At 45.8% G+C, this 71,693-nt stretch overlaps 3 protein-coding genes across 12 annotated transcripts in view; 2 read left to right on the top strand and 1 right to left on the bottom strand.

Annotated features, from left to right (window-relative positions):
* Positions 1–20,474: 20,474 nt before the first annotated feature.
* Positions 20,475–48,408, top strand: LOC100281426 (WRKY22 - superfamily of TFs having WRKY and zinc finger domains). Its single transcript, NM_001154344.2, has 3 exons — positions 20,475–21,632; positions 21,910–22,017; positions 47,770–48,408. Exons 1-3 carry the CDS (start codon positions 21,523–21,525, stop codon positions 48,278–48,280), a joined length of 729 nt encoding a protein of 242 aa, NP_001147816.2. The 5' UTR covers positions 20,475–21,522; the 3' UTR covers positions 48,281–48,408.
* Positions 24,306–30,349, bottom strand: LOC103636553 (clathrin heavy chain 1). 10 transcript variants are annotated; one of them, XM_035961945.1, is made up of 13 exons: positions 30,024–30,316; positions 29,881–29,953; positions 28,783–28,949; positions 28,285–28,459; positions 27,603–27,670; positions 27,305–27,406; positions 26,910–27,046; positions 25,973–26,616; positions 25,606–25,776; positions 25,332–25,517; positions 25,088–25,210; positions 24,882–24,992; positions 24,306–24,797 (listed from the first exon to the last, which is right to left on the bottom strand). In XM_035961945.1, the coding sequence occupies exons 8-13, from the start codon at positions 26,051–26,053 to the stop codon at positions 24,630–24,632; spliced, it is 840 nt and encodes a 279-aa protein (XP_035817838.1). In that variant the 5' UTR covers positions 26,054–26,616; positions 26,910–27,046; positions 27,305–27,406; positions 27,603–27,670; positions 28,285–28,459; positions 28,783–28,949; positions 29,881–29,953; positions 30,024–30,316; the 3' UTR covers positions 24,306–24,629. The 10 variants fall into 10 exon arrangements, with proteins under 10 accessions (XP_035817838.1, XP_020398458.1, XP_020398455.1 ...); XM_020542869.2 differs by having other exon boundaries at positions 26,915–27,046; positions 30,024–30,276; XM_020542866.3 differs by having other exon boundaries at positions 25,973–27,046.
* A 22,083-nt stretch (positions 48,409–70,491) lies between the features above and the next one.
* LOC103636551 (WRKY transcription factor WRKY71) overlaps positions 70,492–71,693 on the top strand; it is a 1,714-nt gene continuing 512 nt past the window's right edge. Inside the window, exons 1-3 of the mRNA XM_008658895.4 lie at positions 70,492–71,061; positions 71,146–71,253; positions 71,395–71,693. The exon at positions 71,395–71,693 is cut by the window's right edge and continues 512 nt beyond it. Of these exons, the coding sequence (XP_008657117.1) occupies positions 70,550–71,061; positions 71,146–71,253; positions 71,395–71,693 (919 nt within the window). The 5' untranslated portion in view covers positions 70,492–70,549. The remainder of the gene's footprint in view (positions 71,062–71,145; positions 71,254–71,394) is intronic.

Below are 71,693 nucleotides of genomic sequence, written 5' to 3'. Positions count from 1 at the left end.
CCGACGACAGAAGGCAAGGATGGCCTTCCGGATTTGCTCTCAACGGCTCCTAGCTGCCTTGGGGCTATAAAAGGAGCCCCTAGGCGCATGGAGGATACACACAAGCAACCTTTGAGCATTCTTGATCATCCACACTAAGTCTCTGCGCATTCGTTTGTGTTTCTAAGTGATTCGAGCTCTGTTCTAAGTGAGAACTCTGAGATAGTCTTGTGAGCTCGATTCTTGGCCGTGTGTGTGCGCTTTTGCTGTGGATTTGTGTGTGTTGCTTCCCTCCCTTACTCTGTGTTTCATTTGTGATCATATACTTGTAAGGGCAAGAGACTCCAATTTGTGGAGATTCCTTGCAAACGGGATAGTGAAAGGAAAACAAAACACCGTGGTATTCAAGTGGGTCTTTGGACCGCTTGAGAGGGGTTGATTGCAACCCTCGTCCGTTGGGACGCCACAACGTGGAGTAGGCAAGCGTTGGTCTTGGCCGAACCACGGGATAAAACCACTGTGTCACTCTGTGCTTGATTCTCTTGTGGTACTGTGTTTTGTTGAGATTGTTGAGACTTCACCTTAGCCACTTGGCAATAATCGTGCTAACACTTAACAAGTTTTTGTGGCTTAAGTTTGAAGTTTTTACAGGATCACCTATTCACCCCCCCCCCTCTAGGTGCTCTCAATTGGTATCGGAGCCGTTCTCTTCAAGAAAGGGACTAACCGCCCGAAGAGATGGATCCTAAGGGGAAGGGAATTGTGATCAACGACAAGGAGAAGGAGTCCTTCGTCAACGAGCCAAGGGATGACAAGTCCAATGACTCGGGCTCGGGCCACAAGCGAAGAGATGGGAAGAAGAAGAAGACAAGACGCATCAAGGAGATCGTCTACTACGACAGCGATGAGTCCTCTTCTTCCCAAAAGGACGACGACTACGACAAACAAAGGAAACCGGTTAATTCTAACTTTTCTTTTGACTACTCTCGTATTCCGCAAAGTTCACATTCTCATTTGCTCTCCATTCCACTCGGCAAGCCCCCACACTTTGATGGAGAGGACTACGGATTTTGGAGCCACAAAATGCGTAGTCACCTATTCTCTCTCCATCCAAGCATATGGGAGATTGTAGAGAATGGAATGAACTTTGATAGCTCAGATAGCCCTATGTTTATCAATGAACAAATTCATAAAAATGCACAAGCTACTACTGTTCTCTTAGCATCTTTGTGCAGGGAAGAATACAATAAGGTGAGCGGCTTGGACAATGCCAAGCAGATATGGGACACCCTCAAGATCTCTCACGAGGGGAACGACATCACCATGCTCACCAAGATGGAGTTGGTGGAGGGCGAGCTTGGACGGTTCGCGATGATAAGGGGCGAGGAGCCAACTCAGACATACAACCGGCTCAAGACCCTTATCAACAAAATAAGGAGCTACGGAAGCACGCGATGGACGGACCACGACGTCGTCCGACTAATGCTCAGGTCCTTTACCGTTCTTGATCCTCATTTGGTGAATAATATTCGTGAGAATCCCAGGTACACCAAAATGTCGCCCGAAGAAGTCCTAGGAAAATTCGTCAGCGGGCGAATGATGATCAAGGAGGCAAGGTATGTGGACGACGCCTTGAATGGACCGATCAACGAGCCGCAACCTTTTGCTCTCAAAGCCACAGGGAACAAGGAGGCGCTACCCAGCAAGGTGGCACAAATTGAGGCGGCCGGTCTTAATGAAGAAGAAATGGCCCTCATTATCAAGAGATTCAAGACGGTGCTAAAGGGTCGCAATGGACAGCCGAGCAAGACTAAGACCAAGGGGAAGCGATCATGCTTCAAATGCGGTAAGCTTGGTCATTTTATTGCTAACTGTCCTGATAATGATAGTGACCAGGAAAAGGGGAACAAGAGGGAAAAGAAGAAGCATTACAAGAAGGCAAAGGGCGAGGCGCATCTAGGCAAGGAGTGGGACTCGGACTGCTCCTCGTCCGACTCCGACAATGAAGGACTCGCCGCCACCGCCTTCAACAAATCAACCCTCTTCCCCAACGAGCGTCACACATGCCTTATGGCAAGAGAGAAGAAGGTATGTACTCGCAACTCTACCTATGCTTCTTCAAGTGAGGACGAATCCAGTGATGAGGATGAAGTAGATTATTCATGTTTGTTCAAGGGCTTAGATAGATCTAAGATAGACAAAATTAATGAATTAATTGATGCCTTGAATGAAAAGAATATACTTTTAGAAAAGCAAGAGGATTTGTTGTATGAAGAGCATGATAAATTTGTTGAGGCACAAAAATCCTATGCTTTAGAAGTTAAGAGAAATGAAATGCTTTCTTTTGAACTATCTACTTGTCATGAAACCATTTCTACTTTGAAAGGTGTCAACAATGATTTAAATGCTAAATTAGAAGTAGCAAACAAATCCAATTCTTGTGTAGAACATGTTGAAATTTGTACTAGGTGTAAAGACTTTGACATTAATGCTTGTAGTGAACACCTAGTTTCAATTTCCAAGCTTAATGATGAACTGGCTAGTCTTAATGCTCAACTTAAGACTAGCAAGAATGATTTCGATAAGCTAAAATTTGCAAGGGATGCCTACACAATTGGTAGACACCCCTCAATTAAGGATGGACTTGGCTTCAAGAGAGAAGCTAAGAACTTAACAAGCCATAAGGCTTCCATTCCCGCCAAGGAGAAAGGGAAGGCCCCTATGGCTACTAGTGCTAAAAGGAACCATGCATTTTTGTATCATGATAGAAAACAAACTAGAAATGTAAGTCATGATGCTTATGATTCATATGTTTATGATTCTCATGCCATGTTTGCTCCTAGTTCCTCTTATGTGTATGATAGAAATGTTACTAGGAGAAATGTTGTTTCTAAAAGAAATGCTATTCATCATGTGCCTAGAAGGAATGTTATTCATGCTCCTAGGAAAGTAGTGAATGAACCTTCCACAATTTATTATGCTTTAAATGCTTCCTTTGCTATCTGTAGAAAGGATAAGAAAATTGTTGCTAGGAAGTTAGGGGCAAAATGCACGGGAGACAAAACTTGCATTTGGGTCCCTAAGGATATTTGCACTAACCTTGTAGGACCCAACATGAGTTGGGTACCTAAGACCCAAGCCTAAATTTGCCTTGCAGGTTTATGCATCCGGGGGTTCAAGCTGGATTATTGATAGCGGATGCACAAACCATATGACGGGGGAGAAGAAGATGTTCACCTCCTACGTCAAGAATAAGGATTCCCAAGATTCAATCATATTCGGTGATGGGAATCAAGGCAAGGTAAAAGGGCTAGGTAAAATTGCAATTTCTAATGAGCATTCTATATCAAATGTATTCTTAGTGGAGAGTCTTGGATATAATTTGCTATCTGTCAGTCAATTATGTCAAATGGGATATAATTGTTTATTTACAAATGTAGATGTGTCTGTCTTTAGAAGAAGTGATGGTTCACTAGCTTTTAAGGGTGTATTAGACGGCAAACTTTATTTAGTTGATTTTGCAAAAGAAGAGGCCGGTCTAGATGCATGCTTAATGGCTAAGACTTGCATGGGCTGGCTGTGGCATCGCCGCTTAGCACATGTGGGGATGAAGAACCTCCACAAGCTTCTAAAGGGAGAACATGTGATAGGTCTAACCAATGTTCATTTCGAAAAAGATAGACCTTGTGCAGCTTGTCAAGCAGGGAAACAGGTGGGAGGAGCGCATCACAGCAAGAATGTGATGACCACTTCAAGACCCCTGGAGCTGCTGCATATGGATCTCTTCGGACCCGTCGCCTATCTAAGCATAGGGGGAAGTAAGTATGGTCTAGTTATTGTTGATGACTTTTCCCGCTTCACTTGGGTGTTCTTTTTGCAGGATAAGTCTGAAACCCAAGGGACCCTCAAGCGCTTCCTCAGGAGGGCTCAAAATGAGTTTGAGCTCAAAGTGAAAAAGATAAGGAGCGACAACGGGTCCGAGTTCAAGAACCTTCAAGTGGAGGAGTTCCTTGAAGAAGAAGGGATCAAGCACGAGTTCTCCGCTCCCTACACACCACAGCAAAATGGTGTGGTAGAGAGGAAGAACAGGACGCTCATCGACATGGCGAGGACGATGCTAGGAGAGTTCAAGACCCCCGAGTGCTTTTGGACGGAAGCCGTGAACACGGCTTGCCACGCCATCAACAGGGTCTACCTTCATCGCCTCCTCAAGAAGACGTCATATGAGCTACTAACCGGTAACAAACCCAATGTATCGTACTTTCGTGTATTTGGGAGTAAATGCTACATTCTAGTAAAGAAGGGTAGAAATTCTAAGTTTGCTCCCAAAGCTGTAGAAGGGTTTTTGTTAGGTTATGACTCAAATACAAAGGCGTATAGAGTCTTCAACAAATCATCGGGTTTGGTTGAAGTCTCTAGCGACGTTGTATTTGATGAGACTAATGGCTCTCCAAGAGAGCAAGTTGTTGATCTTGATGATGTAGATGAAGAAGATGTTCCGACGGCCGCTATACGAACCATGGCGATTGGTGATGTGCGACCACAGGAACAAGAAGAGCAAGATCAACCTTCTTCCTCAACTATGGTGAATCCCCCAACTCAAGACGATGAACATGTTCATCAACAGGAGGCGTGTGATCAAGGGGGAGCACAAGATGATCATGTGATGGAGGAAGAAGCGCAACCGGCACCTCCAACCCAAGTTCGAGCGATGATTCAAAGGGATCATCCCGTCGACCAAATTCTGGGTGACATTAGCAAGGGAGTAACTACTCGATCTCGATTAGTTAATTTTTGTGAGCATTACTCCTTTGTCTCTTCTATTGAGCCTTTCAGGGTAGAAGAGGCCTTGCTAGATCCGGACTGGGTGTTGGCCATGCAAGAGGAGCTAAACAACTTCAAGCGCAATGAAGTTTGGACACTGGTGCCTCGTCCGAAGCAAAACGTCGTGGGAACCAAGTGGGTGTTCCGCAACAAACAGGACGAGCACGGGGTGGTGACAAGGAACAAAGCTCGACTTGTGGCAAAAGGTTATGCCCAAGTCGCAGGTTTGGACTTTGAGGAGACTTTTGCTCCTGTGGCTAGGCTAGAATCAATTCGTATCTTGCTAGCATATGCTGCTCACCATTCTTTCAGGTTGTTCCAAATGGATGTGAAGAGCGCTTTCCTCAACGGGCCAATCAAGGAGGAGGTGTACGTAGAGCAACCCCCTGGCTTCGAGGATGAACGGTACCCCGACCATGTGTGTAAGCTCTCTAAGGCGCTCTATGGACTTAAGCAAGCCCCAAGAGCATGGTATGAATGCCTTAGAGACTTTTTAATTGCTAATGCTTTCAAGGTTGGGAAAGCCGATCCAACTCTTTTTACAAAGACATGTGATGGTGATTTGTTTGTGTGCCAAATTTATGTCGATGACATAATATTTGGTTCTACTAACCAAAAGTCTTGTGAAGAGTTTAGCAGGGTGATGACGCAGAAATTCGAGATGTCGATGATGGGCGAGTTGAACTACTTCCTTGGGTTCCAAGTGAAGCAACTCAAGGACGGCACCTTCATCTCCCAAACGAAGTACACGCAAGATCTGCTAAAGCGGTTTGGGATGAAGGACGCCAAGCCCGCAAAGACTCCGATGGGGACCGACGGACACACCGACCTCAACAAAGGAGGTAAGTCCGTTGATCAAAAAGCATACCGGTCAATGATAGGTTCTTTGCTTTACTTATGTGCTAGTAGACCGGATATTATGCTTAGCGTATGCATGTGTGCTAGATTTCAATCCGATCCTAAGGAATGTCACTTAGTGGCGGTGAAGCGAATTCTTAGATATTTAGTTGCTACGCCTTGCTTCGGGCTCTGGTATCCAAAGGGGTCTACCTTTGACTTAGTTGGATACTCAGACTCCGACTATGCTGGATGTAAGGTCGATAGGAAGAGTACATCGGGGACGTGCCAATTCTTAGGAAGGTCCCTGGTGTCATGGAACTCTAAGAAACAAACTTCCGTTGCCCTATCCACCGCTGAGGCCGAGTATGTTGCCGCAGGACAGTGTTGCGCGCAACTACTTTGGATGAGGCAAACCCTCAGGGACTTTGGCTACAATCTGAGCAAAGTCCCACTCCTATGTGATAATGAGAGTGCTATCCGCATGGCGGAAAATCCTGTTGAACACAGCCGCACAAAGCACATAGACATCCGGCATCACTTTTTGAGAGACCACCAGCAAAAGGGAGATATCGAAGTGTTTCATGTTAGCACCGAGAACCAGCTAGCCGATATCTTCACTAAGCCTCTAGATGAGAAGACCTTTTGCAGGTTGCGTAGTGAGCTAAATGTCTTAGATTCGCGGAACCTGGATTGAATTGTAGCATACATGTAGTTATGCTTTTGATCATGTTCCTTTTTGCATTATGTTGCTTATTATGGTGCTCAAGTTGTACAAACACTCCCTGGACCTCACAAGTCCGTTGCAAAGTGATGCACATGTGTAGGGGGAGATGTGTTACAACTTGACCCTTTGAGACTAACCATGTGCTTGAGTTTGATAATTTAGTCTCGAAGGAGGATTGAAAGGGAAAAGGTGGACTTGGACCATGAAAGACTTCCACTGCACTCCGATGAGAGGGTAACTAATTCCAAGTTCATCTCATGAAATCTTATTGCCATTTGCTCTTAATTGAAGACTTTGGTGAGGCAATGGGGTTAACAGGCCAAGATTGATCCCGTTTTGGTGCTTGATGCCAAAGGGGGAGAAAATAAAGGCCAAAGCGATAAATGGATCAGCTACCACTTGAGAGATTTTGAAAATAGTAGAATAGAGTTTTTGTTGTGTCAAAAGCTTTTACTGTCTCTCTTGTCAAAAGTTGGCTTCTTGTGGGGAGAAGTATTGATTATGGGAAATAGGGGGAGTTTTTGAAATCTTTGATCAATCTCTTTTGGAAGACTTAGAGATAGAGATTTGAGTTTGATTTGCAAAAACAAACCAAGTGGTGGCAAAGGATGATCCATATATGCCAAAATTGAATAAAACCAATTTGAGTTTTTATTTAAAGTGATTTTGCACTTGTTCTAGTTGCTTGATGTTGTGTTGGCATAAATCACCAAAAAGGGGGAGATTGAAAGGGAAATGTGCCCTTGGGCCATTTCTATGTATTTTGGTGATTGAGTGCCAACACATGTGCTTAATTGGGAATTTATGTACATGGATGAACAAGGTGAAAATCATGAAGTAAAGGTATGTTTCTAAGCCTTAGTACATTGGTTTTAAGTACTAATATATTTGTCTAAGTGTTAGAAACAGAAAGAAGAAGAATAGAGAAAAGGAGAAGGGACTTGGCTGTGTGCTGCCAAGACCCAGCTCGGTCTGGAGCACCGGACTGTCCGGTGTGCACCGGACAGTGTCCGGTGCGCCAGGCTGGCGCGACTCAAACTGGCCGCTCTCGGGAAATTGGCCGGCGGCGTACGGCTAAAATTCACCGGACTGTCCGGTGTGCACCGGACTGTCCGGTGAGTCAACGGTCGGCCAGGGCCAACGGTCGGCCGCGCAATCCGCGCGGGACACGTGGCCGAGCCAACGGTCGGAAGACGGCACCGGACTGTCCGGTGTGCACCGGACATGTCCGGTGCGCCAACAGCGCCAGATCTGCCAACGGTCTGCAACGGTCGTCTTCGCCGTTTAAGGAAACAAATCGGGCACCGGACAGTGTCCGGTGTGCACCGGACTGTCCGGTGCCCCCGACGACAGAAGGCAAGGATGGCCTTCCGGATTTGCTCTCAACGGCTCCTAGCTGCCTTGGGGCTATAAAAGGAGCCCCTAGGCGCATGGAGGATACACACAAGCAACCTTTGAGCATTCTTGATCATCCACACTAAGTCTCTGCGCATTCGTTTGTGTTTCTAAGTGATTCGAGCTCTGTTCTAAGTGAGAACTCTGAGATAGTCTTGTGAGCTCGATTCTTGGCCGTGTGTGTGCGCTTTTGCTGTGGATTTGTGTGTGTTGCTTCCCTCCCTTACTCTGTGTTTCATTTGTGATCATATACTTGTAAGGGCAAGAGACTCCAATTTGTGGAGATTCCTTGCAAACGGGATAGTGAAAGGAAAACAAAACACCGTGGTATTCAAGTGGGTCTTTGGACCGCTTGAGAGGGGTTGATTGCAACCCTCGTCCGTTGGGACGCCACAACGTGGAGTAGGCAAGCGTTGGTCTTGGCCGAACCACGGGATAAAACCACTGTGTCACTCTGTGCTTGATTCTCTTGTGGTACTGTGTTTTGTTGAGATTGTTGAGACTTCACCTTAGCCACTTGGCAATAATCGTGCTAACACTTAACAAGTTTTTGTGGCTTAAGTTTGAAGTTTTTACAGGATCACCTATTCACCCCCCCCCCTCTAGGTGCTCTCAGGTATTCAAGTTGATCATTGGATCACTTGAGAGGAGTTGAGTGCAACTCTCGTCCGTTGGGACGCCACAACGTGGAGTAGACAAGTTTTGTACTTGGCCGAACCACGGGATAACCACCTTGTCAACTCTGTGATTGCTTTCTTGTGGTTATCGTGTTTTGACTTCTCTCTAGCCACTTGGCAATTACTGTGCTAACGCTTAATCAAAGCTTTGTGGCTATAAGTTTAAGTTTTTTACAGGATCACCTATTCACCCCCCCCCCCTCTAGGTGCTCTCAATTGGTATCGGAGCCGTTCTCTTCAAGAAAGGGACTAGCCGCCCGAAGAGATGGATCCTAAGGGGAAGGGAATTGTGATCAACGACAAGGAGAGGGAGTCCTTCGTCAACGAGCCAAGGGATGACAAGTCCAACGACTCAAGCTCGGGCCACAGACGCAAAGATGGGAAGAAGAAGAAGACAAGACGCATCAAGGAGATCGTCTACTACGACAGTGATGAGTCTACTTCTTCCCAAAAGGATGAGGACAACGACTACAAACAAAAGACGGTTAACTCAAACTTTTCTTTTGATTATTCGCGCATTCCGCATAGCTCAAATACTCATTTGCTCCCCATTCCACTTGGCAAGCCTCCTCACTTTGATGGAGAGGACTACGGATTTTGGAGTCACAAAATGCGTACTCACCTATTTTCTCTCCATCCAAGCATTTGGGAGATTGTGGAAAGTGGAATGACATTTGATAGCTCGGATAGCCCTTCATTTATAAATGAACAAATTCATAAAAATGCACAAGCTACTACTGTGTTGCTAGCTTCCTTGTGCAGGGACGAGTATCACAAGGTGAGCGGCTTGGACAATGCCAAGCAGATTTGGGACACCCTCAAGATCTCTCATGAGGGAAATGATGTCACTTTACTCACCAAGATGGAGTTGGTGGAGGGTGAGCTCGGACGTTTCGCGATGATAAGGGGCGAGGAGCCGACACAAACATATAACCGGCTCAAGATCCTTATCAACAAAATAAGGAGCTACGGAAGCACGCGATGGACGGATCACGACGTCGTCCGCTTAATGCTAAGGTCATTTACCGTTCTTGATCCTCACTTGGTGAACAATATTCGTGAAAATCCTAGGTACATCAAGATGTCGCCCGAAGAAATTCTTGGGAAGTTCGTAAGCGGGCGGATGATGATCAAGGAGGCAAGATACGTGGACGACGCGTTGAATGGTCCCATTCATGAGCCTCAACCCATTGCTCTCAAGGCAACAAGGAGCAAGGAGGCGCTACCAAGCAAGGTGGCGCAAGTTGAGGCGGCAGGACTAAATAATGAGGAGATGGCCCTCATCATAAAGCGCTTCAAGACGGCACTAAAGGGTCGCAAGGGACAGCCAAGCAAGACTAAGACCAAGGGAAAGCGATCATGCTTCAAATGCGGTAAGCTTGGTCATTTTATTGCTAACTGTCCCGACAATGATAGTGACCAGGAACACGGGAGCAAGAGGGAAAAGAAGAAGCATTACAAGAAGGCAAAGGGCGAGGCGCATCTAGGCAAGGAGTGGGAATCGGATTGCTCCTCTTCCGACTCTGACAATGAAGGACTCGCCGCCACCGCCTTCAACAAATCAACCCTCTTCCCCAACGAGCGTCATACATGCCTTATGGCAAGGGAAAAGAAGGTATGTAATCAAGACAATGTCACTTATGATTCTTCCAGTGATAGTGAGTCTAGTGATGATGAAATAGATTACTCTAGTTTGTTCAAGGGATTGGATAGAACTAAAGTAGATAAAATTAATGAATTGATTGATGCCTTGAATGAAAAAGATAGACTCTTAGAAAAACAAGAGGACCTTTTGTATGAAGAGCATGACAAATTTGTAGAGGCACAAAAATCTTATGCTTTAGAAGTTAAAAGAAATAAAGTGCTTTCTAGTGAACTATCTTCTTGTCATGAAACCATTGCTACTTTAAAGAGAGTTAATGACGATTTAAATGCTAAACTAGAAGTAGCTAGTAAATCTAACTCTTGTGTAGAACATGTTGAGATTTGCACTAGATGTAAAGAGTTCGATGTTGATGCTTGTAGTGATCATTTAGTTTCTATTTCAAAATTAAATGATGAATTAACTAGTCTTAATGCACAACTTAAGACTAGCAAGAGTGATTTTGATAAACTGAAATTTGCTAGGGATGCTTACACTGTTGGTAGACACCCCTCCATTAAGGATGGACTTGGCTTCAAAAGGGAAGCCAAGAACTTAACAAGCCATAAGGCTCCCATTCCCGCTAAGGAGAAAGGGAAGGCCCCTATGGCTACTAGCACTAAAAAGAACCATGCTTTTCTATATCATGATAGAAGACAATCTAGAAGTGCTTATAGGGGTTATTATGCTTATGATGATTTTGATTCTCATCACATGATTGCTTCTAGCTCTTCTTATATGTATGGTAGAAATATGTCTAGGAGAAATGCTATTCATCATGTGCCTAGAAAGAATGTTAGTCATGCTCCTAGGAAAGTAGTAAATGAATTTTCTACAGTATATCATGCTTTGAATGCTTCCTTTGCAATTTGTAGAAAGGATAGAAAAGTAATTGCTAGGAAGTTAGGGGCTAAATGCAAGGGTGATAAAACTTGCATTTGGGTCCCTAAGAAGATTTGTGCTAACCTTGTAGGACCCAACATGAGTTGGGTACCTAAAACCCAAGCCTAAATTTGCCTTGCAGGTTTATGCATCCGGGGGTTCAAGCTGGATTATAGACAGCGGATGCACAAACCATATGACGGGGGAGAAGAAAATGTTCACCTCCTACGTCAAGAATAAAGATTCCCAAGACTCAATCATATTCGGTGATGGGAATCAAGGCAAGGTAAAAGGGTTAGGTAAAATTGCAATTTCCAATGAGCATTCTAGTTCCAATGTGTTTTTAGTAGAGTCTCTTGGTTACAATTTACTATCTGTTAGTCAATTGTGCAACATGGGGTATAACTGTCTATTTACTAATGTAGATGTGTCTGTCTTTAGAAGAAGTGATGGTTCACTAGCTTTTAAGGGTGTATTAGACGGCAAGCTTTACCTAGTTGATTTTGCAAAAGAAGAGGCCGGTCTAGATGCATGCTTAATAGCTAAGACTTGCATGGGCTGGCTGTGGCATCGCCGCTTGGCACATGTGGGGATGAAGAACCTTCACAAGCTTCTAAAGGGAGAACACGTGATAGGACTAACTAATGTAAAATTCGAAAAAGATAGACCTTGTGCAGCTTGTCAGGCAGGTAAACAAGTGGGAGGAGCACATCACAGCAAGAATGTGATGACCACATCAAGACCCCTGGAGCTGCTGCATATGGACCTCTTCGGACCCGTCGCCTATCTGAGTATAGGAGGAAGTAAGTATGGTCTAGTAATTGTTGATGACTTTTCCCGCTTCACTTGGGTGTTCTTTTTGCAGGATAAGTCTGAAACCCAAGGGACCCTCAAGCGCTTCCTCAGGAGAGCTCAAAATGAGTTTGAGCTCAAAGTGAAGAAGATAAGGAGCGACAACGGGTCCGAGTTCAAGAACCTTCAAGTGGAAGAGTTTCTTGAGGAGGAAGGGATCAAGCACGAGTTCTCCGCTCCCTACACACCACAGCAAAATGGTGTGGTAGAGAGGAAGAACAGGACGCTAATCGACATGGCGAGGACGATGCTTGGAGAATTTAAGACTCCCGAGCCGTTTTGGTCGGAAGCCGTGAACACGGCTTGCCACGCCATCAACAGGGTCTACCTTCATCGACTCCTCAAGAAGACGTCGTATGAACTACTAACCGGTAACAAACCCAATGTATCTTACTTTCGTGTTTTTGGGAGCAAGTGCTACATTCTAGTGAAGAAGGGTAGAAATTCTAAATTTGCTCCCAAAGCTGTAGAGGGGTTTTTGTTAGGTTATGACTCAAATACAAAGGCGTATAGAGTCTTCAACAAATCATCGAGTTTGGTTGAAGTCTCTAGCGACGTTGTATTTGATGAGACTAATGGCTCTCCAAGAGAGCAAGTTGTTGATCTTGATGATGTAGATGAAGAAGATGTTCCGACGGCCGCTATACGAACCATGGCGATTGGTGATGTGCGACCACAGGAACAAGAAGAGCAAGATCAACCTTCTTCCTCAACTATGGTGAATCCCCCAACTCAAGATGATGAACAAGTTCATCAACAGGAGGCGTGTGATCAAGGGGGAGCACAAGATGATCTTGTGGTGGAGGAAGAAGCGCAACCGGCACCTCCAACCCAAGTTCGAGCGATGATTCAAAGGGATCATCCCGTCGACCAAATTCTGGGCGACATTAGCAAGGGAGTAACTACTCGATCTCGATTAGTTAATTTTTGTGAGCATTACTCTTTTGTCTCTTCTATTGAGCCTTTCAGGGTAGAAGAGGCCTTGCTAGATCCGGACTGGGTGTTGGCCATGCAAGAGGAGTTAAACAACTTCAAGCGCAATGAAGTTTGGACACTGGTGCCTCGTCCCAAGCAAAATGTTGTGGGAACCAAGTGGGTGTTCCGCAACAAACAGGACGAGCACGGGGTGGTGACAAGGAACAAGGCTCGACTTGTGGCAAAAGGTTATGCCCAAGTCGCAGGTTTGGACTTTGAGGAGACTTTTGCTCCTGTGGCTAGGCTAGAGTCAATTCGTATCTTGCTAGCATATGCCGCTCACCATTCTTTCAGGTTGTTCCAAATGGATGTGAAGAGCGCTTTCCTCAACGGGCCAATAAAGGAGGAGGTGTACGTGGAGCAACCCCCTGGCTTCGAGGATGAACGGTACCCCGACCACGTGTGTAAGCTCTCTAAGGCGCTCTATGGACTTAAGCAAGCCCCAAGAGCATGGTATGAATGCCTTAGAGATTTCTTAATTGCTAATGCTTTCAAGGTTGGGAAAGCCGATCCAACTCTTTTTACAAAGACTTGTGATGGTGATTTATTTGTGTGCCAAATTTATGTCGATGACATAATATTTGGTTCTACTAATAAAAAGTCTTGTGAAGAGTTTAGCAGGGTGATGACGCAGAAATTAGAGATGTCGATGATGGGCGAGTTGAACTACTTCCTTGGGTTCCAAGTGAAGCAACTCAAGGACGGCACCTTCATCTCCCAAACGAAGTACACGCAGGACCTGCTAAAGCGGTTTGGGATGAAGGACGCCAAGCCCGCAAAGACACCGATGGGAACCGACGGACACACCGACCTCAACAAAGGAGGTAAGTCCGTTGATCAAAAGGCATACCGGTCAATGATAGGGTCATTACTTTACTTATGTGCTAGTAGACCGGATATTATGCTTAGCGTATGCATGTGTGCTAGATTTCAATCCGATCCTAAGGAGTGTCACTTAGTGGCGGTGAAGCGAATCCTTAGATATTTAGTTGCTACGCCTTGCCTCGGGCTCTGGTATCCAAAGGGGTCTACCTTTGACTTGATTGGATATTCAGACTCCGATTATGCTGGATGTAAGGTCGATAGGAAGAGTACATCGGGGACGTGCCAATTCTTAGGAAGGTCCCTGGTGTCGTGGAAATCTAAGAAACAAACCTCCGTTGCCCTATCCACCGCTGAGGCCGAGTATGTTGCCGCAGGACAGTGTTGCGCGCAACTACTTTGGATGAGGCAAACCCTCAGGGACTTTGGCTACAATCTGAGCAAAGTCCCACTCCTATGTGATAATGAGAGTGCTATCCGCATGGCGGAAAATCCTGTTGAACACAGCCGCACAAAGCACATAGACATCCGGCATCACTTTTTGAGAGACCACCAGCAAAAGGGGGATATCGAGGTGTTTCATGTTAGCACCGAAAACCAGCTAGCCGATATCTTTACCAAGCCTCTAGATGAGAAGACCTTTTGCAGGTTGCGCAGCGAGCTAAATGTCTTAGATTCGCGGAACTTGGATTGAATTGTAGCATACATGTGTTTATGCCTTTAATCATGTTCCTTTCTGCATTTTGTTGCTTATTGTGGTGCTCAAGTTGTACAAACACTCCCTGGACCTCACAAGTCCGTTGCAAAGTGATGCATAGTTTTAGGGGGAGATGTGTTACAACTTGACCCTTTGAGACTAATCATATGCTTGAGTTTGTTTGACTTAGTCTCGAAGGAGAATTGAAAGGGAAAAGGTGGACTTGGACCATGAAAGACTTCCACTGCACTCCGATGAGAGGGTAACCTATTCCAAGTTCATCTCATGAACTCTTATTGCCATTTGATCTTAATTGAAGATTTTTGTGAGGCAATGAGGTTAAAGGGCCAAGATTGATCCCGTTTTGGTGCTTGATGCCAAAGGGGGAGAAAATAAAGGCCAAAGTGATAAATGGATCAGCTACCACTTGAGAGATTTTAAAAATAGTAAGATAGAGCTTTTGATTTGTCAAAACTCTTTTATTGCATCTCTTGTCAATAGTTGGCTTCTTGTGGGGAGAAGTAGTGATTATAGGAAAAAGGGGGAGTTTTTGAAATCTTTGATCAATCTCTTTTGGAATGACTCTCTTTATGCTTCAACATGTGTGTTTGACTTAGAGATAGAGATTTGAGTTTGATTTACAAAAACAAACCAAGTGGTGGCAAAGGATGATCCATATATGCCAAATTCGACTCAAAACAAAATAAGTTTTATTTGAAGTGATATTGCACTTGTTCTTGTTGCTTTATGTTGTGTTGGCATAAATCACCAAAAAGGGGGAGATTGAAAGGGAAATGTGCCCTTGGGCCATTTCTAAGTATTTTGGTGATTGGGTGCCAACACAAGGGCTTAAATGTGTATTTATGCTTCTGGAGGAACAAAGTGCAAATCAATAGAACAGGTATGTTTCTAAGTCTTAGTACATTGGTTTTGTGTACTAATATAATTGTCTAAGTATTAGAAACAGACAAAAGAAGAAAAGAGAAGCGGTGCAAATAGCTTGGCTGTGTACAGCCAAGACCTAGCTCGGTCTGGAGCACCGGACTGTCCGGTGTGCACCGGACAGTGTCCGGTGCGCCAGACTCACTCGGCGCAAACTGCCCGCTCTCGGGAATTTGCCGACGGCGTACGGCTATAATTCACCGGACTGTCCGGTGTGCACCGGACTGTCCGGTGAGCCAACGGTCGGCTGAGCCAACGGTCGGCCGCGCAATCCGCGCGAGACACGTGGCCGTGCCAACGGTCGGAAGGGGGGCACCGGACTGTCCGGTGTGCACCGGACTGTCCGGTGCGCCAACGGCTCCCAGATCTGCAACAGTCAGCAACGGTCGGCTGCGCTGTTTATGGAAACAAATCGGGCACCGGACAGTGTCCGGTGTGCACCGGACTGTCCGGTGCACCCGACGACAGAAGGCAAGGATGGCCTTCCAGATTTATTCTCAACGGCTCCTAGCTGCCTTGGGGCTATAAAAGGGACCCCTAGGCGCATGGAGGAGTACACCAAGCATTCCTACAACACTTCCAAGCACCAAGACATCGATCTCACGCATTCGTTTCATTGTGATAGCATATAGAGCTCTTGTGGAGTTGTGAACTCTTTGTGTTGCGTTGCGAGCTCTTGTTGCGACTTGTGTGCGTGTTGTTGCTCTGATTTTCGAGTCTTGTGTGCGTTGCTCATTCCCACCTTACTCCGTGCTTCTTTGTGAACTCAATTGTAAGGGCGAGAGACTCCAAGTTGTGGAGATTCCTCGCAAACGGGAAAAGATCAAAGGAAAGAAAAACACCGTGGTATTCAAGTTGATCATTGGATCACTTGAGAGGAGTTGAGTGCAACTCTCGTCCGTTGGGACGCCACAACATGGAGTAGGCAAGTTTTGTACTTGGCCGAACCACGGGATAACCACCTTGTCAACTCTGTGATTGCTTTCTTGTGGTTATCGTGTTTTGACTTCTCTCTAGCCACTTGGCAATTACTATGCTAACGCTTAATCAAAGCTTTGTGGCTATAAGTTTAAGTTTTTTTACAGGATCACCTATTCACCCCCCCCTCTAGGTGCTCTCAAGTGGGACGAGGCGCACACAGCTAGCCGGGAACGGCGTTTGCAGATGCAAGGCCCCTCGCACCACCAAGGCAGCCGGAGCCTGGGCCAATATGCCGAAGCATGGGTACGCCACCTTTTTTATTTAGATATATAGCACTAAGTTAGATATCATTTCTAACTATCTCGTTGGTTTTCGTTGCAGTCGGCGTCACATGGTGGCAGGCCTTGTTCCACCTTCTCGACCTATGCTATGGCCCATAAGGGTAAGGCGACGTCCGACGTCACCTACAACCCGGATGACGGGCCCGAGGCCTACACCAACCCCGCCGTCTACAGCCGCCTCCATGACTACACCGCCATGGCGTAGGAGGTCCATGGCCCAGACTATGATCCGAGCACCGAGCCTATCGATCCCGATGTGCTCATGAGGGTCGGAGGAGGCAAGAGACATGGGCGGTACTGGATTGCCGACGGGGCAATCGACTCGTCCTCCACTCCCACTCTGTCTCAGGTGAGAGCAAGGAGCACGGGCTCGAGCCCAGCCATTCGACCTCGGCACGACAGCTCACATCATCGCATACAGCAACTCGAGGTTAGTGCTTCTATAACTCGTCCTTCCTTTAGTTATATATCTAGTCTTTGAGTTACTATAACGTTGGCTTGTAATATTACAGACCCAACTAGAAGAGATGGAGGCGAGGATAATGGCGGAGCGGGCGGCGGCTGATCAGAGGATGGCGGAGATGTTCCAGTACATGCAGAGCCTTGGCGCCGCACAGGGCATCGCTCCGCCACCTCCATTGTTCCCCCCCAGTTGACCCTACTCTCTTCCACACTCCTGTGAGTATCAAAATTGTAGTTAGATGTTTGTAATGCATCTGGTATAACACATGCTATCTCTTCTCTGTGCAGGGCCAATCTGGGGCGGCATCCAACAACCCTCCGGAAGGGTTCAGCCCAACGCAACCCCGGCCAAACCGCCCACCTCCATGAGTCATTGTTTTAGACTTCAGAACTTATGTATAATACTTATGTTTCTGTTTGATACTTATGTGAGAGCTTGCGACGTTTGAGACTTATGTTTGTGTTTAATACTTGTGTTGAACACTTATGTTTGTGATGGATATTTATGTTTGTGGTCACGGTTTTATGTTTGTGTTGGCTATTTATGTCTGTGATGATATCTGTGATGTATATATGTGATATATATGTGATATCTTCTGTTTGTGTGGATGTAATACAAAAAACAAATAAAAAAAGGTATATACTGGTCACTTTGCCGAGTGCTACACTCGGCAAAGAGGCTCTTTGCCGAGTGTCTGGGTCATAACACTCGGCAAAGAGCACAGACCTGGGCACCGGCTTAGGTTCTTTGCCGAGTGTTATGTCGCTGGCACTCGGCAAAGAGGTCGGCTTTGCCGAGTGCCAATTGGGACACTCGGCAAAGAGCCTGACATGGGGACCCTCCCTGGCGGGCTCTTTGCCGAGTGTCCCAACTGGCACTCGGCAAAGAAGGCGGCTTTGCCGAGTGCTGCCAGGAGGACACTCGGTAAAGATATCTTCGTTGCCGAGTGTCACCGTTGACACTCGGCAAAGCCGCCGTCTCCGTCAACCGGCGCCGTAACGGTCGCTTTTCTTTGCCGAGTGCTCCCTGACACTCGGCAAAGATATTTGCCGAGTGCCCGAGAAAAAGTACTCGGCAAAGAAGTCTTTGCCGATGCACTGTTTGCCGAGTCTTCTTTGCCGAGTGTAACACTCGGCAAAGCCTTTGCCGAGTGTTTTTAAGGCTTCGCCGAGTGCTTCCGGCACTCGGCGAAGCTACTGATTCCGGTACTGATTCCAAATATTTTAGATAGGAAAGTATATTGTATCATTCAGATTGATGAATGATGACGCTCACACGGTGTTTACTTCATTATATTTGTTGATCAGATTTACAAAGATTTGTGGGGACAGTTCTGCACTAATTTTGACCTAGAATTCCATTCAAAGATGGTTAAAACAGTCGCAATTGCGTATACTCATTTAAGTTGAGAAAAAAGGCTTGACTGGTGCCTGTATATAACTGTATTCATAAAAAAATTGATTAATGAACACAAAAATTAACGTCATTACAAACACAATCAGTTATTTACATAAAGGCTTCAGAGTAGTCGTAGCTCCCGAATTTTTTGTATTTTAGCCCTTAAACAGAAGTAAAATCACGTTTAGACCTAAAAAAATTTTAAATGCAGTTTTGGACCCTTAGCTCGGCGCCACAGCCTGTGGCGACGAGGTAACACAGCTCGGCGCCACAGGATATGGCGCCGAGCTGTGACGTGGCCGCAACGGCTAGTTGCGTCCAGGGCTGACCTGGCTCTGACGTGGCGGCGGCGCGGCCTCGTAGCTCGGCGCCACAGATCTTGGCGCCGAGCTACGAATTCCTATAAAACGCCCGCGCGGCTGGCCGAGAGCAGCTCATTTCATCCCATTTCCAAACTTCGCCAAAATTTGCTGGATTCAAAGATTTGAGTTGGTTCACTTCGTAGACCAAGGTATGTTTTCCAACTGATTCGTTTTGTATATTGCGTTGTTAGTTTAATAATTTGTATACACCTATTATATTATCATTTCGATTATTAAAGCATAAATAATGTTACCATCAAAAGTAACACTCCCATAAGCATCTATCTCCACCCTTCCTCCATGGTATAGTGTTACTAGGCTGTCCATCTATTGCAAAAATGGATTACTAACTCAATAATGGCTACATACTTAAGCCTACTAACGTACTAAGTAATAAATATATATTAACTAATAACTATACAGTAAATATTAAATGAACACATCAAACGAAATTACATAATCTATAAATAATGTACGAAAACAATGTATACCTGAGAACGCGTACGAGTCCAGCTAACGGTGGAGAAGGTCAAGTCGGACGAACACCTACGTACAAAAAAACCAATTGTCAGTAAAAAATTTGGCAGCACCTCCCCTATAAAGTGATGTTTATAGAACCTGCGAATAAACGACAACACGATGGTTGCCAACACAGAAAACATGTAATATCAATGCGCTAAACAAAATGGTAACTATATAATCACTAAGAATTTACTAAACACTAACAATATACTACGCAACAAACTAGCTAACTATTTTAATAAACACTAACAACAAAATATCTAACTAATTACTAAACAATAAATAAGTGGATACCTAACTAATTACTACTAGTTTACAAACTAAGAAATTAAAAAAAAACTGGTCGGCAGTGGGGGCGGGAGCTACCGGGGCCGGAGCGGGCGGTGGCCGATCGTTGGCCGGACTCCGGGCGGCGGGGACTGGTCGGCGGAGCTCGGGCGGAGCTCGAGCGGGGCTCGCGGCGGCGAGCCGGAGCTGGGCCGGGGCGGCCCGGCGGCGGTCAGCCGGAGCTGGGGCAGGCGGCGGCGGCGACCCGCAAACAGACCCGAGGGCAGGCGGCGGCGGCGTGATTTGTGGACGGCGGCGAGTTCGTAAACGGCGGCGGCTTGATTTGGAATGAGCAGAGAAGAGAAGAAACGCGCAGAGAGAAGGCTGTTTGCGGGTTTTTCCTAGCTCGGCGCCAAGATCTGTGGCGCCGAGCTAGGTGCCACGGGGGACTGCCACGTCACGAAGCTCGACGCCACAGCCTGTGGCGCCGAGCTGTGTTACCTCGGCGCCACAGGCTGTGGCGCCGAGCTAAGGGTCCAAAACTGCATTTAAAATTTTTTTAGGTCTAAACGTGATTTTACTTCTGTTTAAGGGCTAAAATACAAAAAATTCGGTCGTAGCTCTGTACAATCAAAAGGTGATTAAACTGAGAATAGATAAACTAATACAGGTAAACTTATGACAGCAACTTCGGATTGTTCATGACTGGTACCTTTGCGTAATGTTTTCAAAAGGTCATAGATTTTCTATCAGGTCTCACACCAACCACACAGCATGTATCACATTCCAATAGATATATATATATATGTATTAATTTCAGATAGTGACCACTAGTATTTTTTATGAGAATAGTGATCAGTAGGATTTGTTCTTTCTTGTCAGACCATCCAAGTGTATATTTTGGTGTACTCAGGTGCTTAAAAATGCATAATGCTTCCAGTCTTGGTCTCTTTGGTTGAGCTTCAGAAACTTCTAATGCTTGTGCCTTGAATGGTGCATGATTGCTAAGATAATATAGTGCGTTGCAAATATCGATGTAGAAGTTCAGTTCAACAGTCTCTTTGGCTCAAAATCAAGAACTCAAAGAAACTATATTAGCTACAATACCAATGGAAAGTATTGTGTGCTTCTCCTCGTGTTTATAGAAGGGTGTTGTTTACTTATGGGTTTATAAGATAATATCGTAGATATCACCATCACCAAGGTCCAAGAACATGACATTTGTCACCCTAATTTGTACATATCTAGAAGTTTTAACGACCGACGAGAAAGAACTGGTAACCTAAGATGTCCATTCATCTACCCATATGCATCTTATAAAAAGGCAACCTTACAATTATTCACATAAGACTATCTTCAACAGACTCTCTATCTCACTCACTATTTCACTTTCTATTTCAAACTAAAACTACACTCTGTAAACAGTGCAATCTACAATGCAAAATAGTATTTTGCACGGCCGTTTATACGGCCTGTTGGAGATGGCCTAAGTAGGCCTGAGGTGCTGATATGTTAATCTTGAGATAAGGTCTCTACTGTTGCAAGAATAAAAGACAACGATATGCTACTTAAGTACTTATGCCTTTCTTTTACCCTAAGTGACCTGAACAAGTGCAACCATGTCCATGCATGTCACGTTGCATACATGTTGCCATGTTAGTTGAGTTCAAAAGTCCAAAACACGGTTATTAGATTTAAAGCGCAGGTTTAAAATTATAGAAGCAAACATGCACCACCAAGTCACCAACTCCAGCCTCCAGGTCAAGCTTCTCTGGTGCATATATGAGCTCTACGCCTCTACAGGCTGTTGCTCGTCTGCAGCACTAGACAAGGAGAATAAAACTCATCTTCTCCACTTCACACCAGCCAATTTAGGGCTCAGCTTTAATTGCCGGGAATCCATTGGGAGCTAGCTCTGCAATTGCAAGGTAATTTGCTGAGAGGCCATATCCATCAGTTCGAAGACGACGTACGTTGCAGGAGGCCAGCCGGCCGTCATGGCTAAGAGGGGTGACTACATGGACAGCTCTTGCGACTGCTCTAATGGACGAACCCCTAAAAGGCTGGTGCAGGATTGCAGCAGTTATGCGCAGGCGCATGCTAAGAAGTAAGTCTAAATCATGTCATATATGCTAAACAGGGATAAGTATGTGCACTGCACACTACACACACACACACACTGACACACACACACTAAACAGGGATAAGTCTGTGATCAAACTCGAAATGAAATTATGCTTAATTAGAAGGAAAAACAGTTTGCTCTGTGCACTTCCCAGTTATCTATTTTGCTCCACATGATGTGCCTAGTTCTTACTACTTGTGCTATTCATTTTGTTTCTGGTCATGTTTTCAAGCTATTAACGGTGCTTTCGTGAAAGCAGGAAAGTTCGCATTAGCACAAGAACTGAGTACACATACGCTCCGTATCACGATGGCTACCAGTGGAGAAAATACGGACAGAAGATGATCCGGGGAAGTACCTACCCAAGGTATGTCTAATTAATCATTCAGAGTCTGTTTGGAACGTAGGAACTTCAAAGGAAACAGTTCAGTTTTTCACACGAAAAACAAAGGAATAATTTTTTCCCCATGTTCCAAACAAGACCTCAGTCTTTTATCTTGCATTCTTTTATATTGCATTTTCTAATCAGTGGAGTTAATAGGTACAGACTCGTGTAATATGTTAATTATGTTGAAGTCTGGCAACTCATTACATAAGAACTACTACCTATGCTAATTATTAGCATCGATGCTCCTCAGCTGAAATAGAACTTATCCAGATATAATCACACATGTTCCAACTTCCAACTGGGCCACGCTCTCTGGGTCTTGCAGAAGCTTCCTAATATAGAATATACAAAGGATCCAAGAAGAGCTTAAAAAAGACAGAGATGTTATTAGTGAAGATGTGTCCCCTGCCTAAATTAACTATAATACATGTGATCAGTCTAGCGTGTTGTATTAGGACTTGTTCGTTTTGCTCTTAATCCATATGGATTGGGTGAAATTAATTGAGTTTCAATCCTAAACAAGTCAAAACCTTTCATATTTTTTTTCCAGTTGCATTCAATCCACGTGGAATAGTAATAACCGAACAAGACCTAAGCTGTATATAATACACGTGTTTGATCTGGTTTGGTTAGCTCATCTTCTAAAGCCTGAAAGCTGGCTTTCTGTCACATAAACGTAGTTCAGTGGCAAATCTGTCTGGGTGTACAATAGAAAGAAATCTGGTGCATGTACATTTATGATTGACTAGGAGAGTGTCCGTGCGTTGCAACGGGAACGTATAAAACCACGATAAACTATGTGGCAAATCGAGAAGTTTTACATATAACAGTGTTCTCGATTTGTATATCAGTTATGCTTCCTGTGGAGCAAGGAAGCGAATGCAAGCCAGCGTTTTGTATTAGTGCATTCTGTTCAGTTCTTACTTGATCATCCCGTGTTCTCGCGTGTGCCATGGCCGAGTGGCAAGCTCAACACTGGTATTGTTGTCTTGTCTCAAATGAAGTCTGGTTCCACAAGTTAACCGGAAATCTTCATGGGTGATAGTTGTGTCAGATTCTTCCGCGCATAGGGCAAGTAATACAAGTGATAGCTGTGTCAGTTTACCCCCATTTTCTTGGGCATCACTTGTCTCAAATGAAGTCCATTGGAGGTTCGCAATTTATGTTACGTGGCATCGCACGGGCACCTACCTAGTAGTATATGACGAGTCAATGTTACATACAACACCAAGCAAACAAAAAAGCAAACCTTCTTTTTCTGTACAGACTACAGAGCTACGCCTGACATGTTGTCTGCAAATCACCCCATTACACAATACCGACGAAGAAGAAAAAATAAATATATGAACAGCTCTACTTACAAACAACCCATTAACATGTACAGACACAGCCCTGTCGGCACGTGGTTCCTACAAGAACAGAACAAGGAAACTCAACCACATCCTTCAATGACACATTACTGCAGGGCTCATTAGTCAGCACAGGTGAAGGCTGGGGTGTGGGTGACATTCAGAATATAGCAGATTCTCATCAAAATGCACACTCTAAAGAGTCTAAGCTCTGAATCTCAGCGACAGAGTGGTTCTTCCTTTCATCAGCATGTGTCTTCATGTAAAGCCTGGAGGAATTGTTGAACTGTTCGATGGAGGCAACCAAAAACTAACCGTGGAGCATGACGCTATCCGGGTCTGCAAAACCAAACCTGTTGCAGTGGTATTACTCAACTCTCGACAACAGTCCCCTTCAGAAAGACTCACGCCAAGCGACAAAGATTCCTCGCAAAATTGACAGCAAGCATGGAAAGAATGGTCTAATCCATCCATCCATTCAAAGATGCCTGCAGAATTTGGCTGGCTCTGTATTCTAGTTCTCACGGGTACCAACCTTAACAATGGACTTCTGAATGTTATTACCTTCACTGCAAACCTTGCCGTTAGGAAGACAGAATGTTTTGCGCAACGCGGTGCGCTAGATGTATATTGCTCGCACACGAGGGCCATCACCCTTTTTTATGCACCTTCACGGGTCACGGCCAAGCCTGGCGGTGCAGTATCGAAGCGAAAGAGCCCAGCCGCGCCTTGCGTGACCGCTTAGCCATGTCTACAAAGATACATGTCTAGACTCTATGCTCGAGATATAGAACATAGCCATTGAATTTAGTAAATATAGTATGACTGATTGATTGAACTCCAAGATGGAGAAGCTAGAAGAAAATAATGTAGGACATTTGAACTACAAGTCGGGCTAATATATAGATTAACAGGTCGTAACAAAGAAACATACATTTGTCTATCGACACGCAAAAGATTTTATCACACCACTATACATACACATGGTACCAGCTTTCAATAGCTCATGCTGAAACAACCTAATCATCCTATTTCCGATCCCATTGTAAAACATATCATAGGTTCCGCTTCTCAAACTATGGGTCAGGCTGATTTCACTGACTCACCCAAAAAAAATTTCCTGGTACAATAAAGAATATTGATTTCCCAAACTGTAAACCATGTACAGCTCCAATGAGGTTCCACTTATGCTTGCAATGGAACAATTCACATCATCATCTAAGCTCCCTGCAAAACCACAATTCAGTAGCCTCCCATTCCGAATGCTGGCATCGGACCAGGGCCCATCGGCGGCATACCCATCCCGGCCATGGGAGGCATGCCCATTCCACCCATCGGAGGTGGAGGGCCACCCATGCCAGGCATTGGCGGCGCTGGCAAAGCGAGAGGAAGCAGCTGTGCATACATGTTCTGCACATCGCATAAGAATGCAACTTGTCATGTCAATGCCTCAGCACGGAAACAAAACACACGCGAGCGCGGTTTTAGGTTTACCTGCTGAGTCGCAAGGTCTTTCTCCTCCTTCTCCTTAGCTCTTTCTTCCTTCTGCGACTCGATCTTGTCCTTCACTAAATCATCCACCTTGCTAGTGTATTCACGAATGAACTGCGCACACAGTCACATAGCACAGTAGGGATGTTACTATGGTAACTATATGTAAATAGACGTCGACACGAACATGGACAGAAATTACTACGTACCTGTAACAGGTACGGGAAGGCAAAGTCCACCATGTTGTTCATCCATGCAAGCTCAAGAGCGACATCCGGCCGGATCAGGTCGTAGCAAATGAAGAGGCAAGAAGCAAAACATTCTTTCTTACCCTGCATTACATATGATTGGATGTGTTTACTAATCAGAATGCAAGCATACGCCTTTTGCTGTATATAGTATTGAATTAGCTACTCCCATATCATCAGCCAATACAATGGGTTCGAACCAAACCTGCTTAATGAAATACACGAGCAAGTCCTCTGACAGTTCACGGTCGCCAGATTGTGAGCATGTCTCCATGCAGTCCTTGTACATGTTGTCTTTCTTCGATAGAGCAATCGACTGCTTCCACCTGCCAGCCTTCTTGTAAATGTAGGCGGCGATCCTCCTCATCTCCAGCAATTCATGCTTCTCAAGCTGCTCAATAAATTAACACATGTTATTAAATTAAAAGCGGTAGCGATAGGAATTGCACGACTGTCTGGCTATTTTATTTTTATTTTACCTTCTGGGCAAGACCAATCTGGTCAAAGTTGTCATGCATGTCAACTGATTCACGGAGTCTCTCGTAGTCCTCATCTTCGACATAAAGTTCATTCAAGGCTTCATTCACGGCAGAGACATTGTTACTCTGAACTGCAACCATATATGGTTTCACAAGATGCAACTGACCAGCCTGTCCAAAGAGCAACAAGAATCAGATTTTTGGGATGGAATTGAAATAGGGCTTCTATTCAAAGTGCACTACAGGAATATGTTCCTCAGCTATTTCTTTCATCAGTTTCAACTTTGCATCAATAGGAGGACGGACAGAGAGTAGTTCAATTATCTGCACAAGGTTAAATTAGTTCAAATTCAAAGTGTCATATAACCTGACGATTGACCCTGCAATCAGGCATCAACTCTGAAGCTGCAGCAACAAATTCCTTCCCATATTTAGTTGCAAAGATCATTTAAGTTGTAACAGTTTTAGTAGATCTGCACATCTTGGAGCAGCAAAACAGATACTTGATATTGCTTCTTTAAGATCAAAAGGACACTCCGTGAAGCCAACAAAACAAGGAAACACAAATCAGTCAGCTTCATAGTCACAAATCAGTTAATCAATTTTATCAACTATAGCCCATTTGTATTCAAGAGAAGAAACCAATATCCCTGCTTTATACTTCAAGATAATATGTCATAATATAAATTGCAGCAACAAAGAAAATATCATCGGTAACATCCTTGGAGTTGGGATTATTTTTTCATGACTTAGTACTACATAATTATATTTTTATGTTGTACCACATAACTATCGATGTACTGCTTATTTATGAGTATCCCTGCTTTATACTCACATATGTACTGCTTATTTATAAGTATTTAAATAAAAAACAAAAAAGAGTATGAGTAATAATGAAGGCAAGCAGAAATTGAGTAACAGAAGGTGAAGGTGAATCTGCCTAGCTGAGCAGCATCCTGTGAGAAGGTGAAGGTGACTGAAATCAGCAACAACAGCCATATAAGAAACCGCCTGTGAGAAGGTGAAGGTGACTGAAATCAGCAACAACAGCCATATAAGAAACCCTGATGCACAAGAGAAATGGAGTAACAGAATGTGCCCCCACTAATGATGTACAACTTATATGGTCGACTGCAAGCCTGGATCGTATGTCGGGTTTCTCAACAGATTGATTGGCTAACAATCGAATAGGCACAATGCAACAAATAGATAAAAGTTGTTGGAAATTTTCCCATTTCCTACAACAAAACAATACATTATGGTAGTAAAAGAATAATAGCCTTTTCAGGAGGCAACTAAAATACATTACAGAATTCTTGATCTTGGATGCCCTCAAGACTCTTGTAGATGAATGCATCCAATTCACTTGTTTGTTTATTGTTGCCATCTATAGAATTCCTTTTATGGGCCTCATTCGAAGTATCACCTCCATTTCTTGAATCTGTTAAAACATCACATAAATCTTCAGACAAATGAACACTATGATCCATCTTAAGAATGTAGTGTGATATAAGATGAGAGCCAATATGATGATATACTTTACAATATATGGTTGTATCAAGTACCCATTATATATATCAGTTATGTACACTCTTATGGAAATCTGACACAATTAACACAATGCTATCTCCATGAGTAACCAATAAAAAACGGAGCCACATGATAAGTACAGTAGATATTTTTAGCTAGAGATGATTACCTAAATGCACGTTCATTGGCAGCTATAACCGGCTGTAGTGAAATTTCTAGAAAAAAACTGATCAACTTGGTAACTCTCCCTTTGCACTACTTTGAGATATCACTGAAGACATGTTGTCAATATAAGAAATGCCATTAGAGCCCCCCACAATAGCAGTCCTTTGATATTAGACGTTAATACTATAACCAAAAAATGTAAATGCAATAATAAAATTAGAGCACAAATATCTATCGAGTTCCAAGTTTTGTGCATCAGGGTTTCTTATATCAATGAAGACATCTTGTGAATTTAGTGTCACCTAGTGTCCATGGAAGTGCAGATATAAGAAGAGGAATATAAAGATTAGGGCATTAAGCCATAGCATTCCTGTAGACAAAGAAGAAATCACTGACTTTAGTTGCTGAAACAATCCAAGACTGGAGAAGAAACTGTAAGAGGACTGTTAAGGACTGCTAACTTAAGGGCTTTGCTTGAGTGATTCCCTGCCTACGTAGGTTCATGTTTGGTTTTGGGTCGGCAGTTTACCTACCCTAGTATAGTTTTGAAATATGAATATAACAGTAAGATATAAGTGGACCAGTCATGTCAATTTTATTGCTAGTTTAAAAAGTGATTCTTTTCAAGGAATCTCTCTACTCAACAACACTTGATTAGGACAACAGATAAACAAAATTGAATCATGTAAACAGTTATCTAATTTCTAAAAATACTTAACCTTGTCCCTCAGATCTCATAGCTATTACCCATCATCAATGAACTTAGAGTGGACTGGTTTTAACCACAAGCCTATATGCCAAAGAGTAGATACGCATGAACGTGAAATGGTGTTGGTCATTGTTCCAAAAATACGTTCTCAAACTCTATGAAAGAAACATCTAGACAATAAACATTAATTTAGCAGAAGGCGAGTTCTAGTCAATCATCATAGCTGAAACACATTCCCAAGCATCTAAGGCGAGTTGCTATTTGTCTATACATACCTCACTGGATGTGATGGCTTCTACTACGTCATCAGAATGTTCTCTACAGTGAGCAGTGTAGCAGTGATTTGCTCCCTCGATGACATGCAACATGTAGTTTGGTATAAGCCATGCAAACTCGTACGCATCTTCCACTCGTATGATCAAGTCAGCTGAACCATGAATTGTAAAGAACCTGGGAATAAAGTCTGGTAATAATTAGCATCAATATGGTGTACTGCTATAAATTGGACGCTTGGTTGGTAATTAGCATGAGGGGAAAGTTATGCCTAAATAAGCTAATACTGATAAGCTGAACTCTTTGCTGATGGAAAAGGCTCGTTGCATGCATATCATTGCTTAGTCTTTCCATCAAGCTCTCTTTACTCTATACAAAACCTTTCCTAGGTCACAACAGATAAGCATTTATTAGATGCACATGAAAGGTAAATAAGCTATAGGCAGAAGATATTATTTGTGTAGCGTAGTGTTCAATATAGGTCAGACATGTTCCCATACCTGATTTGCTTGTGACATCGATGTAGCCTTCTTTGTTTATTCTATCCATAAACTCTTTGCCTAGGCGCTCTTCAATGCCTCTCTCCAGATGAAACCGACCAGACAGGCTAACCATCATGGGGACATCCTTGTAGATAGAGGCATATATAGAACCACCACGTCTCCACCTGACGAAAAAGAGATACAAAGGTAACAACCAAATTTCCAAATGGGTAACAGTTTCAGGGTAAATGGCATGAGAAGGATATCCGGGCAGCTATGGCTTGCTTTCTGTGAGACAAAGATTTTTTTCTCTTGCGTATAAGGATAACAGAGCCCCTCTTTAAAGATTTTTATCAAAGAAATTCATTAACAAAAAAGGCATATAACAACATGAAAATTAACCTGATAGATGCAATTGATTGCCAGTTGATCGCATCACAGTTTCCTATTCTGAATAGGACTCATGGCATACATGGTTATGCATCAATGCACCAAAATACAGGAAATGTTTCTTTATGTTTGACTTGTATGTAATCGCATTGCAAGTTTTGTTCAAAAACTGGACAAACTCTTTTGGACGTTGGGCTTAACATGACATGAATCTGACGGAACACGCAACGAAAACAATGCACATAATCCGCCTTTGCTGTAACCAACAATTGCTGCTACATTGTACTTGTCCTGGCGAAGATACAAGACAACAGGCAACAAAATGGGAAAGAAGAAAGGTGATTGGATTTGTTCGTACCCTTCGACTGGGCGGACACTAACAAGGTTGTCGATATCGTCGAGGGGGGCTCGCCGGTTCATGAAGTCAGCTCGCCCGGCATGGTCTTGCTCTTTCCAAGAGCGAGAGCACCTCCTAATATAGGAGACCTCAGCGGCGGCCGCACGGTCGAACGTGGTGGGCTACCTAAGGGTGAGCGCGACGGTCGAACTTGGGGAAGAAGAAAAGGAAGGTGACGGGGGCAAGAACGAAATCGAGAAGGAGGTAGATGCACCTAGAGCGGGGGCTCTACGGCCGGCCAAACAAAGACGACGACGCGACAACCCAGATCTACACGAAACCATGCGCGGGCAGAGCAACGATGAGGAACGGAGGGGTGTCGCGCTCACCATGGTCACAAGCTCGATGTGGGAAACCGCTCCGCCTCTTGCTCCTCCTCCTCTTTCGTCGTCCGCTTCGCCGCTGTCGAGATAATAAGAACTGAGGTTGGGAAGGTATATATATATAGGGGGCACTTGCGGCATTCACGGACCCGGCCATCACGAGCGGAGGCCGTTGCGCGCGCTGGGGGAGGGGCATCTCGTCGATGAGATTTCCGACGGTAATCGCGGGCGGGCGGTGATGTGGACAGGGACGACGTTTGGGCAGGGGACGATGAGGTTTCGTGGTAGAGGGCGGCGCATCTCGCGGGCAAGATTTCCAGGGCTGGCCATGGCGGGCGGCGGAGGCAGGTGAGGCTAGGGTTGCAGGGTGGGCGAGCGAGCGCGGTTTGAGCGAGGGCGGGTGAGCCGGTGAGGCGGGGGGTCGGGGCGCACGAACGGACGTGGGATGTTGGCGGATCAGGCGGGGCGACGAAGCGCACGGACGGACGGTGTAGATTTGATGATATAGATGGACGGCGTAGATTCATGGAAGGCAGAACCAGGGGAGGCAGCCTACCCCTTAGAGCCTTAATAGGTAGTATAGATTAGGTTGCTGTCTTCCCGCTAACAGCCGGTTCTACTCAGGCTGCAGCGCTTACCTCTATGTTGTCGTGTAGCCAAAAGTCACATGCCAGAATGGGGATTTCTAAGAACTGGATTAATAAACCCAAGGTGGGGAAGAGGAAAGAGCTAAGCGCCATAAGCTGAGGGAATCATTGCACACACTGCTTTTGTGCACTGTGTATTAGTGCAGAATACGAGTTAGTTTCCTAACTAATTAGCATGCAGATTGCATAACCATGGGTTTGGTATTTAGTTCTCTCCAGACCCAACTTGCTTTTCAGTAAACCATGGTTCTGCTATTTGTTTGTTTTTCTTTTTTACAACGGTTGGTGATATAGTATTTTTTCTATAAGGATGATTGACGATGTTAGATACCCGTCTCTTGTAATGGGCCTGGCCCAGTTATTTGGTCTATGATAGTCGCCTAGAGGGGGGGTGAATAGGGCGAAACTGAAATTTACAAATATAAACACAACTACAAGCCGGGTTAGCGTTAGAAATATAAACGAGTCCACGAGAGAGGGCGCAAAACAAATCCCAAGCGAATAAGCAAGAGAGACACGAAGATTTGTTTTACCGAGGTTCGGTTCTTGCAAACCTACTCCCCGTTGAGGAGGCCACAAAGGCCGGGTCTCTTTCAACCCTTCCCTCTCTCAAACGGTCCCTCGGACCGAGTGAGCTTCTCTTCTCAAATCAAAGCCGGGAACAAAACTTCCCCGCAAGGGCCACCACACAATTGGTGCCTCTTGCCTTGATTACAATGGAGTTGTGATCTCAAAAACAAGTGAGAAAGAAAAGAAGCAATCCAAGCGCAAGAGCTCAAATGAACACGGCAAATCACTCTCACTAGTCACTAGGGCTTTGTGTGGAATTGGAGAGGATTTGATCTCTTTAGTGTGTCTAGAATTGAATGCTAGAGCTCTTGTAGTAGTTGAGAAGTGGAAAACTTGGATTCAATGAATGGTGGGGTGGTTGGGGTATTTATAGCCCCAACCACCAAACTTGACCGTTGGCTGGAGGCGTCTGCTCGATGGCGCACCGGACAGTCCGGTGCACACCGGACAGTCCGGTGCCCCTGCCACGTCATCACTGCCGTTGGATTCTGACCGTTGGAGCTTCTGACTTCTGGGCCCCCCTGGGTGTCCGGTGCACACCGGACATGTACTGTTTGATGTCCGGTGCACCGGTATGGGCATGTCTGACGTCTGCGCGCGCTGCACGCGCATTAAATGCACCGCAGGGAGCCGTTGGCGCCGAAAAGAGCCGTTGCTCCGCTGGTACACCGGACAGTCCGGTGCACACCGGACAGTCCGGTGAATTTTAGCGGAGCGGCTGCCGCACGAACCCGAGGCTGGCGAGTTCCGGAGACCGCGCTTCCTTGGAGCACCGGACATGTCCGGTGCACACCGGACAGTCCGGTGAATTATAGCGCGCCGGCTTCCGAGAATTCCCGAGGGCGAAGAGTTGGAGTTGGAGTCCTCTGGGCGCACCGGACACTGTCCGGTGCACACCGGACAGTCCGGTGCCTTCAGCCAGAGGTGCCTTCGGTTGCCTTGTTGCTCCTTTGTTGAATCCAAAACTTGGTCTTTATATTGGCTAAGTGTGAACCTTTTACACCTGTATAATCTATACACTTAGGCAAACAAGTTAGTCCAAAGATTTGTGTTGGGCAATTCAACCACCAAAATTATTTAGGAACTAGGTATAAGCCTAATTCCCTTTCAATCTCCCCCTTTTTGGTGATTGATGCCAACACAAACCAAAGCAAATATAGAAGTGCATAATTGAACTAGTTTGCATGATGTAAGTGTAAAGGTTGCTTGGAATTTAGCCAATAAAACTACTTACAAGATATGCATGGAATGTTTCTTTCTTATTTAGTATTTTGGACCACGTTTGCACCACATGTTTTGTTTTTGCAAATATTTTTTTTTTGTAAATTCATTTCAAAGATCTTTTGCAAATAGTCAAAGGTAAATGAATAAGAGTTTGCAAAGCATTTTCAAGATTTGAAATTTTCTCCCCCTGTTTCAAAATGCTTTTCCTTTGACTAAACAAAACTCCCCCTAAATGAGATACTCCTCTTAGTGTTCAAGAGGGTTTTGATATACCATTTTTGAAATACTACTTTCTCCCCCTTTTGAACATAATAGGATACCATTTGATAAATACTCTTGGAAAGCACTAAGTTTTTGAAATTGGTGGTGGTGGTGCGGTCCTTTTGCTTTGGGCTCATTTCTCCCCCTTTTTGGCATGAATCGCCAAAAACGGGATCATTAGAGCCCTCAGGTACTTTCTTCCCCTTTGGTCATAAGTAAATGAGTTAAGATTATACCAAAGACGAAGTCCTTTTGCTTTGAATTCTCATTTCTCCCCAAGGAATAGAGAGATGCTTGGAGTGATGGCGAAGTATGAGTTACGGAGTGGAAGCCTTTGTCTTTGCCGAAGACTCCAATTCCCTTTCAATATACCTATGACTTGGTTTGAAATAGACTTGAAAACACATTAGAAATAGTATATAAAAGAGATATAATCAAAGGTATTCAAAATGAGCTATGTGTGCAAGCTAGCAAAAGAAATTTCTAGAATCAAGAATATTGAGCTCATGCCTAAGTTTGTTAAAAGATTGTTCATCAAGAGGCTTGGTAAAGATATCGGCTAATTGATCTTTAGTGTTAATGTAAGAAATCTCGATATCTCCCTTTTGTTGGTGATCCCTAAGAAAATGATACCGAATGGCTATGTGTTTAGTGCGGCTATGCTCGACGGGATTGTCGGCCATTTTGATTGCACTCTCATTATCACATAGCAAAGGGACTTTGGTTAACTTGTAACCGTAGTCCCGCAGGGTTTGCCTCATCCAAAGCAATTGCGCGCAACAATGGCCTGCGGCAATGTACTCGGCCTCGGCGGTGGAAAGAGCGACCGAATTTTGCTTCTTTGAAGCCCAAGACACCAAGGATCTTCCCAAGAACTGGCAAGTCCCCGATGTGCTCTTCCTATTAAGCTTACACCCTGCCCAATCGGCATCCGAATAACCAATCAAATCAAAAGTGGATCCCCGTGGGTACCAAAGCCCAAACTTAGGTGTATAAGCCAAATATCTCAAGATTCATTTTACGGCCGTAAGGTGAGCTTCCTTAGGGTCGGCTTGGAATCTTGCACACATGCATACGGAAAGCATAATATCCGGTCGAGATGCACATAAATAGAGTAATGAACCTATCATCGACCGGTATACCTTTTGATCCACGGACTTACCTCCCGTGTCGAGGTCGAGATGCCCATTTGTTCCCATGGGTGTCTTGATGGGTTTGGCATCCTTCATCCCAAACTTGGTTAGAATGTCTTGAGTGTACTTTGTTTGGCTGATGAAGGTGCCTTCTTGGAGTTGCTTCACTTGGAATCCTAGAAAATACTTCAACTCCCCCATCATAGACATCTCGAACTTCTGTGTCATGATCCTACTAAATTCCTCACAAGTAGATTCGTTAGTAGACCCAAATATGATATCATCAACATAAATTTGGCATACAATCAAATCATTGTCAAGAGTTTTAGTGAATAGAGTAGGATCGGCCTTGCCGACTTTGAAGCCATTAGCAATAAGGAAATCTCTTAGGCATTCATACCATGCTCTTGGGGCTTGCTTGAGCCCATAAAGCGCCTTAGAGAGCCTATAGACATGGTTAGGGTACTCACTGTCTTCAAAGCCGGGAGGTTGCTCAACATAGACCTCTTCCTTGATTGGTCCATTGAGGAAGGCACTTTTCACGTCCATTTGATAAAGCTTAAAGCCATGGTAAGTAGCATAGGCCAATAATATGCGAATTGACTCAAGCCTAGCTACGGGTGCATAGGTTTCACCGAAATCCAAACCTTCGACTTGTGAATACCCTTTGGCCACGAGTCGAGCTTTGTTCCTTGTCACCACACCATGCTCATCTTGCTTGTTGCGGAAGACCCATTTGGTTCCTACAACATTTTGGTTAGGATGTGGAACTAAATGCCATACCTCATTCCTCGTGAAATTGTTGAGCTCCTCTTGCATTGCCACCACCCAATCCGAATCTTGAAGTGCTTCCTCTATCCTGTGTGGCTCAATAGAGGAAACGAAAGAGTAATGCTCACAGAAATGTGCAACCCGAGATCGAGTAGTTACCCCCTTATGAATGTCGCCGAGGATGGTGTCGACGGGGTGATCTCTTTGTATTGCTTGGTGGACTCTTGGGTGTGGCGGTCTTGGTTCTTCCTCATCCTCCTTTTCTTGATTATTTTCATCTCCCCCTTGATCATTGCCATTATCTTGAGGTGGCTCATCTTCTTGATTTTGCCCTTCATCAACTTGAGCCTCATCCTCATTTTGAGTTGGTGGAGATGCTTGCATGGAGGAGGATGGTTGATCTTGTGCACTTGGAGGCTCTTCGGATTCCTTAGGACACACATCCCCAATGGACATGTTCCTTAGCGCTATGCATGGAGCCTCTTCATTACCTATCTCATCAAGATCAACTTGCTCTACTTGAGAGCCGTTAGTTTCATCAAACACAACGTCACATGAGACTTCAACTAGTCCAGTGGACTTGTTAAAGACCCTATATGCCCTTGTGTTTGAGTCATAACCAAGTAAAAAGCCTTCTACAGTTTTAGGAGCAAATTTAGATTTTCTACCTCTTTTAACAAGAATAAAGCATTTGCTACCAAAAACTCTAAAGTATGAAATGTTGGGCTTTTTACCGGTTAGGAGTTCATATGATGTCTTCTTGAGGATTCGGTGAAGATATAACCGGTTGATGGCGTAGCAGGCGGTGTTGACCGCTTCGGCCCAAAACCGGTCCGGTGTCTTGTACTCATCAAGCATGGTTCTTGCCATGTCCAAAAGAGTTCGATTCTTCCTCTCCACTACACCATTTTGTTGAGGCGTGTAGGGAGAAGAGAACTCATGCTTGATGCCCTCCTCCTCAAGGAAGCCTTCAATTTGAGAGTTCTTGAACTCCGTCCCGTTGTCGCTTCTTATTTTCTTGATCCTTAAGCCGAACTCATTTTGAGCCCGTCTCAAGAATCCCTTTAAGGTCTCTTGGGTTTGAGATTTTTCCTGTAAAAAGAATACCCAAGTGAAGCGAGAATAATCATCCACTATTACAAGACAATACTTACTCCCGCCGATGCTTAAGTAAGCAATCGGGCCGAATAGATCCATGTGGAGTAGCTCAAGCGCCCTGTCGGTCGTCATGATGTTCTTGTGTGGATGATGAGCTCCAACTTGCTTCCCTGCCTGGCATGCGCTACAAATCCTGTCTTTCTCAAAATGAACATTTGTTAATCCTAAAATGTGCTCTCCCTTTAGAAGCTTGTGAAGATTCTTCATCCCAACATGGGCTAGTCGGCGGTGCCAGAGCCAACCCATGTTAGTCTTAGCAATTAAGCAAGTGTCGAGTTCAGCTCTATCAAAATCTACCAGGTATAGCTGACCCTCTAACACTCCCTTAAATGCTATTGAATCATCACTTCTTCTAAAGACAGTGACACCTACATCAGTAAAAAGACAGTTGTAGCCCATTTGACATAATTGAGAAACAGAAAGCAAGTTGTAATCTAAAGAATCTACAAGAAAAACATTGGAAATAGAATGGTCAGGAGATATAGCAATTTTACCCAATCCTTTGACCAAACCTTGATTTCCATCCCCGAATGTGATAGCTCGTTGGGGATCTTGGTTTTTCTCATATGAGGAGAACATCCTTTTCTCCCCTGTCATGTGGTTTGTGCACCCGCTGTCGAGTATCCAACTTGAGCCCCCGGATGCATAAACCTACAAAATAAATTTAGTTCTTGACTTTAGGTACCCAAACTGTTTTGGGTCCTTTGGCATTAGAAACAAGAACTTTGGGTACCCAAACACAAGTCTTGGAACCCTTGTGTTTGCCCCCAACAAACTTGGCAACTACCTTGCCGGATTTGTTAGTCAAAACATAAGATGCATCAAAAGTCTTAAATGAAATATCATGATCATTTGATGCATTAGGAATTTTCTTCTTAGGCAACTTAGCATGGGTTGGTTGCCTAGAACTAGATGTCTCACCCTTATACATATAAGCATGATTAGGGCCAGAGTGAGACTTCCTAGAATGAATCTTTCTAATTTTGCTCTCGGGATAGCCGGCAGGGTACAAAATGTAACCCTCGTTATCCTGAGGCATGGGAGCCTTGCCCTTAACAAAGTTAGATAAGTTCTTTGGAGGGGCATTAAGTTTGACATTGTCTCCCCTTTGGAAGCCAATGCCATCCTTAATGTCAGGGCGTCTCCCATTATAGAGCATACTTCTAGCAAATTTAAATTTTTCATTTTCTAAGTTATGCTCAGCAATTTTAGCATCTAGTTTTGCTATATGATCATTTTGTTGTTTAATTAAAGCCATATGATCATGAATAGCGTTAAGATCAACATCTCTACATCTAGTACAAATAGATACATGCTCAACGATAGATGTAGAGGGTTTGCAAGAATTAAGTTCCACAATCTTAGCATGAAGTATATCATTCTTATCTCTAAGATCGGCAATTGTAACTTTGCAAACATCAAAATCTTTGGCCTTAGCAATCAAATTTTCATTCTCTAATCTAAGGCTAGCAAGAGAAATGTTTAATTCTTCAATCCTAGCAAGCAAATCATCATTATTATCTCTAGGATTGGGAATTGAAACATTACAAACATGAGAATCAACCTTAGCATTTAAACTAGCATTTTCATTTCTAAGGTTGTCGATCATCTCACGGCAAGTACTTAGCTCACTAGATAATTTTTTACATTTTTCTACTTCTAGAGCATAAGCCTTTTTAACCTTAACATGTTTCTTGTTTTCTTTAATTAGACAATCCTCTTGGGAGTCCAAAAGGTCATCCTTTTCATGAATAGCACTAACTAATTCATTTAATTTTTCTTTTTGAGCTATGTTAAGGTTGGCAAAAAGGGAACGCAAATTATCCTCCTCATCACTAGCATTATCATCACTAGAAGATTCATATTTAGTGGAGGAGTTAGATTTAACCTTTTTCCGTTTGCCGTCCTTTGCCATGAGGCACTTGTGTCCGACGTTGGGGAAGAGGAGTCCCTTGGTGACGGCGATGTTGGCGGCGTCCTCGTCGTCGGAGGAGTCGCTTGAGCTTTCGTCGGAATCCCATTCCCGACAAACATGGGCATCGCCGCCCTTCTTCTTGTAGTACCTCTTCTTCTCCTTTCTTCTCCCCTTCTTGTCGTCGCCTCGGTCACTGTCACTAGATATAGGACATTTAGCAATAAAATGACCGGGCTTACCACACTTGTAGCAAACCTTCTTGGAGCGGGACTTGTAGTCTTTCCCCCTCCTTTGCTTGAGGATTTGGCGGAAGCTCTTGATGACGAGTGCCATCTCCTCATTGTCAAGCTTGGAGGCGTCTATTGGTTGTCGACTTGGTGTTGCCTTGAATGCAACGGGTTGGGCTTCGGATGAGTCGCCAAGCTCGTTGATTTTCCTCGAGCCTTCTATCATGCACTCAAAACTTACAAAATGCCCGATGACTTCCTCGGGGGTCATTTTAGTATATCTAGGATTACCACGAATCAATTGAACTTGAGTGGGATTAAGAAAAATGAGAGATCTTAAAATAACATTTACCACTTCGTGATCGTCCCACTTCTTGCTCCCGAGGTTGCGCACTTGGTTCACCAAGGTCTTGAGCCGGTTGTACATGTGTTGTGGCTCCTCCCCTTTGTGAAGCCGGAACCGACCGAGCTCCCCCTCGATCGTTTCCCGCTTGGTGATTTTGGTGAGCTCGTCTCCCTCGTGCGCGGTTTTGAGTACATCCCAAACCTCCTTGGCGTTCTTCAACCCTTGTACTTTGTTATATTCCTCTCTACTTAGTGAGGCGAGGAGAATTGTTGTGGCTTGTGAGTTGAAGTGCTCGATTTGGGCCACCTCATCCTCATCATAGTCTTGATCCCCTATTGACGGTACCTGCGCACCAAACTCAACAACATCCCATATACCTTTGTGGAGCGAGGTTAGATGAAATCGCATTAAATCGCTCCACCTAGCATAATCTTCACCATCAAAAGTTGGTGGTTTGCCTAATGGGACGGAAAGTAAAGGTGTATGCTTTGAAATGCGAGAGTAGCGTAGGGGGATCTTACTATACTTCTTGCGCTCTTGGCGCTTAGAAGTGACGGATGCCGCGTCGGAGCCGGAGGTGGATGGTGATGAAGTGTCGGTCTCGTAGTAGACCACCTTCCTCATCCTCTTGTGCTTGTCACCGCTCCGATGCGGCTTGTGGGAAGAAGATTTTTCTATCTTCTCTTTGTGATGAGAAGAAAATTTCTTCTCCTTCCCTTTGTTGGAGGAGATCTTCTTCTTCTCCTTCCTCTTGGTGCGGGACTCTTCCGATGAAGTGCTCCCTTGGCTTGTAGTGGGCTTTTCGCCGGTCTCCATCTCCTTCTTGGCGTGATCTCCCGACATCACTTCGAGCGGTTAGGCTCTAATGAAGCACCGGGTTCTGATACCAATTGATAGTCGCCTAGAGGGGGGTGAATAGGGCGAAACTGAAATTTACAAATATAAACACAACTACAAGCCGGGTTAGCGTTAGAAATATAAACGAGTCCGCGAGAGAGGGCGCAAAACAAATCCCAAGCGAATAAGCAAGAGAGACACGGAGATTTGTTTTACCGAGGTTCGGTTCTTGCAAACCTACTCCCCGTTGAGGAGGCCACAAAGGCCGGGTCTCTTTCAACCCTTCCCTCTCTCAAACGGTCCCTCGGACCGAGTGAGCTTCTCTTCTCAAATCAAAGCCGGGAACAAAACTTCCCCGCAAGGGCCACCACACAATTGGTGCCTCTTGCCTTGATTACAATGGAGTTGTGATCTCAAAAACAAGTGAGAAAGAAAAGAAGCAATCCAAGCGCAAGAGCTCAAATGAACACGGCAAATCACTCTCACTAGTCACTAGGGCTTTGTGTGGAATTGGAGAGGATTTGATCTCTTTGGTGTGTCTAGAATTGAATGCTAGAGCTCTTGTAGTAGTTGAGAAGTGGAAAACTTGGATTCAATGAATGGTGGGGTGGTTGGGGTATTTATAGCCCCAACCACCAAACTTGACCGTTGGCTGGAGGCGTCTGCTCGATGGCGCACCGGACAGTCCGGTGCACACCGGACAGTCCGGTGCCCCTGCCACGTCATCACTGCCGTTGGATTCTGACCGTTGGAGCTTCTGACTTCTGGGCCCCCCTGGGTGTCCGGTGCACACCGGACATGTACTGTTTGATGTCCGGTGCACCGGTATGGGCATGTCTGACGTCTGCGCGCGCTGCACGCGCATTAAATGCACCGCAGGGAGCCGTTGGCGCCGAAAAGAGCCGTTGCTCCGCTGGTACACCGGACAGTCCGGTGCACACCGGACAGTCCGGTGAATTTTAGCGGAGCGGCTGCCGCACGAACCCGAGGCTGGCGAGTTCCGGAGACCGCGCTTCCTTGGAGCACCGGACATGTCCGGTGCACACCGGACAGTCCGGTGAATTATAGCGCGCCGGCTTCCGAGAATTCCCGAGGGCGAAGAGTTGGAGTTGGAGTCCTCTGGGCGCACCGGACACTGTCCGGTGCACACCGGACAGTCCGGTGCCTTCAGCCAGAGGTGCCTTCGGTTGCCTTGTTGCTCCTTTGTTGAATCCAAAACTTGGTCTTTATATTGGCTAAGTGTGAACCTTTTACACCTGTATAATCTATACACTTAGGCAAACAAGTTAGTCCAAAGATTTGTGTTGGGCAATTCAACCACCAAAATTATTTAGGAACTAGGTATAAGCCTAATTCCCTTTCAGTCTATTAATACACTGCCAACCCTATTCTAGGGTTAGGTTTTTTCCCATTCAACTTGGTACCAGAGCCACTGTAGTTTTTTTTCTCCTCTCTCTTCTCCCTGCCGCGCCGCCGCGTGCCGCGCTCCCCTAGGCGCCATCGTCCCCTGCCCGGAGCGCGCCGAAGGCGCCGCTCCCTGGCCTCCCAGCCTCGCGCCTCCAGCCGCCAGGGCCGCGCGCCGGCCGGACCCGACGCCCCTCCAGCCGCCGCGCCAGGAAGCCGCCCAGCCAGGGCCGCGCGCCGCCCCGAGCACCGGCCGGACAGACGCCCCTGCAGCCGCCGCGCCATAACGCCGCCCAAGGCCGACCGCGCCAATCCCGCGCGCCCGGCCGCCTCACGCCCGCGCCCCGACGCGACTCCGCGCCTTCTCCCTCTCTTCAGGGTTGCCGTCGGCCAACTCCTGACTGCGTCGGCCGCCTCCCTCTGCTCCCACCGGACCGCGCACCTGCGCCGTCTCCTCCAGCCGCCGGTCCCGCGCGCGCCCTGTTCTGTCGCGCCCGCGCTGCCGAACCCCCTCCCATCGTGCCTGCACCGCCGGATCTGTCTTCCTCTGCGCCAGCGCCGCCGGATCTGTCTCCCTCCGTGCCAGCGCCGCCGGATCCGTCCCAGCCCGCTTCTCCCCCTTCTCCGTCGGCCGGCGTCCAGTCGGCCTCCTCCCCTCGCTCCTGTCGGTCGCTGGTCCCCTGCCGCCCTTCTCCCTGCCGCGAGCACTCCCCGCTGCGGCCTCCTCTTCACTTGCGGTCAGGCGCTGTCGGCCCCATCTCCCAGCAAAGCCGCCCGACTCGATCCTACTAGCAGCGTGCGCCCTTCTGGACGGCCCTCCTCGCTACTCGCGCAGCTGCGCTTCTCCTACCAGTGTTGTCCCCACCCACACCGCTTCCATGGCGTCACCCCCACCGTACATGAGCTTTACCTCGCCCGTCGCTCCTGTGATTGTGCGTGCCCTCCTCCACAACGGCCAGCTCATCCGGGGCATGTTCGTGTCTTTCGATCCAGTCTGGAACCCTATTCTCTGGGACTGCATCGAGATTCACCCTCAGGCGGACCGTCACGTGCCTGGACCGCTTGTCTTCCCATGTGCTGCGATCGCCTCCCTAGCGGTTGAGTCCATGTCATATCCCTCCCTCCCTAGCGCCTCTATCGGGGCACCTTCTTTAGCCCTCTCCGCTCACACCGTACCTTTGCCGCCACCACCTCCCCCTCCCACCACCGATTGGGTGGTTGACTCCAGGGCCTCCTTCCACACTACCCCCACAACTAGTTCGTTACTCCACTCCCATCCACCACACCCCTCACATCCTTCCTCCATCGTCGTTGGCAACGGTTCCACCCTCCCGGTCACCTCAGTAGGTGCATCGGTTCTTCCAGGACCATTCTGCCTTAACGACGTCCTTGTTGCTCCTGGCCTGACTCATCCCCTCCTCTCGGTTCGTCGCTTCACTAGTGACAACCAGTGCTCTATGGAGTTTGACCCCTGGGGTCTCACCATACGCCACCTTCCCACACATGTTGTGCTCGCTCGCTGTGACAGCTCCGGCCCCCTCTATTCCCTTCACTTGCCCACCACTCCCCACACCAGAGTAGCCTCATCTCTCGCCCTTACTACTACCACCACATCACATGCTCTTGCTACTACCACCACCTCCTCCGCCATTTGGCACCGTTGCCTCGGGCACCCTGGACCTGACGTCATGTCCCAGCTTGCCGGCCACTCTGACATATCATATACTCGAGCCTATTCTGAGCACCTCTGTCATGCTTGTCAGCTTGGCCGTCACTCCGGTCTTCCTTTTTCCACCTCCACGTTTAGGGTTGTTCAGGCCTTTGATCTTGTCCACTGTGATCTCTGGACGTCTCCTGTCCTTAGCCTCTCCGGCTACAAATACTACCTAGTCATTCTGGACGACTACTCCCATTTCCTTTGGACTTCCCCTTCGGCTGAAGTCCGACACGTTCACCACCCTCACTCACTTCTTCGCCTGGGTATCCACCCAGTTCCGGCACCCGGTTCGTGCCCTGCAGTGCGACAATGGCCGCGAGTTCGACAACAACGCCTCCCGTTCATTCTTCCTCACTCACGGCATCCAGTTGCGTCTCTCGTGTCCCTACACCTCTGCTCAGAACGGCCGGGCCGAGGGCATGATTCGCACCACCACCAACATGATTCGCTGCCTTCTCTTTCAGGCGTCTCTCCCTGCCACCTACTGGGCAGAGGCCCTTCATACCGCCACGCATCTCCTCAACCGTCTTCCCTCGAAGGCGGTGAGCCACCCTACACCTCACTTCGCCCTATACGACACAACCCCTTCCTATGACCACCTGCGCGTGTTCGGCTGTGCCTGCTACCCTAACATTTCCGCTACCGCCCCTAACAAGCTTTCTCCTCGCTCCACTCGCTGCCTCTTCCTCGGCTACTCCCCTGACCATAAGGGGTATCGGTGCCTGGACCTCACCTCCCACCGCATCATCATCTCTCGTCACGTCGTCTTCGACGAAGATGTGTTTCCCCTTGCAGGCTCCACCCCACCCACCGATCTTGACTCCCTCCTCAAGTCCGACCCGGTTCCCCCTACCCCTGGCGCCCCGTCTTGCGCCGTTACCTGCTCCTCGTGCAGCCACGACGCCATAGCACGTGCCCATTTCCGCACCACGCGCGGCCCCGTCGACCCCGCATGCGCCACGCGTGGCCACGTCGATCATGCCTGCGCCATGCGCGGCCCCATCGATCCTGCCTGCGCCACGCGCGGCTCCGTCGACCCCGCCTGCGCCACGCGCGACCCCGTCGACCACGCCTGCGCCACACGCGGCCCCATCGATCCTGCCTGCGCCACGCGCGGCCCCGTCGACCCCGCCTGCGCCACGCGCGGCCCCGTCGAACCCGGCTCGCTTCACCAACCCCACGCTCGTCTATCACCGCCACGGCCACGCCACTACCTCGCCCCCCCCCCGACTCGGGCCCGTCGACGAGCACGACCCGCTTCGCCGACCCCGCCGTCGTCTATCACCGCCGCGAGCCGGCCACACCCGCCGCTCTCGACGTTCCGGCAGTCCGCTCCGAGTCGTCCGTACACCACCCGGTCGCCATCCACCGCGACCCCGGACACGTCCACCCGATGGTGACTCGGCGTGTCGCTGGCGTCCTTCGCCCCGTCGACCGGCTGATCCTGGCAGCTGACACGTCCAGCACTCCACCCGACGCTTCCCCGGTGCCCTCCTCCGTTCGCACTGCCCTCGCCGACCCACATTGGCGTCGTGCTATGGAGGAGTACGCGGCCCTCTTGGCCAACCACACCTGGGACCTGGTGCCGTGTCCACCAGGCACCAACGTGGTCACCGGCAAGTGGCTATTTCGCCACAAGCTGACCTCGGATGGCTCCCTCGACCGCTACAAGGCCCGTTGGGTCCTTCGGGGCTTCACATAGCGCCCCGGAGTGGACTACGACGAGACCTTCAGCCCCGTCGTCAAGTTCGCCACTGTTCGCGTTGTCCTCTCCCTCGCCCTCTCTCGCGACTGGGCGATCCATCAGCTCGATGTCAAGAATGCCTTCCTCCATGGCACTCTGACGGAGACTGTCTACTGCAGCCAGCCCACCGGCTTCGTCGATGCTGACCGTCCGGATCTGATCTGCGGCTGAACCGGTCTCTGTACGGCCTCAAGCAGGCGCCACGGGCATGGTACAGTCGCTTTGCCTCCTACCTGTCCTCCATCGGCTTCGTTGAGGCCAAGTCGGACACGTCCCTGTTCATCTACCGGCGCGGCGACGACACCGTCTACCTCCTGCTCTACGTCGACGATATTGTGCTCACGGCATCCACCGCCGACCTTCTACACCGCACGATCGTCGCCCTTCAGCGGGAGTTCGCGATGAAGGACCTGGGGCCCCTACACCACTTTCTCGGCATCACCGCTGAGCGCCGACCTCAGGGTCTCTTCCTCCACCAGCGCCAGTACGCCATCGACATCCTGGAGCGGGCTGGCATGTCTGACTGCAAGCCCTGCTCCACGCCTGTCGACACTCAGGCGAAGCTCTCTGAGGACGACGGGCCCCCGGTCGCCGACGCGACGTCCTACCGGAGCCTCACCGGCGCGCTCCAGTACCTCACCTTCTCCAGGCCCGACATCGCCTACGCCGTCCAGCAGGTGTGCCTGCATATGCACACTCCGCGGGAGCCCAATCTCACCGCGCTCAAGCGGATTCTGCGCTACCTCCGCGGCTCCCTCGACTACGGCCTCCTTCTCCGACCATCCCCGACGTCGGAGCTCGTGGTCTACACTGACGCTGACTGGGCTGGCTGCCCCGACACGCGCCGGTCCACCTCCGGTTACGCCGTGTTCCTGGGCGCCAACCTCGTCTCTTGGGCCACCAAGCGTCAGCCCGTCGTCTCTCGCTCCAGCGCTGAGGCCGAGTACCGTGTTGTGGCCAACGGCGTGGCAGAGGCCTTCTGGCTGCGCCAGCTCCTCCACGAGCTCCATAGTCCCCTCCAGCGCGCCACTCTCGTCTACTGTAACAACGTCAGCGCGGTCTACCTCTCCACCAACCCCGTGCAGCATCAGCACATGAAGCATGTGGAGATCGACCTGCACTTCGTCCGCGAGCGTGTCGCTATCGGTGACGTTCGGGTTCTCAGCGTCCCCACCACGCAGCAGTTCGTCGACATCTTCACCAAGGGGTTACCGTCGAGTGTATTTTTAGACTTTCGATCCAGTCTCAACATCTGTACAGGATAGAGTTGTGCCTGCGGGGGGTGTTAGATACCCGTCTCTTGTAATGGGCCTGGCCCAGTTATTTGGTCTATTAATACTCTGCCAACCCTATTCTAGGGTTAGATTTTTTCCCATTCAATTGACGATACATTATATTATACCATATACTAGTAGGTCCAACTAATAAGTTGGCACAACATGAATGACCTGCTGCCTAGGACTAGATTTTATTACAAAATACACAATTCGTATGATTGGATGCATGCGCGAGCGCATGCAGGCTCGCCCAATCATGTCCCGCGGGATACGGCCGATTCCCAGCGCCCTGGGCATGCAGGTGAACGAGCGCTTTTTAGACCTGGCCTGCACCCACGCATACCGGCTGAGGCGGTGCCATGCAGGTAAACAATCAAACACGCAGCTATGGTCAACGCATCCCACGGGCCTGGACGCAGCCAGCCAAGAAACCAATCATACGGAATGTGAATCTAATATATTTTGAGAAGGAAAGTGTTATTAAATGGAACTCCATCCGTTCTTTTTTATTTATCACGGTTTAGTTTGAAAATAAACTAGCGGACGACAAATATTTGAGAACGGTGTTAGTATAATCAAAACTGGTCGTGTAAGCACTTATCAGACAACTAATTAGTCATCGGTTAGAATTAGATTCGATTAGTCGAGTAATCATGCTGCACGAATCTATTAACAGTCTCGTCCTTTGCATTTGAGAACAACGAATTCGGCAGAATATGCTTGGCGACCCGCGACAGCTTAGGGATGGATGGATCTGGTGGGAGCCAGCGGTGAGCAGCTTGATGATGACAGCCAGCATGCATGTGAGCCGGCCGTGCAACGGTGCAAGGATGAGAATTGGCGGTTCTAGCTCCTCTTGCGACGGCACGAGCGTGAATTCTAGAGTCTATTCCAGAACATAGCCTGAAAACCTAATGGACAAAACTAAGCCCAACTGTTCAAGCATCGGTAGTCCTTCACTCCTTCTGGTTAGTCATCCACAGGCCCCTAATCACACAACTAATAATCATGATTTAGTCGTTGACTTGCCGGACTTTTCTACCAACCAAATTGGAAATTTGTCATTAGTTCGCAAATTTGATCGAACTGCCATTACTTGTTTCTAGTAAACCTAACTGTATCGAAGTGCCTTATCACGGTCTAGGGTGGATTGCTCGTCCGATTTAATAACACTAGCACACAAGTATGATGGATCATCGTCGTCCACACTATGATTTAGGGCCTTTTTATTTATAATTATAATATATATATATATATAATTTAGCTTATTTTGAACTAACACTTAGTTAAAAATAAATTAAATTATATAATCTAAGCAGATTATAATTCCAAACAAATATACCCTTAATGATTCTACACAGGAGTGTGCAAAAAATCATGTAGACAAATGGCAAAAGGTTGAATTTGCAGCCCCCCCCCTTTCCACCATCATTTTGACTGATACCAAAACCCAACGCCTCCCTCCCCTCTCAAAGCAATCCACTGTGTATCCTTTATCACACTGTTGCAGCTTATGCGAGCCCAACCAACAAGTGAAAATTGGGATTATTGAACATCGTGAGGTTTCGAGAAGAATCAATTATATTATTTAATGGCTTCAATTTGTCCATGGGACCAGCTAGGTTGCTTTTCCTTATGAACTTCTTCCAAACTTGTCATTTCCGCCAAAGAGTTAGAAAACCGTTGGGATTCATAGGGATGTAGAGCATCTCCAATATTTCTCTAAATAACTTCTTAAATCTTAAATTCAAGAGGTGAACAGAAAAATGTTTTTCTAATAGCCCTCTAAATAGACTTGCTGTTGCAACTGTGCTGATGATGACGCCACCGACAGAGACATCCGACACCAGAGATCGGCCGGGAAAAAAAATGGACCGACCAAAGTTAGATTCAAAATTAAAATACTCTCTAAATATTAGAAACTGTTTGGAGACCAAAGTATTTTTTGCACCAATAGCTATTTAGCAACTTGTTAGTCATGAGTTTTAGCTCTTAAATAAGAAACCTTACGTCTACATACACGGTACTAAAATAGAAAATGGAAACTTTAGAATGGTGTAAATTCTGGCAGCAAGCTAAAGGACAATCTGACACTAGCAAAAAGATAACGATTAACATATGAGTGCAACTCTTTTAAAAAACAGTAATTAGCAGCATTAAACGTACAAATCATGTGTGAGTAGTGGTGTACACAGACTTCTCTTGTTACGTACGCAAGTTTTACGAAATGGAATTTTCTTTTGTCAAATTTATTGAGTTAGTAGTCGAGAATCTAGATTTAGTCAGGAACTAATATTTTTCTTATTTTAAAGCACATGTAGGAATATTTTACTTTCTTTGGATTTCGTATATGCTCCCTCCATTTCAAATTATACTAGTAAAGTTTGTTTATGGGGTTTAGAGCTAGTAAACCAGTTTTCATGTGTCAAGTTTTTTTGGCTTTTACATGCATGTTGACGACTTCTTTTGTAAGCAATATTTTACCTAAGGCATGGAAAAGTGAACTCTAGATCTATTTGATTTGTGGCTAACTGCGTCACAACTTACTTAAGTCTAGTCAGTCATATTGGAAAACTGAGCTTAAACAGAAAAAGTTAGACTGTAGCAAGTTTGGCCAAACAAACTACTCTTGATGCTAAACTACTCTTGATATCTACCATGCAGGTGCTACTATAGGTGTACATACCACCAGGATCATGGCTGCCCAGCAACCAAACATGTGGAGCAAAACAATTCGCAGGATCCGCCACTGTTCCGGGTAATCTACACAAATGAGCACACATGTTGCAGCACCCATGTCTCAGACTATATGGCTTCATCTATATACATCCAGCAGATCGCCGATGCCTCTTTGAGAGAGGCAGAGGTGGAAATACCTAGCCAGCTGGCCCAATGTTTCGGTGGCCACGAATTGATAGAAGAAGAGAATGATGCCATCATCTCCTCCTTGCTCACGGCCATCAGTGGTTGTGATGTTGCAACATTAGATGGCGGGCAGCATGCAGCCATCGAAGAGAACACACCTGCTCGGATGCCCAGAAGCAGAATTGAGGCTAGCCCTTCGATTTCACCCGTACTGTTGCATGCATCGTCCGATAAGCTGAAAACAGACTTCATCGAGCCACTGGAGACCCAATGGTTCGAGCTTTTGGATTTAGGTTGGTTCATAGAATAAACAGACTGGTTGACCTATTATCTATCTATTAGCTATAAACCTAAAAGTACAGTAAACACATCCATAACCGTCCTGCGGCTTTTAGGATATGCACTGCCATAATATATGTAATTGTTCTGTTTAATTAATAGGAGCTCTCTCTATATATTTTCATTTGAAGCCATACGTATATACTCCCTTTGTCATATTTTATAATTCGTTTGATTTTTTGCCAAGTTTGACCGGCTCGTCTTATTCAATTCTTTTGCGAAAAATTGAAAAATTCAAATCCGCACTTAAAGTATATTATAGAATATACGATATCATAGTAAAAATTAACAATAACTATGATTTTTTTTTGAATAAGACGAGCCGACCAAATTTAGGATAAAAAAGTCAAACGAATTATAAATTAGAACGGAGGGGTACTTGTTTATGCATTTGGTATATCTTCATTTTTGTGAAACAAGAGCATCTCCAAGTGTTTCCAAAAAAACATTCTCACAATCTTTAATTTTTAACAAGATTATCTCCAACAACTTCCACAAAGAGGACTTCAAAGGAGAGGAAACATAAGAAACTCTTAGGAAGAGAAGACGTGCGTAAGGCTATGTCCAGCAACTTACTCATCTCTATATTCAAACTCCACTTTGCGAATAGTGTACTATACAGTACAAAACAGTATTTTGGATGGTCTAACACATCTATACAATGAAATGATATTATTGTACTCTCTTGAATGTGAAGTAACTATGTAATAAGGAGGGGCAAAACTGTCATTCCATATGAAGATGCAATTGAGTTGGATTTTATAAACAGATGAACAATGCAACTGCTAAATAGGACCATGCCGGCAAAAACCGAGGCTCCATACGAAATTAGTGAATAAAGATCGGTGAAGAATGGTAGGACCGTAGGAGCACACTGAAAGCAGACGAGGCCAAATGAAGATGATGTGCCAAGTATTTTAAGTTCTAGCTATATCCTAATGACCTAATCATTAATAGACCTTCGGGGATGAGAGATTAGGGGTCCAAAAATGGGGCCATGTTCAGTCGAACATGCTGCATGTGCTTATGCACGGCCCAGCTATAGAGGTCGACCATTCGCAAACGTCGTGCTTGTTACAGTATCACCTTCGGAAAGTCTTCAATGGTATAATAATGTTGAAACTTATGTTGAGATAATGTCTATTTTTTACTATTATTACGTTTTCGAAGTTAATACTTGTTAGGAACTAACCTAACCTTTATATTTGTATTTCAAACAGTCAATTGTTTTATATAATGTTACATATGTATTCATACATACAAAACTGATTAATAAGTCTGGAGTTTCAATTATCTCATATTTCTTTAGCATAAAGTGAACCCTAACCATTTCTTATCTCCTTCGAAATATCTAGAGGCGGGAAGGGTCTAACAAAAAAACCATGTTGTCCTATTGCCATTATTTCAGAATTTCAACAGGTCCCCAAAAATGTATTATGTATTTGTGGCCTAAAGCTCTATACATCTCTTGTTTGCTACTAGCAAGACAATACCCAACATCAGTGCGCCTCTAGCCCGCACCTCTCGCTCTATGTTTCTCTCAATGATCTTCTCCGATACCCTGGATACCCTAGTGTTATAACACGATGACAATTATGTACTCTCTTGTGCACAATCAATCTACTACTTGTTGCTTGCTATTTTAGCTTACACTTTAAAACTTCATTCTTTAAAATATAAATAACTATACATATTTAGAACTTTAGACCAGTATTATATGTTATATGTTTAACATGAACCATATTTGTGATACTGCTTGCTTTCCAAACTGTAGATCACTTTAGCTATGTCTATATTAAACTTCTAACTTCTCTAGTTTTGAGGGAGTTCCTAGAAAAGTATTTTTGAGCAAGTTTCTAGAAATGTTGACTATCTAAGTTTGTAGAAAAATACTGACTACCTATAAGTCCAATTATAATTGCACTAGTGGGGTAGTGGGATGTATATCCTATGATACAGTGATGTTAGCTCGGGACCCTATCTAGTATCTACTGGGTTCAAAGTCTTAAGGCCTTGTTCAGTTATTTCCATTCTATATGGATTGAAGTGGATTGAGAGAGAAGGTGGATTTTGACTTGATATGGATTTAAACCGACTTCAATCTCATCTAATCCACGTGGATTAATTAAAAAACGAACAAGCCCTAACTTGGACCTGATGATGCTTGTATTTTTTCTAGAATTATTCTAGGATTTATTGATGGTGCTATTCTTTTTATTTCCTTTAGAGTTATTCTAGATTTTGACAACGCTATGCGGTATGTGGCGTGCCCCTTGAAATGGCTTGACTAGAGATCGTCAGTCAGTTTTTAGAAAGTGCTCATACAGATAGAGCTCGTCTGTTTGTGGGCATCCACGTCTATACTTTGTAATAAAAAAAAGGATACATATTTTATAGTTAATTTCTTCGAAACCAGTTTGATGTAAATATTGGTGTATATTTTTATTATAAACTTAGCTAATTATAGAAAGCGGACTTACTATAAACTAAAATAACATATATTCCTCCCGTTCCAAAAATAGATATTATCTTGCATCTCAAGAAGTCAACACATCTTAAATTCGACTAAATATATAGATAAACATCATTAGATTAATCACGTAATTCATTTTTATTGCAAACTTATTTAGAGACAAAAAAATTTATATTATGTTAGTTAAATTTGAAACAGTTTGACTTTCTGAAGGTGTGAGATATGTATTGATTTTGAGACGGAGGGACCAGGTTTCAGAAAAAAAATATAGTTAAAATGATAAATTAGGGACCATACCAAACTCCTAAACGTACGACCAGCTTTTCGAATAAGAGTCAGCCAAGCCAGTCAGGGCTCCTAAACCTAGTGAGCCAACTCCAGACCAATCTAGAACTGGGATTGGGTTCTGGTTGGTGAGAGTAACAATAGCGTCAGCATAGCGTTAGGTCTCTTTCGAGTCACTGGGCTTTCATACTAGCTAGTTACAGTACTATCAGGAAAAAAAAAGAAGTCCCAATTCCAACCAGCGCAATCCTGAGTCCTGAGTCCTGACTGGTGAATGCCACACTCGCGCGTGATTTCTCCTGCAAGACCTCGCTGCTTCGTGGGAACAGGGTAAAAAAAAAATGCAATTCAAGTGCAGAGATCACTCTCCTTGACTGTGAGGATCACCATCATCACGTTGGTAACTACAGCTAGTAGAAAGATTCAGCTGAGCATGTGGATTTGACCTGCATCGTGCACGGTGTTTTACAGCAGGGTCAATCATGGCCCCATCCCATTCCCATACGCGGTGCAGTCGCCTTGACCCTGTGCCTGTGCCCGCCCGCCATGTGTTGCATGACATGCCGCGGGCTCTTCTTGATTGCTACCGAGTGCCTGCCGTAGCGTCCCTGTCCCTGTCTGTCCGACGTCTCTTGTGGGACTGAACTTGGAAACTCGTTGCAGCAACCTAATCAGGCATAGGAGTAGCAGATAATACTTCTACTCTATTAGCGTATATCATAGTACTACCGGCTCTCAAATCAGACTCACCTTTTTTTTTCTTTTCTTTTCTTTTTTGTGACAATTGAGTCAGACTCAGACCCGAGAAAGCAGAGACCGAAATTTCTGCTGCATGCATGTACAATGATACGGCACAGAGCAGTCAACCTCTCTCTACCTACATAATCTGTCCATTTGTTCCGCCAGTCAGAAGACCGGCATCATCAGATTATAAAAGACCCCGCTGACATTAGTGATCAACTTAGATTAATGAAAAAGGAGTTTGAGCTAGTCAGTCAAGCTCAAACCTGAGCGATCTCCGAGGGAAAACAAAAAGAATATGTAAATATAAGCTAGGTTGATCGCAGTCAGCGGTCTGTCTGCATAAATACTCGATTCAGCGAGACCGGAAGCTAGATACCACAGAATCAGAAACCCCTCTCCACTCCTACTACTACTATACACCCGACCCGAGAATCCTTTGGCCGTCGTCTGAGAACCGACGATGGCAACTGATCAAGACGCGAAGCTGTTCGACGTGCTCGCCGGCGGTTACCATCTCACCACCCAGCTCCAGGCATTGCTCGGCGGCCGCCGTCCCCTGGATGGCATCGGCCAGCAGGAGGCCATGGCGTTCAGCCAGGAGCTCTCGCGCGTGTTCAAGGTATCCATGTCCATGCTGAACGGTAGCGCAGTGGCAGGAGCGAAGACGGCGCCGGCGGTAAGGCCCGGCGCCATCGTTCAGGCGGTGGCCAAGGATAAGCGTGCAAGGTATATATATATGCTGGTTAATTACTGACGACGTGTGGAACTCTGTCCTTGTCATATTCCAACTTTCTTCACCTTTTCCATTTCTTCTTACGAAAAACTTTGTTTTTTTTTTTGTTGACTGTGTTTGGATCGCTTGATCACGAATATTATTCACCGTGCTGTCGCTGCTAGGAGTGATAGTAGAGAAGTGGTTACTCCCGCCAGAAGGAGTAGAGAAGATGGGGTTACTCGGAAGGAGATTACGGCTTCGCCATACAAGGATGGTTACGTGTGGAGAAAATACGGGCAAAAGAACATCCAGAACTGCAATTTCGTGAGGTGAAAGTCGGCCTATAATCCCTCCAATTCAAGAGCGCATGTTATTTAAGGATTTCTATGAGTATTTTTTTCAAAAAATATATAACCATCAATATATAATTAAATATAACATACGTTTACTTCAAAAGAAAAGACGTAAGATAGTTTTATATTAGATTCGTCATAAACAAAAAAAAAATCATTTCCACAACATTATATTATATATTTGTATGAAAAAGTCTTACTTTCAAAGAAATTGCTTGTAAAATAACTGAGGTTGAATTCGTGGTGCTTAGAAGCTAGGACATGCATTGTTGTATAGTGTTATAGTATAAAAAGTACAGTCTCCATCTAGTAAACAATATTGTGCTACTCCATCCATATTCCCATTTTTTTTTTTTACTATTTTAGCTTCAAAAAGTTCAGCAACATCTTTAACATTTAATTAGTTCAATGAAAGTAAGATCCGAGCCATTTCATAGTAATAATAGTGTACATCCGAGCCATTTCATAGTAATTACTAACTTAACCACGCGACTAATGGGGTGTTTAGTTTCTAGGGACTAATGTTTAGTCCCTTCATTTTATTCCTTTTTAGTGTATAAATTGCTAAATATAGAAACTAAAATAAAGTTTTAGTTTCTATATTTGTTAATTTTAGAACTAAAATGAAATAAAATCTAGGGACTAAACATTAGTCCCTAGAAACCAAACACCCCTAAGTCCATTCCACTGCCGTCATCCGCAACACAATGAGATGCACGCTAGCCGACGACTTGACTCGCGCCGTCAACATGGTCAAGCACTCAACCACCATGCAGCCCATCCATCCGTAGACCATAGTACAGTCGTTCTGTCCTGTTTTGGAAACAATCAATGCATCATGCATGAGAGTAGTGTTGGGAATTGGGCCGGGCCGGGCCAGCCCGGCCCAAGCCCATCGTGCTTCGTGCCAAACGGGTTCGGGCCAGCAAAGCCCAAAAGATTTTTGGGCCGTGCCGTGCTAGCCCGAAGTATAAAAACAGTGGCCCGGCCCGGCCCTAAACCACGTCGTGCCTTCTTTGGGTCGTGCCGGCCCAAACCCGGCCCGTATATTTGACCACATAAAATTAAAATATTACAACCATATAAGGTTTATAGCTTACTAAATTAAAGATATTAAACAATTCTAGCATCATTTGACCACATAAACTCCAAATATAACAACAATATAAGGTCGATATCTTACTAAATTAAAGAAATTAAATAAATTAGGCTTAATTAGGCCGTGCCGGCCCAAGCCCGGCCCGTTTATGCGTGCCGTGCCGGAGCCCGACGTGCCGGAAATTGAGGCCCGGCCCAAGCCTGCCTTCGGGCCGTGCTAGCCCGGCCCATATTATTTCGTGCCGGGCCGTGCTTTGGACTGCTATTTTCAGGTCGTGCTCGTGCTGCCCCGAAAAGCCCGGCCCATATTCCCAGCACTACGTGAGAGGGCCATCGACCATCGTCATCAGAAGCAAGCTTCCGTAATCGTGGCTGGCAATCTGGATCTGCAGGTACTACTTCAGGTGCAGCCGCGACCGGCGCTGCGAAGCGAAGAAGAAGGTGCAGCAGCAGGACGACGACGGCAGCCATCTGCCTCCCATGTTCGAGGTCACCTACTTGAACGAGCACACGTGCCATGCGCTCCGTGCCACCACCACCGCCAACGGCGACGCTGCTGTACCTGTACCTGTAGCGGCATCGCCCCCGACCACGAACCGGCGGTGGTACTACCGGGACGACGCCGCGAGAGACGACGACGGTGGCCTGCAGTTCGACCTGTCGTCGTTTCCCCGCATGAGCGGCCCCGGAGGCGCCGGCGGCAGCGCCCAGGAGAACCAGACCATCGTGTCGTGCCTCGCGGACGTCATCCGCGGAGCCGCGCCGTCGCCGTGGTCGCCAGTAGCGGCAGACGCAAGCGATGCTGGCGCGGCGTCGTACGGGCCCGCGCCGATGCAGATGCAGATGATGCAGGCCTCCGGCTCCGGGCACTCGGCGAGCGTGGCGCAAGATGGTGGGGCCACGATGATGACGACGATGATCGGCACGGACGACACGGACTTTTGCTGCTGGGATCCCTCGCTGGTGGGGGAGGCCGATCATCAGATGATGGACGAGGACCACCGCGACATGCTGCACGTGGTGGATGTCGCCCGGCTCGCGGACACGGTGTGGCCGCGGCACACCACCCCCGCGGGCGCTTGGCACTGTCCGCTGTGCCCGCAGATATAGCCATGTCTTGCGTATAGAATGCTGCGTGGAAGCTGCAGAGTGCAGATAGCGTGGAATTGGAGGTCGTCCGCCATATGGATCACTGATGGCGACCCAGTGACAGAGATTGATGTCGAAGTCGAACGAAGCCGACCGGCAGGCAAACGGCCGGTCGCTGGCTCGCTGTTTTGGCCGGAGAGGTGGAGAGCTAGCGCGTGAGTGCGTGTGGTCGAGTGTCCTGAAGTAGGAAGCTAGCCTGTGTTGTCGAGACTATACTGTGTGGATCAGTGTCGGGTCACTTTATGTGTTAGTAGTTAGTTGTGACTTGCGAGTCGTGACGAGCACTGTGTGTTGTAGCCGTGAGAAACACCGAAACGGTAGCGGTATCGCATTCACTTCCCTTGTCAGTCTCAGTCATGACATGACATCGTCCCTGATGGGGCGGGCTGGGCCTGGAGGGGAATGGAATGACAGAGTGCGGCGACGGCAGCAGATCTCGGCCCGCGGGCTGACCAACTGACCCAACCAAAAGACTGACGACGACTTCCCGAGTTTGAACGAATACCGCCGGCAGTCAGCGCGATTGGTGTGCGTGCGGCACGCACCGGTGCACCACCCCCGTACCGTACCAAGCCAGAACAAACTATCAGGATCGAACAGAAACAGAACGATGGACCCAAGACCCCGGCCGGGGCAGCGTTGGTGGCCCGTCGCGTCCATCATAATAACCCCACCGCGTTCTTTTCGTCATTCGAACGCACCGCTGCCGCGGCGAGGTGACATGCACGTTTGGCCGCTTCGTGACAAACCAAGCCAGCGTAGTAGGCATAGCCGGCCCGGTCCACCTTTGAAATTTAAAATGGAAGCGGTGCTAGTGCGGCGAACCACGGCGGCGGCACCTGTTGATATGGATGGTTGTTGTATAGCACAGCAGCTCCGTGCCTCCGTTCATGAACGTCCTCCGATCCGACAAGCAGGCGTTGACTCTCCTCCCTCCGTCCTCCGATCCGAGGTCAACGACGGACGACCCGGCGTCCTGCGTCCTGGCTCGATCAAAGCTCAGTCTCTGTCCATGTGTTTGGTTCCGATGCTAGGCAGAGCCTGGTTCATAAGCTCATGCAGGCCAAGCCAAGCCTGTATTAGTGGATGCAAGTAATAATTTGTGTGGTTGTTTGGTTGACTGCACGTAACTAGCCAGGATTTGGTGGGCACGTGTTTGGTGGGCACATGTATAACTGGATGCAAGTAATATAGGACACACTTGTAAGTGCTACTGCCTATACCTTACTAGTAGAAATACAAGTCGGCTGATAATTTAACAAAAAACTGATCTTTGCCAGAACACACTTGTAAGTGCTACAAGATTTCTGTTAATACAAGAACACATGTATATCTGTTCTTTGATATCAAATAACAGATCTTTGCCAGATACTACAAGTCGGCTGATAATTTAACAAAGAACATATCTTTGCCAGAACACACTTGTAAGTGCTACAGGATTTCTACCAACTAAAACTGCTTCAGTCTAAACTGGAATTGTATATCTGTTCTTTGATCCGCAAAATGTAAGAACAGATCTTTGCCAGATACACACTTGTTTGCCAGAACACACTTGTTTGCCAGAACACACTTACAAGTCTAAATTGCTTCAGTCTAAACTGCTTCAGTCTAAACTGCTTCAGTCTAAACTGGAACAGATGTTTGCCAGATACACACTTGTTTGCCAGAACACACTTGTAAGAACAGATCTTTGCCAGAACACATGTATATCTGTTCTTTGATCCGCAAAATGCTACCAACTAAAACTGGAATTGTATACTAAAACTGCTTCAGTCTAAACTGTTTACAATTTCAGTCTTCATATTTTTAGACTAAAATTTAAAATGGATATACACCAACTAAAACAGTCTTCAAATTGTATACTATTCCAGATTATCAGCTACTATCAGCTAGAACAGATATTTAACCAAATTATCAGCTACTATCAGATTATCAGCTAGAACAGATCTTTAACCAAATTATCAGCTACTATCAGCTAGAACAGATCTTTAACCAAATTATCAGCTACTATCAGATTATCAGCTAGAACAGATCTTTAACCAAATTATCAGCTACTATCAGCTACTATCAGATTAGCAGCTACTATCAGATTATCAAGCTACTATGAAATTATCAAGCTACTATCAGATTATGAAGCTACTATCAGATTATCAAGCTACTATGAATTACAAGTAATACCTAGCTAAAACAGATCTTAATCATCAACAGATATCATTAAGCTACTATCAGCTACTATCAAATCATCAACAGATATCATTAAGCTACTATGAATTATCAAGCTAATATCAGATTATTAAGCTACTATCAGCTACTATCAAATTATCAAGCTACTATGAAGCTACTAACAACTACTATCAAATTATCAAGCTAATAACAGCTAATATCAAATTATCAGCTACTATGAAGCTACTCACTGCAGTGTACAAATTATGAAACCAATTTACACTTGTTTCTTTGATCCAACAAACAAGATTAGCCTCAGCTTTCATTGACCACTTTTTTTGCATACAAGGTTAGCATCATAGGCACATACCAAACTCGTCAATTATTGTAAGAACAAGAGTATAATATCAGTTCTTAATCATCAACAGATATCATTTCTTAACCAGCAAACAGGCCAGCAAACAGGCCAGCAAAAAGGTCTACAAATAGACCAATAAACAAGCCAACAGGGAAATGCATAGAACTCAAGAAACATCATTGTTCTATACAAGTGTAGCATATCTCTTCTCAAATAAGGAAATGCATAGAACTCAGGTTAATCTAACTCAGAAAAACATCATTGTTCTATTCAAGTGTAGCATATCTGTTCTCAAATAAGGAAATCCATAGAACTCAAATAATCCATAGAACTCAGGGAAACATCATTATTCTATGAAAATGTAGCATAGCTGTTCTTAAGTACCATATAGGATATAGAGAATACATCAAGTGTAGCACATTTGTTCTTAAACAGCATAAAAGGACAGACAGATCCGAGCAAGTGTATCATATCTGTTCTTAAGCATTATATAGGAATAGGATAGACAGATCAGATCAGTTGTGGTAGTGCTTGGCTAGGAAAGTCTTGAGCCATAGGTCACGATCATCAGGAGTCATGTCCAGGAACACCAGGGAGGTGGCCTTGTGCTCCATCATGTGGTTTAGGGCATACATGAGAGCCTCCCTAGAGAACCCCGGACAGTTGATTACAGCATTGTAGATCCCAGGTGCTGCTTCAGCATGGATGCTTTCACGGACAGCAGCAGCAACATCAGATACAGCCTCTTTCATGCCATTGAACACAGCAACATCTTCATCAGTCATGTACCTCTTCCTCTTCCCTAAGTTGGACATAGGCTTGGTATCAATGGAGTCACCAGGGGTACCCTTATCAACAGTCTTTCCCTTGCCAGTTAGATTGGAAGCATCAACAAACTCTGAGGTCACTTCAATGTCATCATCTAAGATGTCAACGATGTCACTTGGCTTTCCCAAAGGCTCATTTGAACCCATTGCAAACCTACCAGTGGCAACCCCACTTCCAAAAATGATTTGCATAGCCATATAGTTCTCTATGGGCCTATTGAGGTAATCAGCATCTTTTGGGTGATCCTATTGAGTTAGCAACTCAAGTTAGCAATTTCAAGTTAGACCAAATTAGAGAAATGGAAGGTGTTGGTCCTAACCTTGATGTAAGCAGCATAATGACCCTCTTCTAAGCTTATGACAAAGGTATCCTCATCCCAAAGAGCGCCACTAATGTCCTTTAGTTTGCAAACTTTGACCCACCTAGACCTCCACTTACGAAGGTGATTGTACACTTGCTGGCCTGTTACTTCTTAGCCACAGAACTCGGAGACATTTTTAGCAACAGAGTTAAGGTGGATTTCCTTAAAACCCTTGTCAGTCCTAACCCCAGTACCTATCAAGTCAACAAAACGGCGTAGAACAAACCCAGACATTGCGGCACTCCACCTAAGAGCAGGCCTAGCCCCCTGGCTAGCAACCCCAGAGACCATGTCAGCCATAGCTGGAACAAGTAAAAGATTAGGGGGAATACAGATAGATATTCTCAGCATAGGAAAGTAGAAGTAGAAGAGCAGTAATGTCAGCATAGGAAAGTAGAAGTAGAAGAGCAGTAATGTCAGCATAGGAAAGTAGAAGTAGAAGTAGCAGTAATGTCAACATAGGAAAGTAGAAGTAGAAGTAGCAGTAATCATCATTGCTAGTCGACAATGGTATCAGGATGTAAGTAATGTCATCATTAGCAACTGGGCACATCACACAAAGAAAGTGAGTTCAAAACTATATATAGTTCATCATTGCTAATAGACAATGTTCTCAGCATGGAACCAGTTCTTACAAATTTATGAGCAACTTAGCACATCATTGCTAATAGACAATGTTCTCAATTTTGCCACTTAGCACAGTACATAATAGGCTATATAGTTCATCATTGATAATAGACTATCCCCTATTTTGCCACATCTGTTGAGCCCAATTGTCCCTGGTAGCAGACCAGGCAGCATTGTCCATGACAAGGTCAAGGGGAGCTCCCTCATGAAGTTGATTTGCAGCCCATGTGTCTTCTAGTGGAACATGTTCATCATTCCCATGACGAAGAATCCAGTTGTGGAGGATACAACAAGCTAGGACTAGCTTTACTTGTGTCTTGTATGGATGGAAAGGTTTGTTGTATAATATTTTGAATCTGTTCTTCAAAGCACCGAAGGCCCTCTCTATTGTCACCCTTAGTGATGAATGTCTAAGGTTGAAGAGCTCTTTTGGGTTCTGTGGATTCCTCCCCCCATATTCACTCAAGTGGTACCGTGTGGCACGGTAAGGGGGTAAAAACCCAGGCCTGACAGCATAACCAGCATCCACAAGGTAAAATTTACCTAACATCATAGATCATATATTAGGGAATACCAAGGGAAGTGTGTATTGTGTAGACCAATACTAATTTTTTACCTTGGGGCACTTTTAGACCATCTTCTCTCTCAAGGGCATCAGCAAGGATAAGGGCATCATGTGCCGATCCCTCCCAGCCAGCAAGAACATATGTAAACCTTAGATCAAAGTCTACAGCAGCTAAGATGTTCTGTGTTGTGGTGTGTTTCCTGCCAAGGAAGGCAACTCTCTGATTTCTAGGAACTCTTGCTAGCACATGAGTGCCATCAATGGCACCAATACAGTCCTACACATTAGGGCAAACATTTGTTACTACAAACCCTACACATGAAAAGGAAGGGATTAGTAGTGGTGTGTTTGGATGGCTGACCTTGAAATAGGGGTACCATCTGTGGCTATCTCTAATTTTGGTTGGTGTAGCAATTGAAGGTGGCAAGATCATTTCATTTCTCAGTTCACCAACAGCATACAATACTTCCCTGAAGTATCTGCTAATGGTCTCAATAGACCTTCTAAAGGTCATGTGTACAACTCTAAACCTTTGGTTATGACCTACCACATGTAAAAACATGGCAACCTGCTCCTCTACTGAGCTATGAATACTATCTCTCAATAGTTGCCTAGTGCGAAAAAGGTCACACAACTGCATAAAAGGGGCTCTTCTCATCCTAAGTAAGTCAACACACTCAACATCAGTGGATTCATAAATAAACCTCAGGTTGTTTTGTCTCTCTTGGTCTCTTTTGTGCATTGGGCCATAAGTGATAGACCTCCTAGCATGTAGTCGGTACCTCAACCATGCATCCAACCAGGCTGACATAACTGCTACAAGTACCACGGCCTTTGCAATTAGCCGCCGACGTGCAATAGTAGGATCCATTGCTAGAGTAATAAAATAGAAAAGGAGATTAGAGGTCTAAGTTGGCTCACATGTACTGTGCTAGTTGCTAAAAAGGAATTTCATAGAACATTGATCTATAGCTCATAGGCACACTAGCATCATAGAACATTGATCTATAGCTCAGAAAATAACATTTTTATCATAGTGATGTGCCAGTTGCAAATATATGATAACAAATTTTTACACGAGCCACGGCTGCGACATACAAGAGATGCGCCACCCAGAGGCATTGAATCATCACATACCATTAATTGATAGCTCAGAGACTTAAACAAGTATGAGAACAACAAGTTGCAACAATAGTTCACCCATCTTAGACATTCAAGGTAGCATTCAGCTCAAAATAACAGAAATAACAATGACAAGAGCCTGGTCCAAAACTGTATCCAGGTATCCAAACAAAACGGGCCGTCGAGATGCTGCACCTCATGGGCCTTGCACGCTCAAATACAGGAAACCAAACAGCCGGATTCCGAGTTAAGCTAATATTCTAATTGAAATAAAATACAGGAATAGACAGTATGTAACAGAATAGCTTCTTGAAATAAACTTTAGGTATTAATGTATTGATTGTAATTCAACGAGCAGTTATTCTAATTGACAGAATAAAATTCAACGAGCAGGATAACTGAATTTTAGGCTATTCTGTATTTTAGGCAGAATAAAATACAAGATGTAACAGAATAGACAGTATGTAACAGAATAGCTTAAAATAACAGAATAGACAATATGTAACAGAATAGCTTAAAATAACAGAATAGACAGTGACAAGGTAATATTAAGCTCCAATTAACAGAATAGACCATGAAGTGTCTAACATGAATTTTATAAAGCAAATACAGTATAAAAATCTTATTTTGAGTTGAATTTTATTTTGAGCTGATGCAGATGCGGGCGCATAGCACAAACTAACATCTAAGCCAGTGGTTGTAGCAATAGTCAAACAGAGGTGTGTGTTTCCTTCAGTTCAAATCTCACAAACCACTGGTTCACCAATGGCAAAATACATCAATCAGAGTCATGGAACAATAGGTATGACAAAAATAATCAGTGATAGCTAGCAGCTTGGAGCTTGCACATGGCAGTTTTAAAATGCTGAACAAAATCTTAGCAGGGCAGGCAGGCACAATCCGTTTCAAACGCCAATCACATCAAGAGATGGTACACAACCACAAGAGATGGTACTCAACCTACTGTAACAACGCAGCAAACGGACAAGCAGCAAGATCTAGAGAACATCGTGGCAGGGGAAAACCAGGATGTACACAACCACAAGAGACGGTACTCAACCCTAAAATTAGTACTCAAGATTCTTAGATCTAGACGAAGAAATCGTGACAGGGGAAGAGGACAAGAGATGGTACTCAAGATTATCAGATCTAGAAGACGAGCTCAACAACGGAGGGAGAGGGCAAGAGATGGTACTCAAACCTCGTTACCTTTTGACGAAACCTGGAAGGAGAAGCCTCAACAGCGGAGGGAGAGCTCGAGGGAGAGCTCGAGGGCGAGTGGAGATCGGAGAGGGAGAGCGGCGAGTGACGACGATGACGAGGGCGTTGACAGCAAACCCTAGCAGGGGGGTTCGCCCGCTCGAGCGAAACCTCCACCTGGAAGGAGAAGCCTCAACAGCGGAGGGGGAGCTCGAGGGAGAGAGGGAGAGCTCGAGGGCGAGTGGAGATCGGAGAGGGAGAGCGGCGAGTGACGGCGACGAGCGAGGGCGTTGACAGCAAACCCTAGCGGGGGGTTCGCCCGCTCGAGCGGATGCGCGAGTGAATGAGCACAGCCAGGCTCCCGACGAACGCGGATTTCTTCCGTTTCTAGCGAGCCAGGCTGAGACCGGTGATTTGCATGCACAGAGCCTGGTCCAAAACTGTATCCAGGTATCCAAACAAAACGGGCCGTCGAGATGCTGCACCTCATGGGCCTTGCACGCTCAATTACAGGAAACCAAACAGCCGGTGTGAGTCTGTGGCCGGCGTGACGGGCTGCCGCGGTCGCGATGCCGCCTGCCGTCGCACGAGCCGCGGGGTAATTAAAGCGGCTCAATGTTTTGCACGCGCGCAAAAACACCCGAGGGGCCGGGCTACGCGATCCACACACTTCGCCATCCGGTCCGGCAATGCGGGGAGGAGCACGCACGGCACGGAACGGAACGGAGCAGAGCAGAGCATAGCAGGGGTACCGATCGCGAACGGCGAACGCAAACACGCATGACGTCGTCGCAGCGGCAGCAGCGTGACGCGCCGCGTCACTGATGTCATCGTCAGCCCGCCAGTCCATCGCTGCCCGCGCGCGTCAGCAGTGGGCAAGGGGCGGCGCCCCCACTCCCCCGATGGTGTTGGGCACTTGGGTCTGGGATCGGAGGTAGAGATGCTAATGGGCCCTGATCTTCGATTTCCTGTACGATTTCCTGTACGGGGCGTTTGAATCTCTTTATTTTAGAGGAATTGAAATTCACTCAATAAAGTAACTTATTTAGAGCAACTCTAATAGTTATGTAAATTTTAGCTCTCTAAATCATAGATTTAAGAAGTTGCTAAATAACTTTGAAAGTAAAAAAATGTGAGTTCTCCAATAGTTCTCTAAATATAGGTTGTAGTGTAGTTTTGTATATATCCACATAAAAAAATAAAGTCACAAATGTCATCAATTACCTTCATTATCTACATAATGCAGTAAACATTTTATTTAGGGAGTTGCTAAATGGTTGACAAATATAAATGAGGAAATAAGGTTAGATGAGAAGTTGTTAAATTTAGAAAGTTCATTTAGAAAACGGTTGGAGATGAGTTTTTGTATTAACTACTTAAATTGTTGATTTAGGAAGTCTGTTAGAGAACTACTGGAGTTGCTCTTAGTTTGGAATTTGACATTCCACCACTTTCCAAAGTTCAGATATAAGTCTATCTCAAATTCATAGGGTGGAGCGTGGAAAATGATTTTATGCTTTATGAATAATTGGTTTCTAATTTATAACTTACATGACACTCTTCGTATCACTCTTTTATAGTAAAAATATAGCACATAAATATCTACGACATCTTGCTAATAATAGTATATAAATATATTTTGCATAAAAGATTATTCATTGTACAAATATATTCATTTTAATGTATACATAATGATTTCTTACATCACGCAATATGTATAAGTGAAAATGTTTTGCATTAATGTAAATATGCTAACTTTTAACCGCCGCTGCAGTAAGTTGGGTGAATGAGCTCAATGAAAAAAATTATTAGAAGGAAATAGAGCCCTTTAATTTTGGCTAAACTTCCGCTACAAAAGAACATTTTCTACATTCTCCAATATCGGTGATCTATGTCTGCCAAAGCCAGACAGAGCTACACGTATATACAAACAATGTTACATAGAAATGTAGTACTGATTTACCACCAAATAGGCAAAATATAATGATTCCAGTCTTTCTCATCTATCCACGTGCTCTCAGTTTCAAAAAACCAGCAAGTTTGTCGCATGCCTGATCAGTGCAGCCGAAAGTTCATCGCACAGACCGATAAAGCAGTAGCGGATGTATTATCTGCGTGGTAGCTGGTTGATGGTTGGTCGATAAGCCGCAGCGGATGTATCATCTGGTATGACCAGTGATTTTAACTCAGGGTTTTTCCGAGGGGAAAAAGTTGGTGCAGTCTGACTGTAAACTTAGACATCTACAGGCCCTGACATAAATCAGTGACGGGGAACACGCTAAAATTGAGGTATTACTAATGTAACAATGAAACAAAAATTTACAGCACAATCTAAAATATCTAATAAGTAATTTATAGCTATAAAATAAACGATAAATGTGAAAGAATATTGTATTCAAGAGTCATCGTGTCAATAATCCATTTACAACCAAATATTATAAAGCAAGTAAAATCTGAAAAAAGAGAAAAAAAAGTTAATAATGGTAAATTGAAGTAAAAACGATATAAGAATATACCTCTAGTTTAGTTTAGTTCTAGAAGACCTAGATAATTGTATTTATATATTTTTTCTTACTTTGAGATGTCTTCTTTAATTTTATGAAGATCAAGTCCTTTTAAGATTTCTCTTTTGATATAGCACATCATCAAATCATTTAACTGATCGTTGGTCATCTTGTTGTGTGGAGCTAGGTGGAGGCTGTTGTGATGATTTGCTTTGAGCTACTCGCTGTTCTAAGAACAGGGACAAGCGAATGGCGATAGGGGGCTGCAATACAATAGGAACCGGAGCTGGACGATGGGTGGAATAGGGGGTCAGGGGTGAATCGCAGAGCTAGGACGGATAGAGTCACGCCGGACAGGTGGAGCTAGGCGATGGGCGAAACGACGACAGACGACGAAGTGCGAAACTAAGCTTGGATGGAGACACGTGGAGCTGGCTGGGCCGCGAGGCACGCCACACGCGAAGCTAGCGATTGGGCAGAGGCTCGTGGAGCTAAGCGGAGGCAGTCCTAGTCGTCTAGGAACAATAGAGCGTGTGATAGAGATTTACTTTACTATTTGCATTTTATTGGGTTGAATCAAGGTATTGCTTGAGTAAGGCCGAATAATATTGGGTCCTCCGCCTATGCATATACCTGATTTGCATTCTTTACGGGTGCCACGCTGTTATGGGAGGGGCTACAACAGCCGGTGTTTGCAGCCGGTCTGTAAAGTTTTTTTTTCTTGAGCGAGAGGGTATACGAGTTAAGCGTAGACATACGTTATGGAATTCAGCATGTAGTGTGCTGTGTGCGTGCTTAAATGCTACTCCCTCCGTTTCTTTTTATTAGTCGCTGGATAGTGCAAAATTGCACTATCCAGCGACTAATAAAAAGAAACGGAGGGAGTATTCATCATTCAGGGTGATGGACCCATGCATCGCCTATCACACCTGAATCAAAAGGCCTGATGGAACTAGCCTACTATGGAACCAACCGTATTAGGAAAGCAACCAAACCTTGGAACAATGGGGCTATCTACAACAACATCCACGTCCAATCTCATTCCCGTCCGTAATAAGTAGGTAGGAACGTACTATTGGAGTAGGGTTATTTTAAGGCCTATTGCTTACACTAGTTTGGTATACTAGCCTACTTGTGGGTGTGCTTGCGTGTGTGTGTATGCGCGCTTCACGAGTAGAACGGTCAGACTAGTACTCCCTCCGTTTCTTTTTATTAGTCGCTGGATAGTGCAATTTTGTACTATCCAGCGACTAATAAAAAGAAACGGAGGGAGTACCCCGTTGTGGATTTTCTTCTATACTAACGTAAACCATCCAAGTATCGATCTAATCTATATAGAAAAATATTTACGATATCGAATAGAGCTTTAATAGATACATCGTGAAAGCGGAGAAGACGAGGAGGAAATACTTGTGGAGTACAAGTTTTTCACCGCACTGAATGGGCCAAATCCATTTGCCTCGTCTCTCTTCTTCGTGCACGGAGTCATCACCCCTGAAGTCCAGCCGCGCCAACGACCATCACAGGGAACGGCCCATTCCTGTAGCGGCTTCCTGGGCTTAGAGCTTTTCGCTTTTTGAGAATGGGGAAGGATTTTCCCGGCAATGGCATTTGTGGCTTGAGGTGGTTGAGGAGGGGGCGGCCAGGAGAACGAAGGGGAGAAAGACGAGCCATCGACATTCCCAAGGTCGGAACAACTAAGAGTATATATACATCAATTATATTTCAGGGATAATGGAGCGGTTACTTTCTCGTTTTTGTGCTAAAAGCTAGCAAGAAGTATAGGGGGAAAAAAAGGATATTATGGATCTCGGAAATAAACTGCGTATCCGTGGTCCTCATGTGGCCTCAGATCCTTTGCTTCAATCCACTCCAATCTCCTTTGCCTCAAAGTGGAATGGTAAAAGATTTTATATGACCACATAAATTGTATTCTAAAATATAGCCACAGAACTCTTACAAGTAATTTTGTTTAGTCGCTTCTACAACGCGTCTGCTCTTTTTTTAAAAGAACAGAAATAGTACAACAACGACAACAACCGCTGGTCAGCTAGCTGCATCGGTGCCAGTACCTACCAAACTCTCGTCGATGCTAGTACGACGTACGGTGCGGAATACATACGGTAGTTAAGAAATAAGACGTCTCTTTGCGCACATCATCTTCAAAGAAGGACGAATTTGTGGTCAGTTTACCGGCACGTACGCAGCTCACGTGTTGACATTTGACGAGGACAACGGCGGGCGGCTCCGTTTTTTTTTTTTTGATCCGAGGAAATTAAACGTTGACAGCAGCTTCGAGTACTAGTACGTTGGTATTCGTATCTATACGTGGATACTCGACGTCATCTTTGCTGCTCACAGCAGGTCGGTGACAGATTTGTTTAGCCACCAATCAATCTCTAATGGATTGACGAGTCTCAAAATAAAACAATCGGTAAAACATTTAACACTAGATAAAGAGCCAAATTTCAGTAGTACTAACCCGGCCCGCCCTGTTGTTGCATCCCAGCAGTCGTACTACTCACGATCGAGAAGTTATAGTAGCCGTGATGCAGGGAGCAGTCGCTCAACTGATTACTACAGTATGCAGGGACACGTTTTCCTGCGTGCCACTGCATCTGCATGTATAGATGGCCAATAAGTACCAGGCCCATGAGTCCAGCACGAAGTCCGATGTTTTGGTCTGATCCGAGACCGACACGGTTCGACACGAATAAGCGGGCTAGGCTCGAACAGGAAACTAGGCACGGTGGGCTAGTCCGGTACGGCCCGTTTACCTCTAAGTCCAGTAAACCCGTTTTTTTGCACTAAATCGTGCTTACCGACCCGTTTTTCGCCCCGCTTTTTCCGTGTTAAATGGGTCGGGCCGGCCCGCTGCAAGCTGGGCTCGGACAGAAAAACGAGCCTACGGACATAGACGGCTCGGACCGGTTTTCTAATTATGCCTGACGGATCGAGCCCAAAACAGATCGGGCTTCACCGGGCTGGGCGACCCGTTTGGTCATCTCTGCATGATTGGTTGGCCACCAATTAAATTACTGCGGCCGGCAGGGCCCTCGTAGTACTAGTAGTAGTTTCCTTTTCACTTGTTTGTGATTGGAGTTGGGAGATGTCCGGTACGGTGGCTATCCATTCCATTCCATGAAGCCTGTCCTGTCTATGCACAGCTTTCTGCTGTTGCCGTTATTTATCATCAATCGGCTTCCGATCCGATCCTAGCATTCGCCGGAGCACAAAAACATTACCCCGTGTTAGGGCTTGTTCGGTTCTACCCCAATCCATATGGATTGAGGGGGATTGAGAGGGTTTCAATCTCTAGTAAGTCAAAATCTCTTCCAATCCGTATCAATCCCCTCCAATCCATATGGATTGAAAATAACCGAACAAGCCCTTACTGTAGCAGTCTATCTGCGCTCGCGCATGGAACGGTATGCCCTGTCTGCCTCCACGAAGCATTAAAACCCTATACATACTCCTTTCAACTACAGCACGGCGGCAGCTTGATTACCGGCCACAGTTTCAGTTTGGTCGCATCTCATCCATATATATACACACACGCCTCCGAAAGTAGGCGTGAGCTGCCTGCCATCCTGACTGCTTATTGTAAGAAACAGAGAATACAAAGAACTGTTCTCGCTATGTTCTTTATTGATGTGTCGAGTACAAATATATATAGATTACAACTAAAGATCATGCAAGTCTGATCCTACGATCTTAAAATGATGGGCTAGGAACTGGCCTGGAGACTCGGACAGAAACAAGAAGATATGATCTAATAACAGACGCTTTACATTATCCAACACTTATGAAAGCTAATGAGCTGATTAGGCACAGCCAATCACTGCTGCTTTCATGCATGGAGACCGGCCGGGTCGCTAAACCACCACGTACGTGAGACTCTGCGCAAATTAAATGCAAGTAGCAGCAGCGCTCTGATTCAATCTTATCGCGGGCACCCTTTAATTTGATTCAACCGTGCTTCATTATATTTCCTGGACCAATAATTATGCGGCAATATGGTCGTCACTAATTAATTAATGGAAGGGAGAATTCCTCCCAGAGGTCGGCGTACGTCTCCTATTGTTTTGAAACTATTGAGTATATATGTCTCTAAACTAGCCGACCAACGTTTTGGTCAAAACTCCAACCTAGACGAAAAAAAATTGTTGCCTCTAGATCTTGACTGTCCAGTCATTCAATTCAAATATGAGTTTTGAGCTCGGTTTTGTATATGTACGCCTGCAACTAACTACAGATACAACTGTTTGGTTTCACACGAAGGAATTCGACTGAAATGAACGTTCTACGGTAAGGTGGTCTTACCATTCATCTTGCGCACGTTGGGTCGAAAACCTAGCGCGACAACTACTCTTGGTCAAAGGACGACAGAAGGAAAACAGACCGTGCTTGCTTGGGTGTCATGGTTTAGCAAGTAAATTAACCGTTCCTTTCAGTGTTTGCTCAAGTCTAAACTTGAATAATCCACGTCCATTATCATTAATTCAAGTGTGGACAAGAAAAAGAGAGCTAGAAATAACTATAATTTGGGACGAGAGAGTTTTTGCAGCTGCGAGCTTGATCGGATTATCGGAACAGTGCACGCATGACGGCAGAACCGGCATGGGGGGCAGTCGCCTAATCAAATCATATATTCCAGCGATACGACACTGACGATGAAGCAATAATAAAAGAGCTAGCTTGGCAGTTATAGCGATAGTCAGAGTCAGAGAGATACATACTAACATACGTCCACAACGGACTGAGCTCGACTGAACCCATGTGAGTCTGTCAACCACCCACCCTGCATATATATATATATATATATATATATATATATATATATATATATATATATATATATATATATATATATATATATATATATATATATATCCTACAAATACTGTCATGCGCACGTATAATTGTGGTATAAACAAGGGCGCGACACGTTTTGGTGCTAACAACTACGGCATTGACCTCTACAGTCACGTATGTATATGCATTTGACTATCGGGCTCCGGGTCACCCCGCGTGCGAGCGTATCTAATTAAGATTAGCTTATTATCGGGGACCGTAATCTATCTAATTAACCAGTGGACGACACATCTTCTCACAGCTTAATGATCTGTGTTTGCTGCTTCCAGACCCTTTGACCTCCAAAGGGGCAGAGTAGCGGCAGATGACGCCAACGTGTAGCTAGAGCTCAGAAAAGAAAAAGGAGCAGCAGAACAGATGGACCTTGTTTTGCAACCTAGCTACTGGAGGACGAGGATCACTCGCATGAGGACCGTCAGGTTGAATATGGTTGTGGGCGATGTGCTGTTTTGGATGTAGTGTGAGCGCCCTTTTGACTTTTTTTCTGCTGTTTTTTTTTCTTTCTTTATAAAAGTTACCGGACACTTCCCTCTATCTTTATAATATAATAATGTTATGACTGGCCTCTGAAACAGAGCGTTGGCCGATACAATACAATAGTATATCAGTTTTTTTAACTATATCTTCTTTTACTGTTCTAAAAATCCTATATTTTCATATATATTTTTTTAATGAAGATGCGTCAAGACCTCGTGCGCGGGAAAAAAGATGGACCTTGTCGTCTAGCGGCTCGCGCTCCACTCGGCTCGGCTCGCCGTGGACCACTTCCTGCGCCTTCCCCGCGGCTTCGCTTGGCTTGCTGGGAATCCTGAGATGTGAGATGACGACGAGACGAGCGGTCTATAAATATTGGAGATTGCGGCAAGCTCACTGCCTCTGTATCTTACTCCCGTCTCGTCGTCACTCGGCGGTTCAGCCCGCAGGCCACAGAGGCGGACCTGACCTGGCCCTGGCCACCACCGAACGAGCGACTCTTCGAGCAGACGCATCGGCAGACGAGCAGACGCATCGCCGCAGCAAGCTTCGAGCGCCAGGCATGACGCTGGACACCCCGGCCGCCGTGGTCCTGGAGCTGATGACCATGGGGCAGCAGTCCGCGGCGCACCTCGGGGACCTGCTCCGGGCCGCGTCCCCTGCTGCAGCGTCTCCGCACCAGGAGCTCGCGGCCGAGATCCTCCGCTGCTGCGGCCGCGTCATCGACGCGCTCAGGGCCGCCGCCGCCGCCAGCGGGCACAAGAGGAAGGCGGCGGCGGAGTACCAGGACGCAGCAGCAGGGGGAGGCGCCTCGCCTCCTCCTCCTCCTCCTCCTCCGGGGCCGCCACTAAAGAGAAGGTGGGGGACTGCCGTCTCGTGTCGCCTCGTCTCCCCCTTGCACATGCACAACAACAACTAACAGAAGAAGTTTCGATTTCGCAGGGCGCGCGGCGGAGAGGCGACCAGGGAAGTGACCAGCGGCACGACGGTGGACGGCTTCATCTGGAGGAAGTACGGGCAGAAGGACATCAACGGCCACAAGCACCCGAGGCAAGTAGACTACTCAGAAGGCTCACTCAGGCGCTCAGCTCGATCCGTTCCGTTCCATTCCCGTCGTGGCAATCCACTCGCCGACCGACCGATGCGAGCTGACGGCTGACCGCCTGACCTTCATCCCACCCTGGCCTGCAGGCTCTACTACCGCTGCGCGCACAAGGACCAGGGGTGCGACGCGACCCGGCGGGTGCAGCGGACGCGGGAGCAGCCCGCGGCGTACGAGATCGCCTACTACGGGGACCACACGTGCAGGGGCGCGGCCACCGCCTGGCAGCAGGGAGCGCCGGCGCCCGCCGTCGTCGACTTCGGCTCCAACTCCTGGGGATCCGCGGACACCACCAGCGGAGGCTCGCCGGCCTCGGTGCCGCTGGGAGGGTGGTGGTCCCCGTCGGCGTCGTCCGAGGTCGGGTTCGAGGCGCATGCGGCCGCGCACG

Source organism: Zea mays, chromosome 8 (genome assembly GCF_902167145.1).
Source record: "Zea mays cultivar B73 chromosome 8, Zm-B73-REFERENCE-NAM-5.0, whole genome shotgun sequence".
Taxonomy (NCBI): Eukaryota; Viridiplantae; Streptophyta; class Magnoliopsida; order Poales; family Poaceae; genus Zea; species Zea mays.
This window is presented reverse-complemented; position numbering and strand designations above follow the sequence as displayed.

Bases quoted from the DNA above. Each gene is read 5' to 3' on its own strand.
- LOC100281426 (NM_001154344.2), top strand. From the start codon at position 21,523: ATGGCTAAGAGGGGTGACTACATGGACAGCTCTTGCGACTGCTCTAAT. The intron at 21,633-21,909 runs GTAAGTCTAAAT...TCGTGAAAGCAG, and splicing joins GCGCAGGCGCATGCTAAGAA to GAAAGTTCGCATTAGCACAA. The intron at 22,018-47,769 runs GTATGTCTAATT...TCTACCATGCAG, and splicing joins CGGGGAAGTACCTACCCAAG to GTGCTACTATAGGTGTACAT.
- LOC103636553 (XM_035961946.1), bottom strand. From the start codon at position 26,053: ATGATCTTTGCAACTAAATATGGGAAGGAATTTGTTGCTGCAGCTTCA. The intron at 25,777-25,972 runs GTTATATGACAC...CTCTTTGGACAG, and splicing joins ATTGCAGGGTCAATCGTCAG to GCTGGTCAGTTGCATCTTGT. The intron at 24,798-24,881 runs GTAAACCTAAAA...TGCGATGTGCAG, and splicing joins AAGACCTTGCGACTCAGCAG to AACATGTATGCACAGCTGCT.